The 60,948-nt window shown below is 40.3% G+C and overlaps 1 protein-coding gene and 2 non-coding genes across 3 annotated transcripts; 2 read left to right on the plus strand and 1 right to left on the minus strand.

Moving 5' to 3' along the window:
* The first annotated feature begins 42,113 nt into the window (after positions 1-42,113).
* Positions 42,114-44,034, plus strand: LOC124254117. Its single transcript, XM_046687994.1, is given in 7 exon segments — positions 42,114-42,268; positions 42,373-42,419; positions 42,422-42,597; positions 42,749-43,174; positions 43,569-43,902; positions 43,905-43,969; positions 43,972-44,034. Coding segments are annotated over 7 exon segments (1,266 nt in total).
* Positions 44,035-44,066: 32 nt separating this feature from the next.
* Positions 44,067-44,138, minus strand: Trnam-cau. The gene has a single exon. It is a non-coding gene; the product is annotated as a tRNA-Met (tRNA).
* A 4,560-nt stretch (positions 44,139-48,698) lies between these two features.
* On the plus strand, positions 48,699-48,770 carry Trnam-cau. Its single transcript has one exon. It is a non-coding gene; the product is annotated as a tRNA-Met (tRNA).
* Positions 48,771-60,948: the final 12,178 nt, after the last annotated feature.

Below are 60,948 nucleotides of genomic sequence, written 5' to 3' on the forward strand. Positions count from 1 at the left end.
GCCAAAACAGTTACTAATTCCCCTAAATAGAAATTATAATATATGAAAAGATGTATTCTCTCTAACGCCATATGACATTTTTATCCAAGACAGTTGGGTTTGGGGGGCCTTTTTGTTGATTGTGTGTGTGCGTATGTGTGTGTGTGTGTGTGTGCGCGCGTGTGTGTGTGTGTACATATATTTATAGACACTGATTATGCAATGGTTGCAAAAGAAATGACAGAAAATAATACTTACCCTGTTTCAATGGAACTCCAAAGACAGTCGCAGTCAACATATTGTCTCTTTGCGTGTCTCTTTTGGGAAACACACACTCATTGGCCTTTTTTAAAGTGTGAAAAACAACAACAACCCAAACCATCACAGCAAAGCCCAGCGCATATATCTGCCATTGGAAACAGAGCAACAGAACGCCCCATTTCACACCGTGTACAGGTTTTTTGTAGATCAAATCAGCGTGGATGTAGTCGACTGGATGCAAAAAGGTCAGATCCATGGACCTTTCATAGGAGAGGGTATACGGAAGAGGAGATATGTCGGCATTCTGCAAACAAGTACGTGAGAAGGTAGTTCCTGGATGTTTCAGTGAGATTTCAGGAGCAATTATGACTGTGTTGATGAGGTCTTTACAGCTCACAGTCCGTGTGTCAAGGCATTCATATTTGGCATTTACACCTCTATGTGTTTACCTTTCCGTGAAAAACGTATGAAAAAATAACAGGGTTTAGCTATTGTAAACGACAACAGCACGATATATGAAAATATCAATACCCCATCTCTCAGCATCCCAATTATTCCATCCCACGTGCCATTGGGATGCCGTACTCCCCAGGACTGGTCCGCTGGTTCAACATATGTATAACTGAAAGAACAGAACAAATTGTCCACTTCGATCAAACAGAAAAGAGTATCGCGCTAAAAGCTTGTTAATAATTTCCGTAAAATTTATCGTTTACAAAAAACTGAATTTAAACCACCCCCAAAGGATTTGTATTCTGTATCGTTATCTTGCCAATTCCTTAATATCATGCAAGGTTCATGTATTTCATATATATGTCTATGGTTGAAAACAATTCGATGGAAATCAACATGGGAAATGACGACACAGCATTTGATTACGGCGTGTCTGCTAAATATGGAAGGAAATCCCGACGTGTTTTAAGTCTTGGAAATCACCAATTTGGTGAAATTCACGGGATGCTGTCGACACACCTCGAAACATCAACGTTTCCAACTGTTCCTATCTGGACTCCCCGGACATCTAATTAATTATTACGAACGTTTTGCATGACAAAAATAGACAGATTATTTTTAACGGTAATGAAATATGTACCTAAAATTAAAGGTTCTGGAGAGGTGATTGAGAAGATAAACACAAAATCCCAAATAGGTGAAGGTACCGTTGATGAGTTTCTGTTCACACGTGACCCACTGTAACAGAGAAGACAAGAGTGTGGTGTAATAAACGATGTAAGGTAAGAGGGTCAGGGACGTATACAAATGTCTCTTCAGTATATGCGTATATTTCTAAAGCCGTACTCAACCGTTTTCAAGCTATATGATGGCGGTCTGTAATTAAACGAATCTGGGTCAGACAATCCAGTGATCAACATCATGAGCATCGGCTGAGTGAGTGAGTTTAGTTTTACCCCGTTTTAGCAATCACGGCGAGAGACACCAGAGATGGGCTTCACACATTGTGTCCATGAGGGGAATCGAACCCGGGTCTTTGGTGTGACCTGTTATAACCCTGGTCTTCACAGGTAGGTTATACAGACAGATTGTATAGGGAATAAAGTAAATGAATCTTTGTACATTACTGTAGCCTGTTTCTGTAGTAGTTGGGAAGTGATGCTTACGCTGAGAACTGCTGCCCTTAAGACTCTACCATTCAATCCATGTCCCGTGTTCGGAAAGACCCGTGTAATGGCGTCTTCTGTAGGAGTCTGTGATACCTGTTGCAGTTTTCTCGAATGTTTCTCCCACATCAACGTATAAACCGAGGAGGTGATCTGAGAACAAAGACAAATGGTGTCTTTGAATACAGAACAGATTTGTGCAGAGCAATCGGAATATGATACCCTGAATCCTTAGTTGAAAAATTGACTCACTGGACTCCAGGAAGTTTGGACTGAGCCCGAACATCGTACCAAATTTTCATTCAAAATAAGCTCCGGAAGTTAAGAACTGGGCATGATTATGGTTTCATGAGTTGACTACCAAAGGGGATGTTTTTCATTATTAGGCCTGGCACATATTATTCGTCAATGTCATGGAATTGTCATCTAGATTAGCTTTCAAAAGGCAAAACGGCCATAAATAGAAATGTGACATAAGCGTTGACTCGAAAACCGTGTTGAAATTGTTAAAACAGTTGACACTAATGTGGAACTGAAGAACCAACCTTCTCCTCCGTATAATTGGCTCCTATGTTTCCTAGGGACGTTATGGCCACGTTGTCCAGGAGGATGTCGTCCAGCATCAGATCACCAGCATCCCCTCCGTCCGTCAACACTAACAGCCATTTAGACATATGTCGGAGTAATGAGCCCCATCCATAATAACGGTCAAGGCGCTGAGCCTACAAAGAATCACAAACTACATTGAACGAGTTTAAGATGAGTTTAAGCATTCAGACGTGATGGCCTTTTGTGATTAATCCTTTCAGAAAGTCATTATATCTGATGTTAATGTTAGTGATGGGATATATATTTATAACCACAATGACTGAATGCAGCAAATATAGGTCAATTGGTGGTCCTGACACAACCCATGGCACTTGCCCCATATAAACCAGCCCAATCAGCCAATGGGACTCAGGAAGCACTACCTCATCGAATGTACAAGGTAGTGAGGGGTACCAAACTTAAAGCACCGAGAACAACGGGGATTGCGACAGCTTGGAACTTGGGATGCAAGCGTGACATCTTTGCATATATTGTCATGTTCTTTTCCTGAATCTTGTCAATCACAATGCTGTCAAAAGGGAATCAACAGAAATACATACCTGGGCTAGTATCACATTGACTCCATCAACATCCAAAAAAACCAAGAACTTAAATCCACCAACATTTGCAGGCCTTTTCCCATATTCTCTTACTGTCCTCATCCGAGAAGCTATTGTACTTTGAAACTCTTCAAAGTTCACCACAACAGACATTCCCTTTTCTGAAAGGGATCTGATGATAACATCAATTCTGTAGTCTGAAATAAAAACCAATGGAATTTCAGTATCTGATTTCAACAAAGAAACGAAAATAATGACGTTACATCTTAGAAAGTTTACGATAATCAGTTTGACGGTCACATTTGTAGGATGAGCAGTCTGGTAATTTCTTATGGTCAAATGTTACAGTGGGGCAATATGTACGCTGTCATTGGCTGACATCCATTAACGTTACTCTATTTAATATACGCAAGAGGATTAACTTCCTCACCTCCTTCCTTTTGCTGGACAACAGTTAATGGGTACATTCCGATGTGCAGCTGGAAGTCGGAGAATACCTCTGAGCGTGTAAAGATAACAATATAGTCTGAAATGTGATACGAGGCACGACCAAGATTAAGTTGTATCTGAATTCTAAAAAAATAACTGTGCATAACATAAAATTGCATAAAATATAAGTTATTTGAAAAGTTTGAAAATATCATGTCACGTATCGAGTGTGACTTTGTGCACAAGGAACATTCTCACATTTTGTATGCTTTTCGACACCTGAAGTTCACACACCTGATATGACTAATATTGAAGAACAATTGATGATTCTCTAGCCTATGAATACTGTGGAAAACACGTTAATTACAACCTTAACTGTGCATACGTCATGTCACGCTTTACAGGAAGTCAGCGTGTGGGCATGCTGGAGATGCTGGATACTGGAATGGCCCAAAATGAAGTGGCCAGACATTTTGGTGTCCATCGAAACACAATCTCATCTATAAGAATACGTCTTCAACATAATGCGAACACGAGAGATTTGCCTCGGACCGGCCGTGACGACGTCACGTCAGCAAGACAACTACATTCGGCTGAACCATTAGACTGCCAGTTTGACTGCTTGGACCATTCCTGGCTTACGTCCAATCAGTTCTAGGACTAAACGGAGTCGACTGAGGGTGTACAACCGCCTGCAATACGCCCAGTTTTTCTCCAACGTCACCGACAAGCACGTCTTGCCTGGTCCAGTCTTGCCTGGTACAGGAGACAAGATTGGTACGGTGATTTGTTTACCAACAAGTCGAGATTTCATCTGGAGAGCTCAGAGGTTAACGATATGCTGACGCGTGCGTTGGTCAACGTCGACAGTTTGATGGTATAAGAAGGCATCACACAATGGTCGGACACAACTTGTCATTGGCAATGGCAATCTGACAGATCTGCGATACAGGGATGAGGTAACTGGGCTGCCTCATGTGCAGCCGTTATTTACAGAACAGAATCGAACTTCACGCTTCAGATAGTACCCGTCCACATGTGGTTCTAGTTGGGATGAATTTTACTGATGTTTACGCCAAACTCGGAATCAGTCATTGACGATAGCTGAATTGGGATATGGAACAACATTCCCAGAGTTTTCTTGAATCGCTTAGTGTCGTCTATGTCGTCATTGCCAAGCCTGCATGAACGCCAATGGTGGACACAAACGATACACAATTTGTGAACTGACTTTGGACGCCACATTTCGTCAAGGGTGTGTCACTATGCCTAGTGTCAAATCATACACATTTCAAGATTGTCCAATATATACTATAGATAATCACAGTTAAGCAGTGATTAAGGAAAACACCACAAATTATGTGCATTAACAATGGCATAACATATAATGCACACTTACTTTATTCCAGAAGTATATGTTCTGTACCTCAGGTTGGTATGTTGTTTTGTTGTTTCGATATATATGTTTGCTTAATATCTGCAATATGCAGCTGATGAATGTATGTGTAACATATTTTCATTTTGGAGTTAATAGAATCATTGCTATTATGACAATGGTAAGAAAATCAACACTAATAATTCACGAATTTCATAAATAAGATAAAGCATATGGATTGAAAAGAACTATACAACATGAATGACGTGAATACGTACTATCAGAACGAACGCCGTTCAACCCGATGTTGGCCAGAACGATGAGAAAACTACACAAAGTGGATTCTGCTATCATACCCGTGGCGTCCCTCCAGCGTAGTTCCTCGGTAATGTCCCTTACAGGAGTCCAATAACAAGAAGACAAATACACATATCACTGAAATGGCACTAATGGTGCTGTTTCAACACAATGTATGTGTGTATCGATCAGGGATTGCTACGGACCTCCAATGAAAATTTGACTTGCTAAAGCTGATATATACTGATTTGTGTAAATAATCGTCTCGATGTCACACAAACCTGTGACGGATTAATATTAGTATAAGCAGCACCGCGGGCCGTTGGAACATACAATCAACCATGTTACAGAGCTGGATCGAATTAGTCGCCTTTCACCACAAGCATCACTGCCTAGTCGAACAACTACCTTCTCGCAACAGTTGGGTGGAGGGAGGGTGGAGGGAGGGCTGGGGCTGGATCACGAGAATGACAGTTGAGATACCCCTGTGTTACACGGGTAACTCGGTATTATCAGTAAGTACTTGGTGATGTGACGGTATATTTTTACTCACTCGCCCACTCATCGGTAGCTGATGCTCATAATTTCAATCACTTGATTGTCTGACCCTGATTCTGAAATATACACAACATAGCCATTACAGGCTGAAGTGATAAGCTAAGTCAAGTTCAAGTACTTCACCACGGACGTCAACGAGAATTTATATAATTACAATCAAAGCTAAAACAAATGAAAATATCACTGAAATCAATACTGAACATTTCCAGATCAGGCAGTTTACTTCCAGGGCAAGTCATCAACGTAAATCCAGTTTATGTTTCGCCATAATATCGGGACGGTGCAAAGACAAATCGATGCCCGTAAACAAATTGCTTTTATTTGAACTACAATCAGGAATATCTTATTTGTTCTCAGTAGAACAAGAGTTTCTGCAAACAACTTGTTAATATTTGAAAAAAGGAATGTTCACCGATGTTGAAGAGTTGAATTTGATTTGTCACTACTGCACTTATGTCAGTTATCTTATTAAATGACATTAATAGCCACATAAACAGTGGAAACACTGTCCAAACACAAGATAATGGACAGGAATCTATATATGCCTTGCTTGCTCATTGTTTAAGACAGAAACCTGCAGACACATATCACAGGAGTAATATTCCCATGGCTTTGAAAGTCTTATCTGAAAGCCTTCCAGAATTCGGTTTGAATCGAGGCCAGGCAATCCAGGGATCGTCATCATATGGATTTTATCCACTCGGTTGGTACACGATCACGAATCAAAACCTAGCAGAATCTGACCGACCAACCCATTTCATGGTCTCTATGTGACAACCATTAACACTTAACAATCACAGTGTTTCGTCAGTACAAAAGTTTGTACACAATATGTTCCTCTAGCCATCTTTAATACAACAGGCTGCTTTGTGTAGGTTGGTTCCAGTGCAAACTCAGAGCAGTGGGAGCTCGCTTGATAGCATGTGTTAACAAACGTGTGTAATTTCCAAATTTGAGTCATAATACGTGCAAAAAGCGTGACGCGAGTTACGTGATCACCTTTACGATCGCACGTGAACTCGCTATTATTGGTTTGTATTACAAGGGGGTAAGCGGAGTAGATGGAACAGTGAAACAAATGCACGTGCGGTACGTGAGGAGCGTTAACTTAGACCAACTCTACTTGTTCTTGGTGTTTCATTTAATGTGCATACCCCCTGGTAATACAAACCAATAATAGCGATTTTAAACTATGATCGTTTGCTAAACAACTTTTATCCTAAGTTGAATACAATTCTGAGATCTATATAATCGATTGGCAAGGTAAAACTATGAGGATACGCAATCTTAATTTCACTTTATTCGATTTATTCTTTTTGTTTAAAGTGAAATTCATCGGTACGTTTTCACTGCAAACAGACTATAATTTGAATGAAACTTTGAAAATCTCGTGCAAAAGTTGAGTAAGTTAAATTCTTAACGTGAGACGTTCCCTCCACGAATCAATCGCATATTTACCAAATTTTAAGTTATATGTAAGCATAAAAATGTTAACGTATAAATCTATTTTACTCAACAAGTTATTCTAGGCGATGTGTAACTCAAATGAGTTGCGTATTAGAGCAAAATGACCAGTCTTCGGTCTTTGCGTTACAGTTTGTGTATGCCGACCACTTCCACACCTTCAAGTTCACCCATGGATATCATCGTAAACGTTACTGTAAACAAATGATTGACATGTCCATGCTTTCTAAACCGGCGATTGATTTGTATTTTGTTTTGATAATAAATAGATGATTTTGATAAACTTTGATAGTTCGTATTATACAAAAGACTTGTGCAGTTATATGGAACCTGTCTCGACCCTAACCACGCCCAGCAATGTATCGCACTAAAAGCTTGTTAATAATTTCCGTAACGTTTAACTATTACCTTTGAAAATGAAAGAGTATGGAAAGAAAACTGAATTTAACACTCGTTATAATGTAAACAGTCGACAAAGAAAATTTCCCAAAGGATTTTTCATTCTGTATCTTTATCTTGCCAGTTCCCTAATATCGTGCGAGGGTCATATATTTCATATATATTTCCATGGTGACCATGGATAGGAAACTCTTCCTTCTATAAACAAACTTTATTCTGCTGATGAACAAGACGAAAAAGACTTTACTCCCTAGATCACATTGTAACCCAACCCTTAATGACGAATTAAGGACCAATTTGGAAAAAGAGATTGATATGAATGTAATTTCCTATGCAATTAAAAATATGAAAAAGAACAAAAGCCCGCTGACCTGTTACTTTATTAAATGCACTTATTATTTTCATTAGCACTTGTATCACTAACCGTTTAAAGAAAACATTAGATTTCTTAGTACATGCTAATCAAACAGGCTATATTCCAGGCAGAAATCTTAGCGAAAACACACGATTATCTTATGATATAATGTTTGAAACTAAACAAGGAAATATGCCAGGACTATTTCTCCTAATAGATTTTGAGAATGCTTTCGATACAGTATCCAAAGAATTCTTGAATATTGTTTATCTAAATTTGGTTTTGGTCCTCAAATCACTCGTTGGATAAATATACTGACATATGAAACAACATCCTGTGTCATCCAACATGGTAAACTCTCTGATGTTTTCGTAAATGAAGGAGACCCTCTGTCACCGTATCTCTATATTTCCTTGGCTGAAATACTTGGTTGTATGATTAGAAGTAATGAGAACATAAAAGGTATTGTTATTGGCAATAATGAGTATAAATTAAACCAATATGCAGATGATACGGAACTATTTCTTGATGGGAATGAACAGAGCTTTAAGGCTACTATTAATGAAATTAATACTTTCAATAAAAATGTCAGGACTTAAAATAGACATTGATAAGGCGAAGCAATATGGATTTGCTCAAAAAGTACGATATATACTATCCTAAAAAGAAACGCGTTTTGTATTTTTTAAAATCCATTATTTACCAACTGTGTTCAAACAATCGTCAAAATATGTAACAAAAGTGTTGATAACATGATTTTACAGTATCGCAAAAGTGAAAAATCGACTTTGTTGATTTTAATGAGATTTCTTACAAGAATTAAAAAAGCATCGCCACAACGCAACGGAAATCACTTAGCAATAACAGTGTTTCGTCAGTACAATAGTTTGTACACAATATGTTCCTCTAGCTATCCTGAATACAACGGGCTCTTTTGTGGTGTAGGTTGGTTCCAGTGCAAACTCAGAGCAGTGGGAGCTCGCTTGATAGCATGTGTAACAAACGTGTATAATTTCCAAATCTGAGTCATAAAGCATGCAAAAAGCGTGAAGCAAGTTACGTGATCACCTTTACGATCGCACGCGAACTGGAATACATGCACACAGACATTGCCAACTTGCAAAATGACAAGTTTGATAAAGGAATATATGCCTTGACTCACAAATCAGCATCGTGAGCTTCTTCATAATGGACAATCCCTTGCAGCAGTTGCTCCAGCTCTTGGTTGTAGTCGGCAACCTCACTCACTCACTTGGTTGTAGTCGGCAGACAATACAGTCTAAGGATTCGGATACAACAGACGGGTAAGGCGGCAGATCGCCCAAGATGAAGTACCAATCAGGTTGCATCATCTCCGTTACAGATTTGCGACTGCATCAGACACTAGCAGACACTTGCTCAGTGGTAAAGAGTCAGCAGAAATCGACTGAACACAGCAGGTATCCAAACTAGACGACTATATACAGAACCTCTCCTGACGTAATTTTATAGTGCTCAACGTTAAAGATGGGTCCACAGACATGCCAGATTCAACCAGAGACGACAAGATCACAGTTCACAATACAGAAGGCAGGACCGTTGGTAGAGCGGGATGGGGAACGTCTCGCACATTTGGAGGGGGTAGCATAATTGTTTGGGGAGCATACTGTGCCAACGGTTGATCTCAATAAATTGTCGTCTGGGGAATCCTACTGCTTTTATCGGGATCTATGTTTTGATCCCGGTCCTTCAACCATTCATACAAGTACACGGTCCTGGACTGATATGTCAATATCCACGCCCCATTCTGCAGTTCTCACCGACTTACGTAACGCCAGTTTCAATGTCATGCACTGGTCGTCCCGTTCCCTAGACTAGAATTCGAACTAACACTTTTTCGATGAACCGGGAAGGCAAGTGCGACAGCAGGTTAACCGACGCCCAACCTTGAAAGAGTTTCACCAATGCCTACGACTTTCGAAAAGAGTGTTCCGACAGGTTCTCCTGTTCATGTAGAGCTACTGTGTTGCCATCCCGGTCGCCTTAGGAGGTCACTCCCGTTACTGACTTCTTCTGGGTTTGTTTTTGTTTTTGTCTTTGTTGTTGTTTTGTTTTGTTTGGGTTTTTTCTTTTTTTTTGGGGGCTATTTCTTTGATTGTGTTTTATAAGTGTGACGTTCGCGTTGGATGGTCATGGACTGCGACCTCCGTTTTAACTCACTCACTATCAGCCTTCATATTACACAACGTGAACATGGTCGACGTTAAATTCGAAATTCAAGGTGAAACGAATCAATGTGTTGCTGTATATTCCAGGGAAAAATGCAGAATGAAAGTTATTCTGATTTTGTTTTAAACTCAATAAACCGTTGCTATTTGGCATGCTGCATCTGTCACGCCAGGAGTTGAAACTAGACAGTTGAGTTGAGTTGAGTTGAGTTGGGTTTTGCGTCACATCGGCATTATTCCAGCCATATAGTGACGAGAACAAGTTTGCATTAATAAACATCGTAAGTACATACTCGGAATGAGTTTTATTTCAAAAACATATATTCATTACTATGTTCATTTAAAAACAGAAAAGTAATAGCATCAAATTTAAAGGCAGGCAATTTGTTTGTGACATTTCACAATTACAATTTATGATAGTTACATTTCAGTTACAATTTATGATACAGATCAACTTCCCTCAGGTAGTTCACTATCAGATGCGCGCTCACGCAGACGATAAGTCCACGCATTCAAGCAGAATATGCTTGATGGTGAAAACCTCATCGCAAGAGACACGCATGGGGGGTCCATCCCCATCCGTTTTCAGCAGATAGTCATGAGTAAATCGACTGTGGCCAATATGACGTAAACTTACCTCATCACGTCTTGACTGACAACCCAAGTAGGTATAACCAATTGTTGGTTTTAAATCATATAGTTTATTTCTTCCTACTTGAGTGACCCATCGTTTTTGCATGAGGTCCCGAGTATAGCTTTTGATAGTGGGTTTGAAATCAGCAGTGGAGATAAGGGCTTGTCAAGAGCTGCTTTTTGCTGCAGCATCGGCTTTTGTGTTACCTGTTATGCCGACGTGATCCGGCAACCGGCAGAGGACGATGTCACATTGGCCAGTAGAGAGGTCGTTGTAAAGTTCTAAAATGTCCAGAATGATTGGGTGACTTGAAGTAACATTTTGAAGTGCTTGGAGGCAAGATAATGAATCTGTGAAAACGATGAAGTTTTTGGAATGATTCTGCTGTTTAATATAGGTCAAAGCTGAAAAGATAGCTTTGGCCTTGGCAGTGAAAATGGAACTGTTGTCGGGAATCCTAGAGGAGACAGTCTTAGAGCCAATGACTGTAGCACTTGCAACTTGGCCTTCATCCTTGGATCCGTCTGTGAAAATGGATCTATGGGTGTCATCCATGATGACAGAGAGACAACTGACGCACAAGACCCTTTGGTCAGAACGTCTGTGTTACACAACCTTCGTCAAAAAGCCCCTCAAGATGAGTTTCAGTGAGTTACTGATGTTCGCGATAGTGTCCGTTATCGGTTACACAGATAGAACCAACATGCCCGCCGTCCACGTGTTATGCCACGATTAATCGAACCGTCACATTACTACAACACGTCGTTGGTGTCAACAGCGCTAGACCAATCGCCCTTAGGCAAACGTTATGTTTTCTGAAACAAAGTTTACTTTGGACTTTCTTGACAGGTTCAACAGAATGTGGCGTAGACAGAACGATCGTTCTGGGGTGACTCAGTATGATATGGGCTGTGTACATGTTATTCACGGTCGTGTCACTGGGCTGCATCACCGTTACAACGTGGTGCCATTTGCGCGCCGACATGGACGTTGTTTTGTGTTTCAGGATGACAACGCGAGAGCACACATGACTTTGTCACCGTCAATAACCAACGACCACGCTCAACAGACTATTCGTAATCGGTCCAGCAGGAGCAGGAAGAATGCGATGGAATGAACCAAGCTGACAGTGGATATTTGTTTAGGAGTATGGTTCATCGAATCAGGGATTGCCTTGATAATTCAGAAGGATTCACGCGATCTTAATGTGTTTGACTTTTCATGGTAAATTACGTGATGGAAAGTTGGGCGATTTCGCCAATCATCTCACAAAATTTGTAGCCATCTAACGTTCAATGTCTGATGCAAATATCAGCCACATAGCCCTGTTAGATTGTTAAATAATTCAGTTCATTACAGATATAATATGACAATAGTATTTTATTGAATATACACAAATGAATAACTCGCCGTGTCATGAGCGGCAGCGCTATACCATTCATCATTGATCACACGTCATGTTTTTTTAAGTGAATCAAACTTTACTTTGGACTCAGTGGTTCAGTAATGGTGTGGGGTATTCACATGTTATTCACGATCGTGTCACTGAGCTGCAACACCGTCACTGGATGACAAAGCGAGAGCACACATGGCTTTGTCACCGCCAGTAATCACCGATCACTCTCAACGCTGCCCTGCAGGATGAAGGCGATAGAATGAACCAATCTGACATTGGACGTTTTGATTAGGAGTATGGCTCGTCGAATCCGGGAGTGTCTTTATACTGGTGACACTAGTTTGCCAATCATGTAACAAAATCTGTGATCATCTGACGTTCAATGACTGATGCAAATCTCAACCAGAGAGCGACACTGTTAAATAATAATATCCTAAGATAAGATAGTTTTGACTCCATTTTATTGAATAGACACAAATGAATATTACTATAGCAATTTTTCAAAGACAGTAAAGAACAACGTTCATATATAGATATAGTCATGCACCGGTGTGTCATACTTACGGTTGTCTCCAAGTAAAAGCATGACCGCTGCATATTCCTTCATTATTAACACTTTAGGGTTGTGTCAGAACTTGATGTATTTGAAGTACTTCAAGTTGCGTTGTTTAAACTGTGTCCTTTTCTGATTTGAAGTATGGAAAGGGCGTTCCAATAACATATAACTTTTAGATGACAATTGGACGCATCAAAGGTGACAGAGTGATCAAATTTGTTTATGTACAAACATATCTGTAATAAATACTAGAGCCATGAGACATAAACATGGGATAATCAACACTTCAACCTTTTAGTTTAAACACGAATCACAAGGGTGCCCAAACCAATCAATGTTTGACATTGTCAACCTGAACCACATGCAAGACTTCAATAATATACTGATGTTTGTATACTGAACCGCAAAACAAAGGTCACTCCCTTTTTAAAATTGGTAGTTTAATTCAAACACATGTAAATAACATAATAATTTTCGGAAAGATTTCAAAATTGAAATGTTTGATAATCAATATTTAAAGATTAATTTCAGACAATGAAAAGTCAAAATGACGACAGGTGGCGCGACAGTGCGATCCGAAAGTCAATAACGTGTATGGCCTCCTTAAGCGTTGACAGCAGCGTTGCATCGTCTGTACATGGAGTGGATGAAACGATATGAACTTGCGCCCATACTCGGTGATACGCCTGAGAGAGTTCAGCTGCAGTTGTCGGCCTTGGTCGCACATCATTGAGCCTCCTCTGAATCTCGTCCCACAAGTGTTCTATCGGGTTTAAGTCTGGACTGAGGGCAGGCCATTGAAGAGTTTGTTTGCCGAGATGACCGAGAAAGTCTGCAGTTGCTCTGACAGTATGGGTACGCGCGTTGTCATGCTGGAAGACGTGGTTTCCCTGACGACCAAAATGTGGCACGAGGAAGGGTCTCAGCGCTTGATCAATGTAGCGGGCAGATGTTACACCATTTCCTCTACCAGGACCAATATTCTGGAACACCATAGGGCCTAGTTTGTGATTGAGAGCAATGGCACCCCACACCATTATGCTCGGACCTCCCCACGAGTCTCTTTCCAGGACACAATCATCTGCAAACCGCTCCCCGCGTCGTCGCCACACTCTCACTCTACCATCAACCGTCGAGACGCAATATCGGCTTTCGCCGGAGAAGACTACAGTTCGCCAATTCTGATGATGTGTGGCCCACTGCAGGCCTACCATACAAACGGTGAACAAATCATCAAAACTGAACTCATATACACCAAAACAGAACAAAAACCACCAAAAAAGGAAAATAAACTTCCAAAATTGAAACAATATCCTCTAAAACTGAAACGAACGCCTCTGTAATTGCTAACTAATCGTTTGAAATGGAAACCAAACTCGTGTTTCTGCTACAAGAGCGGCCGAAAGCAGTCGCCGAGCCTTCGAAACGGCAGTCATAGCATCCCGAAACAGCTAGCAAATCGCCAGTCATCGGCATTCTGTGCCTCGCAGCCTCGCTTTCAGTCTAGAAACATGGCGGCGCGGGAAGACGAACAGGTTTTGGTAAGTAATGTTTTCGTCACTATGAGTGTAATCTTGAAAAACTTATATCGGGATATAGCGCATAACACCCCTATTGTAGTAAGCTTTAAATCTATGTTCATACTTCTCCGTGTTAGGCTTGCAATTCCGCACAATGTTGTCCCTCGTTCGACCAAAGGCGTTTTTTTTTGTTGGACTTGACTCAAGTCTTGATTAAGGTTTTGTTACATTATTCGCGTTTCTTACAGCTAATAGAGACGATGTAGATAATTCCTTCAACTCATGGACGCGATATCATACGCAAGCTTTAAAATACTTTTACTTTGAATACGATAATGTACAATAGAATGGAGATTTGTTGTAAACAGTTACTGTTAACATCAATTTAATAATTTACTAGCCGAGAGCCGCGGTTAATAATTTACTTATTATGTCAAGATGTTTAAAAGTCCTAAATCATATTTGTGTATTTACTCAAAGGACTCGAATACAACGACAACCATTATCGGCTTCCATTAATGAAACTTTGTTATAAGAACAATCACCAGAACATAAGGCAACAGACCAATCAAAACATTGTAAGCAATTTCCGTTTAGATTAATATCGAAAGGTTTAACAGGGTTCAAATATGCTTTTGACTTTCTGATCATAGATAAGTAAAATAAAGGAATCACGAGCAAAAATCAAGATTTTATTTATGCTTAGCTATTAGTTATTAGATGTGTTTTACACAGCAATTGTGGTATCAATACACTGGCCCTGAGGGATAATTTGATTATCAACCTAGGGGTAAAATAGGTTTCCTTTGATAAGATTTTCATTGGAACAAGTAACTATTTTTATGTATTCATTTCAGTTTGGAAGATGGGAAGGCATAAATAGACTAACATTAAAGAGAGAAAAAGGCGTAGGTAACAATGCCTCAGCGCCAAAAGAACTCCCTTCGGACAGAGAAAATACCAGTGCTGACTCAAAAGAGATTGAAGTGGATCACAGCACCACTGTCAAGAAGAACTGCAGTGATTTATGGGGAATTCCTTTGTCTCCAATTAAAGAAAGTGAAAATAACACCCCTAACAGCATTTCACTTTGTATCGAAAATAATCAGACCTGTTCAGACCATGAAATAAGTGGACTGACATTGTGTGATAAATGAGGTAACATTGCTAGCAATGAAACACAATCAAAACATTGTGACATTGACTATCTCTCCACCATGTGTGAAGACGCACATGCTAGATTAATGGATATAGGTAGAGGAGACTTCTTAGAAAACTGTTGGAAGTTATAGTGTCGGGTAGACTTGACCTTGAAGGGCTTACCTTTCAAGGCGACTAACGGGATCGGGTGGTCAGTTTTGCTGACTTGGTTGACACATGTCATCGGTTCCCAATTGCGCAGATCGATGCTCATGCTGTTGATCACTAGATTGTCTGGTCCAGACTCGATTATTTACAGACCGCCGCCATATAGCTGGAATATTGCTGAGTGCGGCGTAAAACTAAACTCACTCACTCACTCACTTACCTTTCAAGAAATATCAGACACTGTAAATGCTCTGAGTGTAGAATCATTGATTCAAATGAGGTTCTCATGGCAGTCCAAATGTTTCTGGAAGCTTCTCCTAACAAAATGTGGAGGGATGGCTCTCCGAAGTATTTTGACAGAAAGGTGCAAACGTGGATTTCTTGATACAGAAAAATCAGACATTATTTTTAGCTGTCCCAGATGAAGAAAATTGAAAAATTTTGATCCGTATGATGGAGAATGCCCAAAAAAACTTCCTCCTGGTTTTTCTGGTAAAATTGCAGCTAAGGTTGCAAATTCTACCTCTGTACAAGAAAGCAGTGCATGTGTGTCTTTGGATGGAAAGAAAATCACCCCTGGACTCAAAGATGAAAGGGAGATATTGATCTCCTCGGAATGGAAGACGATGGCATAACTTTACAAAAAAGACGGGAAACTGATTGCAATAACCTGTCAGCTTGTCAAGGAGTCTCAGACCATATCACAAGAAAATGAACTTGTACAATCTCTTCGGTGGAATATGACCCTCCTAAGTGAAAACTCAATAACACTGAATGAAGAACTTGATAAGAAGAATTATGCTCTTGACAGATTGAATAAATTGGGTGGAGAAGACTACAAAAACTCGCGGTACTGTTTTGTTATACAGCTGGTAATGGCAGCTCCAGTAGAACCTCGAGAGTGCTTGGAAACTGGTCGCAATTTGAGAAATAAACTTGTGAAGATCCTTGCCACATTGCATAGGAAACAATCACTTGTTCTGGAATCGCCTGTTTGTCTCTCTAATTTCGCAACTTTCTATGCCCTCCATGACATTGACAGTCTCATGGACAGTGGCAATGAAAGGAAAGAGGAACTTGCAGCTTTCCTGTTACGTGAAGGGACACGATATGTGAAGCAGAGAAGTAAGGCCTGGTTCTCATTCCGAAAGGAAGTAAAGGTCACAGGAAGCACGATTTTCGCAGCTGTAGGAGCGGATGGACTAAAGGCACAACGGGAACACTTTCTGCAGAAATTGAGAGGAAAGGAAGTTCCGGAATTCACTCAGGAAATACAGAATGCCATAAGACATGGCGAGAAGCATCAGCCAGATGCCCTTGCCACATTCTGCACAAGATTTATTCCTAGTTTTCTGCCTGATTGCGCAATTTAAGAAGCTGTTTTTTTTCCAAGTTAAGGCCGGAAGTGTTCCAATGTTGGTGTCCCCAGATGGAATAGTTACAAATATACAAACCGGAAATCTGGGGACAGTACTCGAAGTTAAGTGTCCTTATACGGCAAGGCTCCACACTGGAATACCAGCCAGATATTACCTTAGGGTACAGGCAGAAATGATGACATTGGACGTGGAGAACTGCTATTTTGTTTCCTACAAGAGTGATGAAACAAGAATTTTCAGTCTCGAAAGGCCTTGACACTTGGAGCATGGCAGTAGCTTGCATTGAGGAAGTTTATTGTAATGCAAAAGACAAGGTACCAACGAAACTGTCTGAAACTGTTTGAATATCAAGAATGGCAGTATTCCCTCAGGGATACACAAACAATGGGACATGAAGCTGGCGCTTTCAACAATGGAAACCGTTTCTGCCAAGAACAAGAAGATTTACCAACTGCTGAGAAGAAAAGCCACAGAAGTTGTCACCTTGGTTGCCTCAGACACTGACAGGATCTGGAGCAGGAGTCAAGTAATAGGAGCTCCTATTTGCTACTTCCTGAAAGGATACAGCCTTTCAATGACAGTCATGCAGTCAATATTGGAAGATACCCGAGAAAAACTGCATAAAATTGGACTGCATGTTCCCTGTGTCTCCTTTGATGGTCAGTTGTGAGGGAAGACTTATTTGGAAAGCCTCAAATATTGCTTCAGGTACAGAAGCAACACTGGCATAAGGTCACCAAAATGCATAAGACAGCCATCATTGGTGAGTTCAGGGATGAAGAGATCATCAGAAAGAACAGTAACACTCCACCAAAAACATGTATGGCATATCTTAGAAAAGGCGACAGAGTGAAGCCAATCCAAGAACAAAATGTTTCGCCTGAGGCCTGTCATGAAGATGAATACAGCTGAAGAACATCTGGAAGCTGAACATTCTGCTACTGAAGTAGATGATCATGATCAAGACCAGCAGCAATACAACAGAGAGGAGTTGGATGCAGAGAAGAGCATCCAAATCACTCACCAACATTGTGTTGATCTTCTCGTCGATCTTTCAAATTGGTTTGATAGCTGGAAAGACAAATCTGTGAAGGTAGTTCTGACGCAATGTGACAAACTTTCAAAATTGAATTGAAGATTCCCGAACTGAAGGTTGTTGCACGATTCTTTAAATACCGAATGGACATGGACATTGTGCTCCCTGGGACTAAGTTCAATATACTGTGTCGACTAAAGAAACTTTTGAGTCTGGAAGGAACCATAGTTGCTCAGAATCGCAAGAAGACAATACCATCACTGACTGTCCTATCTGCTCAAGTATTGCAAAGTAATATCTATCCAAAAGCGGCACTGAATGCTTCTTATACTCAGTGGACTTTTCAGAGAGTCAAGGAAGGATGGCAAAAGAATTCCAAAATTCAGCATGACATGGTCAAACCAAAAGTTGATGCTACAAGACGTATTGACTGGTTTTACATCCCGGAATATTCACAAACAAGGCAGCAACTGGAGGTAAAGAAGACTGATACCCACCATCTACTCACAAGACACACATCTGCTATTTGCAAGGGATACCTGGGAAATCATCGAGGTCGCATTTCATTGAAGTTGCAAATAGTGGCACGACAGCATTGAAGCCTGGCATGATGGAGCAACAGCTGTATATGCAGTCGTCAGACTATGCAAGGATAACATTCTCACAGGGTGTACAGATGGAACTAGAAGAAATGGGATACCAGGACTCCGCAAAGTTATGCAAATATGTAAGTGTACAGATTATTTTGTTTTAAAAGCGGCCTGACGTAATTTCTTTGTGCCCAATGTTCACGATAGGTCCACAGACACGCAAGATTCACGCCACGTCACGCCTCGGCCCATTCTGCAGTCCTCACAGGCGTAAATAATGTCGGTTTTATTGCCATGGTGACGACGACTTTACAAGTGTGACGTTCGCGTTGGGTTGTCATGGAACGTCATGTCACTATCTACATTTCATGGTCCATGTTGTTTCCTGGATGACTGCAGTTTGGTACACGTGTATTTTCATAACAATGCACTACTTCCATTGTGGGAATTTCACAAGTTTTCAATAGTATAGCGATTTCAGTGCATCAACACAATATTCGTCAATTTATCGGTGCCGATGCAACCTCCATTTTAACTCACTCACTATCAACCTTCATATCAATGTATTGCTGTACATTCAAGGGACAAAGATCAGACTGAAAGTTGTTCTGATATTATTTTAAAGTCAATTAAACGGGTATATTGGCAATCTGCATCTGTCACGTCAGGAACGACTACGTGCAATTGGCATGCTGGGAGTTGAAACTAGACAGACCATTATGGCAAGGGAGACAACTGGCGTACAAAACCTGTTCATCAAAATGTCTGTGTTACCAAACCTACGTCAAAAAACGCCCCTCAAGATTAGTTTCACAGAGCTATTGACGTTCGAGTGAAGGTACAGTCTATTCGTTATCGGTTAAACAGATGGAACCCACATGACCGCCGTCCACGTGTTATCCCACGATTGACGAACCGTCACATTACTACAAGACGTCGTTGGTGTCAAGAGCGGCAGCGCTAGACCATTCGTCATTCGTCATACGTCATGTATTCGGATTAAGCAAGGTTTACGTTGGACTTTTTTGACAGGCTGAAATGAGTGTCGCGGAGACAGAATGATCTTGTTTTCATGCTGTTAACGTTAACCAACACGATCGTTTCGGGGGCGACTCGGTAATGGTGTGGGGTGCGATCACTTTGACTGACAAACGACTTTTACATGTTGTTCACAGAACTGTGACCTGTCAGTACTACCATGTCAATCTTCTGGAGACACACTTGGTGCCATTTGCGCGCCAACGTGGACGTCTTTTTTGTGTAATTTGATTGAATGAACCAAGTTGACATTGGACGTTTGAGTAGGAGTATGCCTCGTCGAATCCCGCATTATCTTTGGATTATAAGTGAGGCGTATTCACGCAATAGTTTGAATTTTCATGGTAAATGTCGTGATGGACAGTAGGGCGTTTTGGCCAACAAAATCAATGGTCATCTGACGTCCAACAAGTAATGTAAATCTCTGTCAGATAACCATGTGACACTGTTAAATAATTCAGCTTATTAAAGATATAAATGGCAATAGTTGTGGCACCATTTTATTGTACATACTCAACTAAATAGCCTTATTGTAATGTTTCAAAAGGAATAAAGATAATAGTAAATATACGCTCATGCACCGTTGTGTCGGCTGTCTCCAATTAAAGGTTTGCCCGCTGTGTGTTCCTTCATAGTCAGCATTTCAGCTGGAAGTACATACGTAGGTGCCTGTAATTTTGTTTGATTACTGTGTCCGTTTGTGAATTGCAGTATTGAAAGGACATTCCAATCAAACGTAACTTTCAAGCTGCGTGGTTACATTTGTCTTGATATAAATATATCTGTAATACATACTGGAACCAGGAGACATAAACATGAGAAAGTCAACATTTCAACCTGTTGGTTTAAATACGAATCACACAGGCGCCTAAATCAACTAAAGTTTGACATTTGTCAAGTTTAACCACGTGTTAGATCTGGTTTAGTCATGTCCAGCGACTCTTGATGTCATCAATATAGTGATATTTGCTGAGCATAATGGTTGACACGAATCAATGTTCGTCAAAGTGACTGTCTGGTAACAAGGAAGACACATTTAAAGTGGTCGTGCGAAGTTTGATCTTAGTATTGACTTGGTGGATACATATCTGAGATTTACAGAGCTAGATACACGGGAAAAGTTTTGTTCACACCCATTCATACCAATCTGAACCAATGAGATGTCAATGGATATGATATAACTGGATATAATTGGCTTATCAAATTTCATGAAGGTCGAGTTTTTAAAAAATGTTGCAATGGCTCCTCACTGCACACTAGAATGATACTGGTAAACAATTTATTTCAATATTATTATATTATAGGATATTTATACAGCGCTCATATCCAGGCAACTAGTGCATGCCCAAGGCGTTGGTATTTTTTCCCTCGATCATTTGATGTCAATCTCAACTGCACCTCATATTATCAATCTCAACTCCCTTTGGAGTATACAACTCTTGCAGCCACAAGGCGCGCCGAGTTATTGTGGCTTTCTCATCCTATTGGTCTCATATTGCTTGGGATGCTTAAGATTTCAGCAGTCCCGAGAGACGCATTTGGTTGTCTGCATTCTCGACAGACGCCATTGTTTGTCATCAGTCTGGAAAGTTGTTGTGGTTGTGGTTGTACTATGTACTGTGTTACTTTGGTTTCGGCCGTTATATAACTGGAATATTGCTGAATTTGGCGTTAACAATGCAAACAAATACACAAACAAACGTCTGTAGTTTCTGATTAAAGATGCGCTCCAAGGGCACTATTTTACTACAAAGAAATTCTTAAACAACACTGAACAAAGCACTAACAGTTTATTCACGGTAATGCAGAGCCACTTTGACCATCAGAGCTTAGCCATTGTAATTAACAAATACCCCAAAGATGCTGCACTCTAAACATTACCCGTCTAATTATCCATGTCTTAATATTACTTGAAACAACAACGTGTCCTGTAGCGCTCGGTCACCGCTCACGTAAATAACTCCTTTCAAGTATCCAGTGAGACAAACTAGCTGAAACCCTGACTTTCTATGCTACAGCTTGCACAGGTAATGTTCTCAGCCCTTGAAACCCTGGGACACAACATACTGCATTTAGGTACGACTCTTTCCTCTGTGGTATCGAAGTATAGCATGTTCCACAACTAAGACGACAGTTCCTAATGCTATACCGATCCCGGACGTCACAAACACCAGGAACAAATCTTCTATTTGGATTCTGTCCTGTCTCTCGGTCGCACATCGCTTTCTTTTGGGTGTTGAAAGATCCATCAAGTATCTTGGTAGACCCCTCTCCACCAGGGACATTATTCTGCAGGGAAAGGAAAATGAATACTGAAACACTGTGTGCAGACTGTAACTCTTGTACGGGAAACTTAATCATAAGATATTTTATTATAGGATATTACCATAGGGTAAGCGCACATATCCACGCAATTAGTACATGCTCAAGGCTCTGGTATTTTTCCGTCGATCTTTGGATGTCAATCTCAACGGCACATCGTATTATGAATCTCAACTACCTGGGGAGTATACAACTCTTGCAGCCACTAGGCACACCGAGTTATTGTGGCTTTCTCATCCTAACGAGGTACCCATTCACAGCTGGGTGGACTGGGACACATAGTCACAGTACTTTGTTCAAGTTTACTACACGTTGCGCACCCGCAACTAAACGTATTCATGTGGCCACCATCTGTTCATATACCAACGGAATCGTGGGTTCTTTTAAATGCACTGAAAGAGTCTGCACACAAAGATTACTCCAAGGTTTTTACACCTGGTCACAGCCGGCCTCGATCCCGACACCTCAAGCTAGCTGGATCAACAGTCTGGCGCCTTAGACAGCTCGCCGACCGCGCCCCGTCTATGTAACGGACCAGTCAAAGGCGAATATGTACCACTCAGGAGTTTTCAAACATCGTCAAGTCGTTATCGATATGTAAAGTCACAAATGTGAACATTAATATTAAAAGCCCAGGGCACTTACTCAGGATCAAACAAACCGGCCAGGGCAGATTGTTTCGGCAGGGGAAGTGACGCATGAGACTGGAACGCTTTCTCTTTGGTTGCCACCATATCACACCTTTTGGACATATATTTTTGGATGTTATGTACACTTGTTATCAAGGCATATCTACCAGAATCCAGTTGATTGTTGTTGAAAGTTTCATCTTCATGGGCTGTCATATATTTAGGTCTGTGTTCCAGTATCTTCCGCCATAGCCGCTTGTAAAGCGAGATATTTGAATTCTGAAAGAGTGGTCACACTTGTTACACAAATTCTCTCTTTATTAAGGGATATTTGATGGAGTTTTTTATATTCCCGACAAGCAAATTGTATTACAGGTTAACAGTCTTCAGGTACCCTTGTCCCCATTTGTCGTCCTAAAGATAACAAGTAGATCAATAAACGTACATTTTTCGTAATCAAAAGAAAGCATTCCAAAATCAAAAGCAAATATACAACAAAAAAACACACCCTGGTACAAGTCCGACTACATCCCGAGCCTGTGCTTATTTGAATATCCGTGCATCGGTGCACTTTCAAGGTATTCGCGGAAATAAACACAATTTAGTTACTAAATTGATAACAGTGTCGCATTATAATGAAAGTTACCTTCAACGTTGACTCTTGAAGAGTTCCTGTATCTACTCCTAAATTGTACCCACTTTCCAGAACATCGCCCATCCCTGTCAATGGAACATCATCTTTGGCGACAGCTAGATAGGCGATGAGGTTCCCGGAATATACGGACGTGATGACAATACAAAATAACCACCAGAAACTGAACAGGACACGGTGTGAGTCTGTTGATGGTAATACTGACGAACCTGCAACATATATAACCGGATCATAATAACGCCAAATAAGGATAATTTAGGTCGCCATTCAGATACACTCATCAATATTGGACTCATCAAATGACATTTCTCTTTGTGTACAACATACCAACTCGTTCTATTATATAGAACAAGTTTTTATGGATAACAACTTCTTTATTTCGTGAGTGCGACGTTTCAGACCTCCGTGTACAGAAAACCTACTCATACGGATCAATACATCCACTACAATTCCAACCACCCTCCTAAAGTCAAGACCGGCGTCATCTCTACATTGACCAGAAGAGCCAAAAACATCTGCTCAACAAACCTACAGGAAGAAATTGAACACCTGAGGAAAGTCTTTGTAGAACGCAACCACTACCCACCTGAAATAGTCAACAGAACGATCGAAGCAACGCTTTCACCTCCTGCCAAAAGATCTAAACCAGAATCAGCCCCCATCAAGATATCCATTCCCTACATTGGTAAACCATCACACCAAATCAGCCGACTCCTGAAACAACAGGCAGGCATAGACACAACCTTCTCAGCGTCCTCCAGCCTCAACAACCTCCTCCATGCCAACGGAAGAAAAAACCCACCGTCAACAACAACAACCCGAAATGTGTTATTTATAAAATAAACTGTGATTGTGGACAATGCTACATAGGTGAAACATCCCGACCCATCAACACCTGAGTCAAAGAACATCGCACCTCTGTTGCTAATTCCGACACCAAATCAGCTATCTCTGACCACATCAAAGCTAACCCCAATCATCAAATAGAGTGGTCCGACATCACCATTCTCGCCAACAACCAAACGGACTTCACTAAACGCAAGCTTACAGAAGCCATTCACATCAAACGCCACAAGGCCACCATCAACCGTGACCAAGGATACTTCATTCCATCAGCTTAAGATCCTCTCCTCCACCAAGCCCAATCTATTGTATAAACATCGCATCTATTGTATAAACATCTCATTGTAACTACATCTCTGGCTTCCATTCACTATCCTTTGTGTACTCACTGGCTTCATCAGCTTACTGCTTAGCCAATCATGGCAATTATGTTGTTTCCTTTGTCTATTATGTTGTTTCATTGTTATATACAGTATATATATGCAGCTCCTACACTTCATGTATCACTCTTGCTTGACAACGGTACAAGAATCTGTATCGAAACGTCGCACTCACGAAATAAAGAATTGTTATCCATAAAAACTTGTTCTATATTGTACGTCTCAACTTCTAAAATGCCACTCAAACAAACTCGTTCTATTACTTGTCCTAAAGCCAGAAATTCACAGATTTGTTATCTATTTAAAATGTTCGAAATCGCAACTTAACCCATCTCTTAAGGACGTTTCAAGAACCCACAGACGACATGCCAAAACAGTTATTGATTAGAAATAGATATTAGCATATCTAAAAAGATGTATTCTCTCTGACACCATATGACATTTTTATCTCAGACTGTTGTTGTTTCGTTTTTTTTATATTTGGTGTCACTGATTATGCAATGGTTGAAAAGGAAGTGTCAGAAAATAATACTTACCCTGCTTTAATGGAATTCCAAAGACAATCACAGTATTCGAGACAAACGGATTGTCTCTTTGTATGTCTTTTTGGCTGTCTCTTTGGGGAAACAACCACTTGCTGGCCTTCTTTAAAGTATGAAAAACAACAACAACCCAAACCATCACAGCAAAGCCCAGCGCATATATCTGCCATTGGAAACAGAGCAGCAGAACACCCCACTTCACACCATGTACAGGTTTTTTGTAGATCAAATCAGCGTGGAGGTAGTCGACTGGATGCAAAAAGGTCAGACCCATGGACCTTTCGTAGGAGAGGGCATATGGAAGAGGAGATATGTCGGCATTCTGCAACAGGTTCATGAAAAGATAGTTCCTGGATGTTTCAGTGAGAGTTCAGGGGCAAGTATGACTGTGTCGATAAGGTCTTTACAGCTCACAGTCAGTATGTCAAGGCATTCATATTTGCATCTATGTCAAGAGCAAAGGAAAAGGAGTCCAAACTGAATGGAAACGATAAAATATTGGACCTGGACTTACGAGTCACTGTTATACTTTCCCTTTAAGCACCGGGTGTGTGTATGAAATATGCCAATGGGGCTGTTGATAATGTTACAAGTACCAATCAAGACCAATCGAAGACAAAGGCATTTGACCGGAAGTTTCAAGTTGTATTAACGGGAACAGAAAGTCCTGCGGATTTCAGGTGTGTGACCTCAATACAGTGGCATAGTACTGAAAACACGGATAATGAAGAGTAGCTTGGTTGGTTGGTTGGATGGTTAACGTCGCACTCAGCTATAGTCCAGCTGCATGGCGGCTGTCTAAAAATACATGCGTCTGGACCCTATAATCCAGTGATCAACCGCATGAGCATCGATCTACGCAACTAGGATACGATGACATTTGTCAACCAAGTCAGCGAGCCTGACCACCGATCCGTTTAGTCTCCTCTTACGACAAGCATGGGTGGCTGAAGATCAATTCTAACCCGGATCTTCACGGGTCGTCAAATACAAGTGACAAAATCCTCTCCACATTTACAAGAGTGACGAGTGAGTGTGGTTTTACGCAGCTTTTAGCAATATTCCAGCAATATCACGGCAGGGACATATCTACAATAAATCTCTGCTAAAAGCAGAGTTGATTGTACAAATCCGACTTTATCAGGGGCATATATGAATCATTGTCAAAATAGCCATGCAAACCGTCATAAACACATGCAAATACTAGTCAATTGTTCACATGAAATGGTAGATGTCAAAATAGGAAATAGTTTGGTCACTGATGCATCAAATTTAGAAATTTTCTCCACACGTCCACCATATTCACTGTGTAAATAGTCTACTCTGCGGGGTTAAATACAGCCACTTCTCTACATGTACATGGATAGTGAATACGAGTTTCGGAGCAGTTGGATGACGCATACATTCATTGAAATAAGTGCCCGACTGGCTATCTTACCTCACCTACGAAAAGGGTTAGGGTCTCCACTGACCTATGCTACAGAAACGTCAGTGTATTACCATTCATAAAATATGATGTGTTAAACGGACAGTATACTCACGATCAAAACATGGAAAATGAAGGCTTAACGTGTCTATTGACCTATCACACAGATAAGCTTACCTCTGACTAATATGTTAGTGTATTACCATTCGGAAAATATCATGTGTTTACTTTCCCGTGGAAAGATAATCGAGTTTGCATATTGTCCATAATAACTAGATGATATACGAAAATAGCAATACCCCATCCATCAGCATCCCAATTATTCCATCCCACGTGCCATTGGGATGCCGTATTCCCCAGGACTGGTCCGCTGGTTCCACATATGTATAACTGAAAGAACAGAACAAATTGTCCACTTCAATAAAAATAGAACAGAATTTCGTAGTTGTAGGGAACCATTCTCGTTAATAAATTCAGATTAATGTACAATAGACCTCTTAAAAAATTAGTCTTACGAAAGAAAACTGAATTGAGCACCCGTTATAATTTGAACCAACCTCAAAGAAACTTAATTTTCATCATCTAAAGACTTTCCCAAAAGTTTCTATTGTCAATTCCCTTAATATTATGCAAGGGTCACATATTTCATATATGTTTTCATGGCGACCATGGATAGGAAGCTTTGGATGACAACCATTCGATGAAAATCAATGATTGGAAATAGTTTCAACAACACAGCGTATGATCAAGGCGTTTCTGCAGAATTTGGAATGAGTGAGTATAGTTTTACGCCGCTTTTAGCAATATTCCAGCCATATCATGGTGGGGACACCAGAAATGGGATGCACACATTGTACCCATGTGGGGAATCGAAACCGGGTCTTCGGCGTGACGAGCGGATGCTTTAACCACTAGGCTACCCTACCCCCAAATTTGGAATGAAGTCCCGACGTGATGTAAGTCTTGGACATTTACCAGTTTAGTGAAATTCACGAGTATGCTGTCGACACACCTCGAAACCGATCAAAGTTTCCAACTGTTCCAACTGGGACGCCCTGGAGATCTGCCATCTACAGGGCCCTTATTCTCGAAACGTTCATAGCCCTAAGAAATCTTAACTCTGATCGTAGCCAATGTGTTAAGAATGGGCTTAAGAAGATCGTAGGGCTACGAACGTTGGAGAATAAGGACCCTGATTACTGATGTTCTGAATGACAAAAATTGTCAGATTATTTTTAATGGTAATGCAATATGTACCTGAAATTAAAGGTTCTGGATAGATGATTGAGAAGATAAACACAAAATCCCGAATAGGTGAAGGTATCGTTGATGAATTTCTTTTCACACGTGGCCCACTGTAACAGAGAAGATGTGTGTGGTGTCAAAAGTATTGTAGTGGTAATACTGTTTGCAATGCCAGGGACGTTAACAAATTCTCTACAGCATATGTGTTTATTGTTAAGCAACACTCCGCAAATTTCCACCTATATGACGGCGGTATGCACTTAATCTGGGTCAGACAAGTCGGTGATCAACATCATGAACATCGATCTACGCGATTGGGTGAGTAAGTGAGTTTAGGTTTACACCGCTTTTGGCAATATTCCGGCAATATCACGGCGAGGGACACCAGAAATGGGCTTCACACATTGTGTCCGTGAGGGGAATCAAACGGGCGAATCGCCGTAACCACTTGGCTACCCCACCGCACACATCAAGCATGTCACCTAACCTGACCATCCAATTATGTTAGACGTTGCTTACGACAAGCAAGCATGGATTGCTGAGGGCCCATTATAATCCTGGTCTGCAGACAGATTGTATACAGAACAAAAGTAAAGGGATCCCTGTTCATATTGTTCCATACACTCTATAGTTAATAAATTGTAACTATGTAATGTGAATAACGAATTGCTTGCTTTTGAATTTGGTGCTATGACATTTTCTGTTTTTAAATAATAATGTAATGAATATATATGTTTTTAAAATATAACTCATTTGGACTTTGTACTTAAAATGTTTATGAATGCAGACTTCATCTCGTCACTATATTGCTGGAATAATGCCGATGTGACGTAAAGCCCAACTCAACTCAGCTGTTTCGGTAGTTGTTAGGACGTGATGCTTACACTGAGAACAGCTGCCCTTATGACTCTACCATTCAATCCATGTCCTGTGTTTGGAAAGACCCGTGAAATGGCGTCTTCTGTAGGAGTCTGTGATACCTGTTGCACTTTTCTAGAATCTTTCTCCCACATCAACGTATAAACCGAGGAGGTCATCTGAGAACAAAGACAAATGGTGTCTATGTATCAGAACAGATTTGTGCAGTGACACCCAGATTTCTTACTTGAAAAAGAAAATATACACAGTGCAATGACAGACAGACAGACATACATTTTATTTCAGTAATGTAGCCCCTTGGCCAATAATACAACATAGTGCAATTATAAAGAATACATACATGATGGATATAGGATGACGATTGGAGTACAGGGTCTTAGTTTTAATACGGTGGAGAGGAATGTAGTTAATGATTTTAGATAATTTATATCGTTGCGAGTAATTAAACGAACAAAAATTTCAATTGTTGGAGGGTGGGTCTGGTGGGTTGTGAAACATTTATTTCTTATTTCAGAATATTTACCACAGATGAGTAGAACATGGAGCTCATCTTCAACATAGTTTAAACCAACAGAGTGGCAGTAAAGGCAGAGACGTTGATCATAGGGTGTATTTGTGTGGCGGCTGGTTTCCACTGCTAATCTTAAGTTGTTACAGAGGAACATAGCCATAACTTTCCTTTGATATGGGAGGTCACATGACAAGTAGTGTTCGACATTAAGTAAAGATTTAAATTGTGAATAATATTTACATTTATACACGAAGAGTCAAGTGAGGAACGCCAATCTTGAAGGGAGCAGTCATAAAATCGCTGCTTGAAGATGGATATAAATGTTTTAATGCAGCCAATTTCTTGTGAGATCCATACAAACCCAAAACCATACTGAAAAAGGATTTGTCTTATATGTGAAGCCCAAGTAGATTTATTATTATCATCGAGAGATTTGAGCATTTGGTAGGCCTGATAAGGTAGTCTATGATGTTGTAGCTGCAACAGTCTGCACCAGTACATTATTGATCTAGAGGTATAGTGGTATTGCAGTGGGAGTCTGCCACACTCTCCAAGCGCCATGCTATTGTTGGTATACTTGCTGACTTTGAGAAAAGTCTTACAGAACTTATAATGTACAGTTTCAATATGTCTGCAACAAGTGGTTCCCAAATCTCTGATCCATAACACAGAATAGTTGTAATCATGGAGTCAAATATCTTAAAAATGTCCTTGTGATTAATACATCCAAAATGTTTCTGGTAATTATAGATGGAGAATATAGCTTTGCTTGCTTGAGCTGCTAAACAGGATTTGGCTTTAGTCCATGAAAATTTAGGGGTGAACACAATCCCAAGATATCAAAAGAAAATATACACAGTGCAATGAGGACTCACTGGACATCGGTAATTTTTTTACTGCCCCCGAAAATCGTACCAAATCCATTCAAAATATGTAGTTTCCGAATTTAAGAGATGGGCATAATTATGGTTTCATAATTTGATTACCAAATTGTTTTTTCATTATTAAACCCGGTACACATTATTCGTCAGTGTCACAGAATCGTCTTATAGATTAGGTTTGAAAAGGCAAAATAGCCATGAATGGAAATTTTATGTTTGCATCCCTGAAAATATGAAATGACACTTGGCCAAAGTTTTACTGGATTATTGTGTAAAATTGTTGACGCTAATGTGGAACTGAAGAGCGAACCTTCTCCTCTGTGTAGTTGCCGCCTGTATTTCCTAGGGACGTTACAGCCACGTTGTCCAGGACGATGTCGTCCAGCTTCAGGTCCCCAGCATCCCCTCCGTCCGTCAACACAATCAGCCATTTAGACATATGTCGGAGTAACGAACCCCATCCATAATAACGGTCAAGGCGCTGAGCCTACAACGAATCACAAACTACATCAAAGGAGTCTACGTATTCAGACGTGATGGCGTATTGTCATACTCCATTCAGAAAGTCTTTGCATCTTTACATGTTAGTGTTGGGATACATATTCATAATCATAATAACTGAATGCAGCAAAGAGAGTTCAGTGTGGGGGTGGGGGTGGGTTTGGTTTTTTCTCTTGGCACAATCATCAAACCAGGGCCAATTTAAACCAGCCCAATCAGCCAATGGGCCTCAAGAAGCACTACCTATCGAACCCACAAGACCTTTTTCGGAGAATGTGGAGACTCCCTAATACTGCAATCTTCGGCATTACATAGAGTGTCGGAAGGGCTCTGTTCCTGACAATAGACTGAGGGGTACCGAATTTAAAGCACCAAGAACAACGGGGTTTTCGACAGTAACTTGGGAGGCAAGCGTGACATGTTTGCGTGTATTGTCATGTCCTGATTTTTGTTAATCTCAATGCCGTCAAAAGGGACAGAAAATTCAATAATACATAATTTCACCAAGGCCAGATTTTGTGGCTTGGATACGACCGAGGCTGTATACGGACATATTTTAACGAATCCTGTAATTGTCATTTTCCATGACGCCCTCTACGTGTTCTGGGTCGTGCCATGGACGAACCTTAGATGCTGGCAGTGGTGGTGATAGTGTTGTTTTTGTTATTGTTGCTGCTGTTGTTGTTGCAGTTTATGCTGACGCTGTTGCTGTTGTTAAGGTGGCAGTGGTCATTTGATAGGTTAACGTTTGCTTCTCTACTTTATCCGATTTGCTGGGGTATCAACACTCATCAGAAATACATACCTGGGCTAGAATCACATTGACTCCATCAACATCTGAAAAAACCAAGAAGTTAAATCCACCCACATTTGGAGGCATATCCTGTCGTACTGTATTCATCCGAGAAGCTATTGTACTTTGAAACTCTTCAAAGCTCAGCACAACAGACATTCCCTTTTCTGAAAGGGATCTGATGCTAACATCAATTCTGGTGTCTGAAATATACATCAATGGAATATGGTTATCTGATTTCAACAAACAAGTGTAAATAATAACGTTCCATGATAATCACTTTCACGGTTATATTTGTATGATGAGCAGTTTGGTAATTTCTTATTGTCAAATGTTACAGTGGGGCAAGATTTAGGCTGTCCTTGGCTGACATCCATTAACATTACTCTATTTAATATATCTAAGAGAATTAGCCTCCTCACCTCCTTCCTTTTGCTGGACAACAGTTAATGGGTACATTCCGATGTGCAGCTGGAAGTCGGAGAATACCTCTGAGCGTGCAAAGATAACAATATAGTCTTGAATGTGACATGTGGCACATAAACTAAACACCAAAAGAAAGTGCCCTGTTACGACGTAAATTGTAATAAAAACGCAAATTGTAATACTTGCAGCAAATTGTAATAAACTTGACGTAAATTGTAATAAAAATTGACGTAAATTGTAATAAAAATTGACGTAAATTGTAATAATTTTCGTTGCGGTAAAATGTAATATATATTTACGTAAATTGTAATAACAGTTTTAATCACTCGTAAATACGCGGGTGTTTGTTTTTCGTTGCATTTCATACATCAAATAAGCTTGATAGGGCGATAACTCAAGAAAGAAATGATGGATTTTGTTCAAATTTGGTACCAGGGTATATTGAGGAGATTCACCGACACAAGTGAAATGGAGTGACCTTGAGATAATTTTCAAGGTCACAGCAAAAATCTGAGGGTTTTGCCAATATGAAGATTGTTAGCGCGATAACCCAAGAAAGAACTGACAAATCTTAGCCAAATGACGAGAAATATATTCGTCTTGATATATAATCGATATAAAATCTCTTACTGTCCTCTGTATCATGTCTTTTCGCAAATATCTTTTAAGGTTTTGATATGTATATATATAAAGTGGGGTGGGGGGGGGGTGGGTTTTTAACGTGTGTATCAAATCAAATCAAATCAAGTTAGACATTTCTATAGCGTTACATATCCAGAGTCCTGCTCATGTGCGCTTAGTCGAATGCTCGTTTGAAGAGGATTGTTTTGCGACAAGATCGGAAACAGTTGATATTTTTCGTTTTTTGACATTTTCAGGTAATCAATTTCAGAGTACAGCACCCGGTCTGCTAAATGATCTGTCTCCGTATGTTGTGGTTCGGACAAATGGAATAGCCTAGCTGACTAGCAATAAAATGCATCACAAATTAAACTTCAGGAAACAAAATATGCAAGAAACATTTTTGTATGTTAGAGATTGGTAGAGGTCGGCTAGAATCAAACTTAGATATTAAACTGCACAAAAAGGCAATTTGGAACTACAATCGCTTGTTCAAATGACTCCCCCTTCGGTTTACTGAAAGAACTTGAGAAAGAAATGATGGATTTTGTTCAAATTTGGTACAAGGTTTATTGACGAGATTTACCGACACCACTTGAATTTAGTGACCTTGGGGTCATTTTAAAGGTCACAGCGAAGGTGTAACAGTTTTGCACATGCCAAGCTTGGTAGCCGCGAACTTAGGAAAGAATTAATAGATTTTGATCCATTTTTATATCAAGGTGTATTGGCGGGAATCCCCCTCCGCCAATTGAAACACAATATGCAAAAAGCTGTTGTATGTTGGTAAAAGTCAAACATAGATATTAAACTGCACAAAAAAGAAATTTTAAACTATAATCGCTTTTTCAAGTGACTCCCCCTTCATGTTTACTGAAAGGGCTTGTTTTTGAGACAGTACCCACCCCCTTTCAGTTGACGTCATCATAAGGATATAACTCATCCTAAAGTTTTCACTTATTCATGCATGGTGTCAAGGGTTCAAACTAAATACTGAATGGTCACACAAGTTTCAGCTCTCAATATGTTGTATATTTGGACACAATGTTTTTGAAAATTTAAAATGAGGGTGTCAAAAAAGCAGTCCCCGTCTAAATGTAAATCCAAATCTTTGAATGTTGATGATGACGGGAAGTCATGCAATACTATGCTGAACATATTTTATGTGATACTATCTGAGGGTATACCATTATCCAAGAGATAGCGCAATAGCAAGAGATAGCGCAATAGTGCAGTTGTAAGGCGTCTGTCTATCACGCTGAAGGCCCTGTTTCGAGGAGGCAGCGAGGTTCGGTTCCCCAGATGGGCACATTTGCGTAGTATCCTTGGTCATGATACTTAGATCTACACTGTCTCAGTTCACCCAGCTGTAAAATGGGTACCCGTGAGTATGTTCTGGCAATGTGAGTGTTTAGTTCATTGCGCCTAACATGCAGCATGGCTGTACAGTCCCCAGGTAGTTGAAAAAGTATCGAAAACTACGATAGTGTCCTATGATCGGGGATAGTAATGTACGTAGCGCCGTGAGCAGGCAATGTGCCTGGATGTGAGCGCCATATAAGCGGACTATTACTATTACTAGATACCAAATGGGAGATCGTTTTCCATTTTCTGCAAATTTGCAAGAAACATAATACCCCAATCTCGTTAACCACATTACCCACATGAAATTTTGGATATGACTTTGCTAATGATTCCTTCAAAATAAAATGGAAGCTTCTTTTCAAACATTGGACATCGAGAATATAGTTAGTTTGAGTACTTTTTCAACGCCTCTGGTAACATACTTAAAAGAAATGAGAACGTCTAAGGAAAAAAGCATTTCGATCTCTGAATACTTCTGAGCTATTTAAATACAAAAAGCAAAGGAATAAAGTAAATAATCTGAAAAGAAAAGCCAAGGGAAACTTTTATTCTAATTTTGATAACTACACGTATTTATCACCTCAGTCTACTCAATCAGGTGGTTAGTACTTCATCGGGGCTCACTCCCCTTCTTGTCACTGATGATTCTGGGATACCTTCAGTTTTTACAGATTTGGATAAAGCTCAAACATTAAATGAATATTTTGTATCTGTTTCAAATGTTACTGATGGCGGCAAGACTTTGCCACCTGTTAGCCATCGCTGTGTTAACAGTATAGCAAATGTCTTTAACACGTCACAATTTAGTCCAGAAACTCTCCGCACTGTGGGTACTTTCTGACAAGTGATTTGACCAAATTAAACATGCAGTTGTTATGAACATATGCCATGGATGAAAAAATGAAAAACAATTTTGCGAAAAACTTTAGATTTGAACTCGCTCGCCCATGGGCCGGCCCACGGGCGAACAGTGGCCCATGGGCGAGCATGTTTAATTTCGCTCAGAATTCATGTTTTGGAGGTTGTAAATGAATGAGTGTATGTTTATAAGCATCATGACACAAATTTCAACTCATTTTGACTTAAATCGACTAAGTTAGAACGATATTAAAAACTCTCGCCCATCAAATTATATATTCTGTGAGACATGAAATGAAAAATGGTGAAAAAAAAAGATTTTTCGTAATGTTGCATTGCTGTACCTTTACCCGTCGGAGAAGTCCTTCTCAAAAGATATATATTCAGTTGTTTGGAGCAGGCCTATATGACTATTACGCCCCAGTGCTGCTAAACAACTCGTAGACCTTTAGTCTGACATAGACGCAGACCTTGCATGTTCAAGTTCACATCTGATAGGGGCCGAAAAAATTGAATCCGACATGAATGCAATATCTCATTGGGTTATTGTTTTCCTAAGTAAGTTGAGTGTCTTCTACAACATTGGAGACAAGTGTATCGCTGCCCTTCTGATATTTCCCCGAACGGAAGCTCTGCCCATTTTAGGTACAATGTGCATGTTACAGAATAGTAGGGAATAGTCTTAAGACGTTTCAACTTTGACCAGGATTCTCCGAACTTGTAACAGTCGTTTGAGAGATCAAAAGAGAAAGGGATAGTGCGCGATGTATCTGACGGACGTATGTGGAGAACGTTTGAAGAAAGCTACTGTATAAATACAATAATTGAAACACCAGTTATGTTTAAAAAGTACCCTCAATCTGATAGCCAGAAAGATTATTGTGAAACATCGCAGTATTTATCTTCATAAACGGGCCAAGATAAAAGTACATGTCATTCATCCCCATATTATATCCCTTCTATATACAAGGGACATCGTTGTTACAGGTAGGGCAAACACTTTCTTCTATAGGTATCTGCCGGTTTCACGCTACATACATGTATTCAGATTATTGAGAAAACTAGCGACGCGAGATCTCCTCCATCACACATACAATTTTATACATACCCAGTGATTAGTGATAGCGTTGAAGCAACTTATTAAAATTTACGACAGACACTATCAGCTGCAACAGTACTGCCATACCTAGCATCGTATTTATTACTCTCTTACATAAGGTGAAATATCACAGGGTTGTCATGGTAACGATAATTTGGCATACTATTTATTGTCTTACTCTTTAATCAGCGATTAGAATTTAAATCAGTTTTGAGGTCAGCATGTTAAGAGAAAAGAAGTTGTAAAACGAAAAGTATTGTGATCGAATCTATTGGCCTTTGTAAAAGCAAGTTTCAAGCCACCTACATAAAAACCTGTTTTCATGATAAATATCTGCTAATCCGTGGCATGATTCCGAGTATATCATGAGCATGTGTTTGTGAATCATAATCAAATAATGATGTTACAAGGCGTCCATGCCGCGTCAACAACACATGCAAACGCACGAGAATTGCAATACGAGCCCCTACACCAATGATTCTCCGTGACCTGGAGACACTTGTGATTGAGCGTATGTATATTTTCCAGTTTCAACCAAATGTACATTCGAGGATATCGAAATCTGGGTTAAGCTATTTGAATCATATTTACAATTAAAAGACCCAAACAATGGTCTGTTGTCCAAATTGTTGGTTTTCCATAAATTGTCCCAGTCTGTATCACAGTCACAGACCGATATTATTTGCCCTTCTGTCCAGCCCTTACTGTAATATGCATACTGCAATACTGTATATATGTTGCACATATACTACACAACGTATTATGCATGTAGTCAATGCTATGCTAAGCAACGTGCACTCGTATTCAAGATTACACCTGGTTAGAGTCTTCAGCAACCCATGTGCTTGCCATAAAAGGCGACTATGCCTGTCGTAAGAGGCGACTAACGGGATCGGGTGGTCAGTTTCGCTGACTTGGTTGACACATGTCATCGGTTCCCAATTGCGCAGATTGATGCTCATGCTGTTGATCACTGGATTGTCTGGTCCAGATTCGATTATTAACAGACCGCCCCTATATAGCTGGGATATTGCTGAGTGCGACGTAAGACTAAACTCACTCAGTCACTACACCTTGTTAGAGATGCAAACAAATGTGTATTCGTATGTGCATTTTAATGAAATGTGGAACCAAGCAAGCAAAATCATAGTATGCATAAAAATCAAGTTGGTACACTGGGACTCGTTATCATCGGAGAAAGCTCACAGTTTACTTGTATGGACGATCTATTATAAGTACGTGTTGTCTGTCTGTAGTAGACAGAACCGTTACATAGCATGTAGAGCACGGATACACTGCTTGTGCATCCCACACACACACCCGCACGTGCTTCACAACATTCGCAGCGCGTTCACCGTTAACATCTGGCGGTGCGTGTCACTGACTGAAGACGTGAAGGGAGGCATTGACAACTTCATGAGCACATATTATCATATTTATCTAAATCATATAAATTGTTCATTTACATCACATGTGAATCTCTGCAAAAGCGCAATGTTACTGTAAACAACACAGTTTTATGCACAGGTATACTGATGTTAACATATGTAAAGCATGGAGTCATGATGACTATCGACAGTAACTGTTCATGAGATCGTGCAAGGGCAGTATGGGTATTTCAAACAAGTTATCTCATGACTGTAATAGTATTCATTTTTCTTGACTCAGACTAATCACCACCTTGAGTTTAGTAGACTTGCACACTTCATCGAAGTGCTGTTGGCCACCTTTCTCGCCGGCCCGGCCCCCATCTTAATGAGGATGCATGACCCCGCTGGTCACCCATGACGCCTCAACTTTCTTATACAAGACCAGTTGGCGGGCCCTTCGAGCTTGCGCTGCTCGGGTCCGGTAAGATCTTCATTGATGATAAATCGTGTCAACTGACAAGTTATGCGTTCTCCTAAGGTCCTCATATAGCTTCCCGTCTCGATTACGATTTGTGAATCTTAAATCTGAATCCTATATATGTGTTATTCCGAATGGTTGCATTGTATTCTCTCTTCAGAAACAGTTTAAAAAGGAAGTAATAAAACTATGTTTTTCAATGGCAATGCTAGAAAATAAAATGTTATATATACACATACTTCACTTTCCGAATGAAAGCATATATGAAATTATCTGCTGTGTCCATATATGAAAACAACCATAGGAATGTGCTTGATGTTTAACAAATTATGTTCTGGTCACGTGTCCTCGTTGATCATGGAGGGTCGGTTTGCTTGGCTAGTGGTTAAAGCGTTCGCTCGTGGATCCGGGTTCAATTTCCCATATTTGCATAATGTGTGAGGCCACCCCCGAGATATTGCTGGAATATTACAAAAAGCGGCGCAAACCACACTCACTCGCTCACTCGTAAGTAGTATATAACGTGTCGCCAGACGGTCCTTTTGGTGGAGGGAAGGTGGAGGGAAGGTAAGGACATGGATTGGCTGATGTAAGTCACGTGATCATAGCTGATAGGTAAATATAGACAGCACGTCACAGGTCAGGAAAGTTCAATGAAAGGTGTGGGTGTTTTAAGGCAGCAAACTCTTCATTAAGCGAAAAACAAAAGCAAAGTGTCCTGAATAGATCTATGTATAGCATGCTGCCCTGAATAGACAGACAGACAGTACCCGTCAGCCAGTTTTGAATTGAGCGCGCTTGACAACTCACGTGACTCCGTCGTTTTAAATAGCCCGCGCTCGACAGAGCCGCGCGACCTGTTTTGATGAATGCGGGGTGTGTGTGTTGAAAGTACATCGTATCACAATAGAGACGGGTTGTGTCAACATGGTTAGGAGATGGAATCTTCGAGTCATGTAAAATGTAGTTGAAAAACATTTCATACAAAACGCGTCCTGTACAAGTATAACACTATCAAAGTAATGGAAAGTTGGTGTAGGTTTATATGTTATTTCATACTAGTTTGTTTTTTTTGCATCCAAATATAGCGTGATGAGAAATAAATGATTTTGAGCCATGTACACTAATGGATACAGTTTTAGTTTTACTAGACAGCGAGATGTTTGAAAAAAGAGGCTTGAAATACACATGGATAGAAGCATATCAATATCATATAGCACACGTATAATACCATGAAAGTCACGTCATTTGGAGAGAGACGAAAGAAATAGAAATGTAGAGTCAAGGAATCTGCTTATTGAAACAATAGTATTTGATGGAGGGAAATGTATTGACTGATCCAAGTCACGTGATCATAGCTGATAGGTAAATATAGACAGCACGTCACAGGTCAGGAAAGTTCAATGAAAGGTGTGGGTGTTTTAAGGCAGTCGTGCAGAAAACTCTTCATTAAGCGAGAAAAAAACAAAACAAAAGCAAAGTGTCCTGAATAGAGCTATGTATAGCATGCTGCCCTGATTAGACTGACAGACAGTACCCATCAGCCCGGTTTTGAATTGAGCGCGCTTGACAACTCACGTGACTCCGTCGTTTTAAATAGCCCGCGCTCGACAGAGCGTGCGACCTGTTTTGATGAATGCAGGGTGTGTGTGTTGAAAGTACATCGTATCACAATAGAGACGGGTTGTGTCAACATGGTTCGGAGACGGAATCTTCGAGTCATGTAAAATGTAGTTGAAAAACATTTCATACAGAACGTGAACTGTATAAGTATAACACCATCAAAGTAATGGAAAGTTGGTGTAGGTTTATATGTTATTTCATACTAGGGTGTGTTTTTTTCCCATCCAAATATATCGTGATGAGAAATAAATGATTTTGAGCCATGTACACTAATGGATACAGTTTTAGTTTTACTAGACAGCGAGATGTTTGAAATAAGAGGCTTGAAATACACATGGATGGAAGCATATCAATATCATATAGCACACGTATAATACCATGAAATTCACGTCATTTGGAGAGAGACGAAAGAAATAGAAATGTAGAGTCAAAGGAATCTGCTTATTGAAACAATAGTATTTGGTGGAGGCAAGGTGGAGGGAAATGTATTGGCTGATCCAAGTCACGTGATCACCGTCAAATAGCCCGCGCTGGGCAAAGCGTTGGACTATTGTTCACCCTTTGTAAAGAAGGCGCTGAATTATTCAGCCCTGTGCCGACTTGAAGCCGATGTTTAAACGTTATTTCACCCGAGCTTTTTTCCTTCCCCTGCAAATGTAAGCTTATGAAACAAATAAACTGTATTGTGTATATGAAACTATGTATTCAATTTTAGTTTTACTTCAGGACTGAATTTCAGGGCGTGTTGTTTAACGGTTTGAAATACATATGGATAACTATATATATCCATGTTAAATAGAACCCCAAAAAAAAAAAAACAAAACAAAACAAACAAAAAAACAAACAAAAACAAAAACAAAAAACAAAAACAAAAACAAAAAACAACCAAACAAAACAAACGATGAAACATGTAGCAGTGCGACAGCATGCAGCTAGGTTTGTTGGGAAAGAGACGGAATTTGCAATCTATAAGAAAATTTAGCGGTGAGCAACGTGTTTAACAATAATTACCCTTCATTCGAAGAGAGAACCTAGTTTAGGAATTTAGACGTTGGAAACATCTTACAATATAATGATAAATACATTTTACTTCAACCTAAATTAAGGATTATGCTCGGAAAATATAAGTGTAGGTGTTTGAAAAGTAACGAATCAGGTTAGACGTGTAGATGGCATCACATTCCAAGTAACGTCATCAGACTGAAAACCATAGTTCACGAAGTATACTCAGTACTCAAGGAGGACGACATGCATGACTGAACAGTCAATGCAACAGGCAGGTGTGTGTACCATTCGGTGTGTGAACTGAGGGCTGTGAAGGAAAAGGTTCAATGTCTTTTCCCGTGTGAGCATACATGGGTGGTCCCTATCCCAACCTGTCAGTCATGTCTACAGTGAGATACACAGGCGCGTTGAATGGATAGTTACTATTTGTCAATCATTATTCGTAAAATATCCTATATAGACATCATCTGCACACCAGAGCGTTATTTTAGTTTCAACAACGAGCGAGAATTCATCAACTTTTACGTGACCAGTCTGAACATGGACTCAACAAACGCGTAAGTATACTTCTTAATGAGGTCTCACTATTTAATTTTTATAAATGTGAATGCTACAGCTAACAAATGTTTTGATTTCAATAAAAGGGTATATGTTAGTATAGTAATTATGAGTTTCATGACCAAGTTTATGAAATCATGTAGAAACAATTTTTGTATCTCTAGCGTGAATTGAAAGAAACGTTATGTCTTTCAGACAATTTACCTGTCCACAGTGCGGGAAAGGTTTTAATAAAAAAGATAACCTTTGCCGCCATGTGCGATCAGTTCACCGGGGAGAACGTTACGTGTGCTTTCCATGCACAAAATCTTTTGCTTCAAATAAAAAAACTGAAGCAACACAAATGTGCCTTGTCGCAACAACGGCTATCGGAATATCGATGTAGCGTGAGTAGTGTTTATTATTTATGTGTAAGTTCTCGCTTCTGTCGGCTATAATATCATCAGATATATTTGATCATATGTAGAGATATTATCTTCTTATGTCTTTAACCGACTGTTTCATAAAGTGAATATTTTAAAGACGTGAGCAATGTTGTCTACAGTTGCAAATGTTACTTTGACATAGTATCGCAGTGGTTATCATCAGTAAAGTTAAATGTTACAGCGACATAGCGACAAACTTCCCCTATAATTCAGAGCATTTTGCTTAAAAATGTTACTTCTATATACAGAAATGCCCCGAGGTGTTCCCTTCTCCCCGTGAGCTGGGCGTGCATTTTCGGCGCGTTCATTCTTCCGGTGAGTTTATGTTCATCTCCGTCATTAATCTTGTCTATGTACTGCTTCCGTGTATTTTCGAGTGTGTTTTAGTTTAGTATGTACAGATAATGATGTATATTTACAGGCACAACTACGCAAACAGATGTTCACGCACGCCCGTCTACCTCGAGAGGAGTGCCGGTTAGTGGGGTAAGCTCTATTATATCTCTCCGTCACTTCATTCATCCATGTACGATGGTTAGTATTACCGAGGTTCGTACCACGTAGGGTTTCAATGTGTGTGTGCGTGTGTGCGTGCGTGCGTGCGTGCGTGCGTGCGTGCGTGCGTGCGTGCGTGTGTGTGTGAGATGTGTTTGTAGATAGCATCGGCTGGGGAATGTTTTCAATAAATTGTTTTTGTATTTCAGGCACAAGCCAGCTGACACTGTCCACCTCCTCGGGTCAGGCTGCAAGGGCGGGAAACTCTCGTGGTAGTGGAGGTAGATATTGAATAGTATTTTATATGCTAAGGGTTTTAGGTAGCCCTGAATTATGTATTAATTCAGTTCGTCATAGTGTTAATATGTATTCGCTTTGGAAGTATTATACCATGTGTTAGTCATGAGTTTTATTTGAAGCATAAGAGCTCGAAGTGAGTGAATGATGCTGTTATATGAGACTTAGTATTCATACATTGAAATTTTTCTCTATCACCAACTCCCTCGTCTTCCCGCGTTGCAGCATCGAATGGTTGTACCTGCCGGATATGTCATAGGCGTTTCGAGGATCGGTTGTCTCTCTACCGTCATCAGATGATAGAGGGACACCGTATCCTACCATCGCAGTCCGGCGGGAGTATGGATACCGATGCTGCTGTTAGTGAGCTCCAACCACGCCCATGGGGAGAAGGTCCAGCCCTGTGGGTAGACGAGAGCACTGGCGAGGTGACGGAGCCCGGACTCCAGGAAGCCTATGACCTGGATGCTCCGTTTATCCTCGCACGGGACCAACCGTGCGAGGTGTTTTTTCAATCTACAACCTCCCACTTAACAACAATATTTCCATAGGTGAGTTGATGGAACGTGCTAGGGATATCTATCAATCGTTAAATCATAGTTTTCGGATGAATTTAGTGTTCGGTGTCATCCTACGGCACGTGGAGACGGACGCTATCGCTATTTCCATCCTTACGCTGTCGATCCTCTCTTTACTAGTCCTCTCTATATCACCGAGTTGGAGGATCTCGAACGGTTACACCAGAGACTGGAAAGCTTAGATGTCATGTCTTTACTCCTCAAACAACGCCCCGATACCAAATGGAAACCTGTTTTGAATACCAATGTGAATTTCTTTATTTACAGAACAAATTTTTCCGCTCGGCCACCCTCCAGCCCCTCTCCCCGAATATATTAAAAATCATAAAGCTATCCTTTCTTTAGATTATAACAAGAAGACTAAACAACTTTATAAGGATCACTTATGCGCTTTCCAGTGTTTGGCATTGCATCGAGATCCTTCAAGTCGGGGTGCTTTAGAAAAGCCTATCAAAGCTCTTTACTATCAGTGGGTCATGTACTGTCGGGACCATCATCTCCACTCTTTCTATAAGATTGGTCCCGAAGAGTATAAAGGTCTCGACCCAGCTCTCTTACCTCACTTTGAAGCCTGTTTCCGTGTGAATGTGAGCGTGTTCACTCTTGACGTGACAGGAGTAGCTCAACTCGTGTATAAATCTCGAGGGTTGTATCAGGAACACATGCATTTAAATCAATTCGAAAATCATTTGTCCCTCATCACCGACATGACCATCTATTGTAAACGCTACCAGTGTCCCATGTGCGAACGTCTCTTCAGGCGTCAAAACAAATGCAACGAACACCAACGTCGTTGCACAGGTCAAACGACTTTGTGGTTCCCGGTTGGTTTCCACCACACCCCAAAGACCGTGTTTGACGAGCTGGAAGTTGTTTTTTTTGGTTTTTCTTGTTTTTTTGGTTTTTAAACCCATGAATACCGCAACCCCAAAACTGAGATGGACACAAGAACACCGCCCCATCTCAGTCAGCGTGTGTTCCAATGTGGAAGGGTTTACTTCACCACACTGCATCGTCGATTCCGATCCGGATCGATTGATTGCAGCCATGTTGGAATACATGATGGAAATAGGCAAAGCTGTAAACAAGCTAGCCAAAGCAAAATATAAAGAGGTGTTAGAAACCTTGCGCGATATGATAAAGTCGTTGCCTGACAATGGTGGTGGTGATGATGATGATGATGATGATGATGATGATGATGCTCACAACGTCATGGAGGGTGACAACCACCCCACCCAAGGTAAACCTACTCGCACACATTCTACACCCGAGACTAAGTGGAGAAAGCGTGTGAGCGATCACTGCGGGAAGCTTCTGGGATACTGTTCTCAAGTCCCCGTCCTCGGATTTAATTCAGCTCGTTACGACCTGAATATCATTAAGGAGAAACTTCCCAAACATCTCTCTCTCGACGACGAATCTCAGGCTTTCAACGTCAAGAAAAACAATGCTTATTTGTGTCAAAGTAATCAAAGTTTCCAATTTCTTGATGTCATGCAATATCTCTCCCCCGGAACGAGTTATTCTCAGTTTTTGAAAGCGTTTGGAGTGCAAAAGAAAAAGGGATTTTCCCGTACGAGTATCTTGACACCCCGGAAAAGCTAAACGAAACTCGACTTCCCCCCCTCTGGGTGAGGCGTGGTATTCCAGTCTCAAACAGAAGTCCGTCCTAGATGTCTGCTAGCCCTAATTCTAACTCCTAAAAAAACATGTTGTTAGCAGAGCGTGGTTTCGATCCACGGTCCTCTGGGTTATGAGCCCAGTGCGCTTCCACTGTGCCACTCTGCTCTCCCTTCACCTACCTTTTGTTAGGACTTTTATACACCACATCAACCAATGACAACCAAAATTGATTTATTCTCAAATAGTCTCAAATACACACAGAATTGTACAATGAACATCACACTCTTACACATGTAAATCTACACGACTACCCCAACGGACCACTTCTTTCTGAGGTACTCCTACCAGGGCCAAATACGGACAGTTTGGAGACCATTTTTCATGTTCGACCCAAGGATCATCCTCTACGTCCCAGTTCCGGAGAACAACACCACATTGAACACACTTGCAAGCGTCCCCTCTGATTAAGTACACAAATCCTGCCTGGGCCATTTGACTAGGACTCTGTTTCATCTGCACAGGCCAGGACTGAAAGGAATTGAGCCGTTCTTGGAACTGTGTTCGAGGTCTGAGAGGGATACTGTCCATACATAGGTACCCACCTAGATCATCATGACCATGAGGATACTCTGTCTCTAGTCCCAGCAATGTCATGGCTTGTATCTCTCCGCATTCCTCCAACGCTTTGCAGAAGAGGGTGTAAGCTTGGGGTCCTCGCCGGGGAAGGGTATCTAATAAAGCTCTCACCCGGTCAAAGAACGTCCGTGGTTTTTCGATAATCTCTGCCTTCATGAAGATGGTAAGGACTTCAAACTGTACCAGTTTGTCCACCACCTCTTCTACGTGCTTTATAGCTTGCACTAGACCGGAGTGATTCTTCCTCAGGATATCACGGTGAACGGCTTCCATCTTCAAGATAAACAGTCAACAGAGAGAGAGGGAGAGAGAGAGAGACAGTTGTATAGCTGGATGTTGTCTGTGTAGTCAGGGATGAAGTGATGCATGATCCGAAATGAAGGGGTTTATATATTTTCATCCCAAACCAGATTAAACCAGTTGATCTATCCGTATGCCATGATGCCATTCTCTTTCGGTTGCTGTGCACCTCTGGAAAGTGGTTTATCCCAAGGTCAGCTCAGTACAAGGTCATTGACACCCCTGTGAAATGAGGTCAGCCAGGTGTTCGATGATGACGTCTATTTCGTCTATTTCAACCTGTCTACAACATATATTTTCTCTGGCCAATTGTGTCCCTTGTCGACTTCCAGTAGCAAACAGTACGTTAACCCAGAAACTGTACGTCCAAAATGTGAAACCAATAAATTATAAAGAAATACTATATATTAACAAATCTATTATATAATTAACTAGATTTACAAATCAATACGCATTACTGTGAAGTAGGTTCAGCGACAGTGCACTACACAGTGACATTACATTCAATGGCAGTACATAATACAATAGTATGAGTAATGGTACAATATCGACAGGGGACATAATTCCATTGATGTACCACTTCTTCATTTAATGAATGCGACGTTTCAGGCTAGATACAATGGCGGTTATCAAGTGTATGATGTACAGAAATATGAATTAGGAAGGTGACTTACTTGAGGATAATTGACGTCTATACAAGTATAAATGATGATAGATTGGTGTTTACACATCAGATGAAGTTGAAGAGTAGAGTCCGTTTGATGTATATGTAAGAATAAATAGGATTAACAAGGCATGAGGAGTTAACAACACACATTATTAATTAGAAATCCAGTACGCGATGGTCAAGTTGCACAAAGGCCTCAACTTGATACTCAGAGTGAAATAACGATCGTAATACAACCGCAGGACTTGTTGCAATGCTAAGCGAAGGAACATGCACCTTTCCACTTATATAGTCTTCATACCCTCTAGTTTCATATCTGTTGGATTAGAGTATAGCTGTTTTAGAAGTTTCCAGGTTACTCTTGACCCCAAAACATTGGGCTACAAAAACGTCCACGCAGCTGACATTATATAATAATACGTTCCTGAAAACTAATTATTGTTACAACACAGTGGTGTGAATTTCTACTTAATGTGTACAACAACAAAAAAAACTACCGCATTGTTTGGCAATAATTTACACTAACGTGTAACAAATGGTAGTCTTCGCAAATTGTATTCGACATGCTTGAAAACGGTATAAGCATGTCGAAACGTCGCCATTGTTAAAATAAAGAAGTTGAACATCCATAAAGCCTTGTCATCCCTATCTTATTGTACACTACGCACGTTTTGACAGGGGTAGTCCGATAGGTCGTTGTGCTTAAATATTTGCTTGACATGTCATCATAATCAGGTTTGGGTATCTTGGAAGGATAATTCCTACCAAAGGTAGCTAGTGTAGCTAAAGTGCTTTCTTGTGGCACTGTGATAGTTCTATAACCATCTGCATGGTTCCATTCTGGCCACGTTCCTTAAGTGGCAATATAAAATATCCCCATCAAAAGTACCGGAATATATCTTCTGACCACCGCGGTAGGTTCCTTAAGTGACGATGGGTTAGCAAAGTGGTTACAGCGTTGGGCAGAAGACTAAGGTTCGAATCTTCACATGGAACAAGGTACCCATTCTTTGTGCCCACGTACATGTGGATGCTGTACAAGAGGGGTGCTCCACAATGTCTGGCCAGTGTTCCAATAAAGGCTTTAGATTAACTGCTACATTAATACACATCATAATCTATGTCTGGAATACAATTTGCGAAGACTACCATTTGTTACACGTTAGTGTAAATTATTGCCAAACAATGCGGTAGTTTTTTTGTTGTTGTACACATTAAGTAGAAATTCACACCACTGTGTTGTAACAATAATTAGTTTTCAGGAACGTATTATTATATAATGTCAGCTGCGTGGACGTTTTTGTAGCCCAATGTTTTGGGGTCAAGAGTAACCTGGAAACTTCTAAAACATCTATACTCTAATCCAACAGATATGAAACTAGAGGGTATGAAGACTATATAAGTGGAAAGGTGCATGTTCCTTCGCTTAGCATTGCAACAAGTCCTGCGGTTGTATTACGATCGTTATTTCACCCTGAGTATCAAGTTGAGGCCTTTGTGCAACTTGACCATCGCGTACTGGATTTCTAATTAATAATGTGTGTTGTTAACTCCTCATGCCTTGTTAATCCTATTTATTCTTACATATACATCAAACGGACTCTACTCTTCAACTTCATCTGATGTGTAAACACCAATCTATCATCATTTATACTTGTATAGACGTCAATTATCCTCAAGTAAGTCACCTTCCTAATTCATATTTCTGTACATCATACACTTGATAACCGCCATTGTATCTAGCCTGAAACGTCGCATTCATTAAATGAAGAAGTGGTACATCAATGGAATTATGTCCCCTGTCGATATTGTACCATTACTCATACTATTGTATTATGTACTGCCATTGAATGTAATGTCACTGTGTAGTGCACTGTCGCTGAACCTACTTCACAGTAATGCGTATTGATTTGTAAATCTAGTTAATTATATAATAGATTTGTTAATATATAGTATTTCTTTATAATTTATTGGTTTCACATTTTGGACGTACAGTTTCTGGGTTAACGTACTGTTTGCTACTGGAAGTCGACAAGGGACACAATTGGCCAGAGAAAATATATGTTGTAGACAGGTTGAAATAGACGAAATAGACGTCATCATCGAACACCTGGCTGACCTCATTTCACAGGGGTGTCAATGACCTTGTACTGAGCTGACCTTGGGATAAACCACTTTCCAGAGGTGCACAGCAACCGAAAGAGAATGGCATCATGGCATACGGATAGATCAACTGGTTTAATCTGGTTTGGGATGAAAATATATAAACCCCTTCATTTCGGATCATGCATCACTTCATCCCTGACTACACAGACAACATCCAGCTATACAACTGTCTCTCTCTCTCTCTCTCTCTCTGTTGACTGTTTATCTTGAAGATGGAAGCCGTTCACCGTGATATCCTGAGGAAGAATCACTCCGGTCTAGTGCAAGCTATAAAGCACGTAGAAGAGGTGGTGGACAAACTGGTACAGTTTGAAGTCCTTACCATCTTCATGAAGGCAGAGATTATCGAAAAACCACGGACGTTCTTTGACCGGGTGAGAGCTTTATTAGATACCCTTCCCCGGCGAGGACCCCAAGCTTACACCCTCTTCTGCAAAGCGTTGGAGGAATGCGGAGAGATACAAGCCATGACATTGCTGGGACTAGAGACAGAGTATCCTCATGGTCATGATGATCTAGGTGGGTACCTATGTATGGACAGTATCCCTCTCAGACCTCGAACACAGTTCCAAGAACGGCTCAATTCCTTTCAGTCCTGGCCTGTGCAGATGAAACAGAGTCCTAGTCAAATGGCCCAGGCAGGATTTGTGTACTTAATCAGAGGGGACGCTTGCAAGTGTGTTCAATGTGGTGTTGTTCTCCGGAACTGGGACGTAGAGGATGATCCTTGGGTCGAACATGAAAAATGGTCTCCAAACTGTCCGTATTTGGCCCTGGTAGGAGTACCTCAGAAAGAAGTGGTCCGTTGGGGTAGTCGTGTAGATTTACATGTGTAAGAGTGTGATGTTCATTGTACAATTCTGTGTGTATTTGAGACTATTTGAGAATAAATCAATTTTGGTTGTCATTGGTTGATGTGGTGTATAAAAGTCCTAACAAAAGGTAGGTGAAGGGAGAGCAGAGTGGCACAGTGGAAGCGCACTGGGCTCATAACCCAGAGGACCGTGGATCGAAACCACGCTCTGCTAACAACATGTTTTTAGGAGTTAGAATTAGGGCTAGCAGACATCTAGGACGGACTTCTGTTTGAGACTGGAATACCACGCCTCACCCAGAGGGGGGAAGTCGAGTTTCGTTTAGCTTTTCCGGGGTGTCAAGATACTCGTACGGGAAAAATCCCTTTTTCCTTTGCACTCCAAACACTTTCAAAAACTGAGAATAGCTCGTTCCGGGGGAGAGATATTGCGTGACATCAAGAAATTGGAAACTTTGATTACTTTGACACAAATAAGCATTGTTTTTCTTGACGTTGAAAGCCTGAGATTCGTCGTCGAGAGAGAGATGTTTGGGAAGTTTCTCCTTAATGATATTCAGGTCGTAACGAGCTGAATTAAATCCGAGGACGGGAACTTGAGAACAGTATCCCAGAAGCTTCCCGCAGTGATCGCTCACATGCTTTCTCCACTTAGTCTCGGGTGTAGAATGTGTGCGAGTAGGTTTACCTTGGGTGGGGTGGTTGTCACCCTCCATGACGTTGTGAGCATCATCATCATCATCATCATCATCATCACCACCACCATTGTCAGGCAACGACTTTATTATATCGCGCAAGGTTTCTAACACCTCTTTATATTTTGCTTTGGCTAGCTTGTTTACAGCTTTGCCTATTTCCATCATGTATTCCAACATGGCTGCAATCAATCGATCCGGATCGGAATCGACGATGCAGTGTGGTGAAGTAAACCCTTCCACATTGGGAACACACGCTGACTGAGATGGGGCGGTGTTCTTGTGTCCATCTCAGTTTTGGGGTTGCGGTATTCATGGGTTTAAAAAACAAAACAACAAAAAAAAACAAAAAAAAAAACTTCCAGCTCGTCAAACACGGTCTTTGGGGTGTGGTGGAAACCAACCGGGAACCGCAAAGTCGTTTGACCTGTGCAACGACGTTGGTGTTCGTTGCATTTGTTTTGACGCCTGAAGAGACGTTCGCACATGGGACACTGGTAGCGTTTACAATAGATGGTCATGTCGGTGATGAGGGACAAATGATTTTCGAATTGATTTAAATGCATGTGTTCCTGATACAACCCTCGAGATTTATACACGAGTTGAGCTACTCCTGTCACGTCAAGAGTGAACACGCTCACATTCACACGGAAACAGGCTTCAAAGTGAGGTAAGAGAGCTGGGTCGAGACCTTTATACTCTTCGGGACCAATCTTATAGAAAGAGTGGAGATGATGGTCCCGACAGTACATGACCCACTGATAGTAAAGAGCTTTGATAGGCTTTTCTAAAGCACCCCGACTTGAAGGATCTCGATGCAATGCCAAACACTGGAAAGCGCATAAGTGATCCTTATAAAGTTGTTTAGTCTTCTTATTATAATCTAAAGAAAGGATAGCTTTATGATTTTTAATATATTCGGGGAGAGGGGCTGGAGGGTGGCCGAGCGGAAAAATTTGTTCTGTAAATAAAGAAATTCACATTGGTATTCAAAACAGGTTTCCATTTGGTATCGGGCGTTGTTTGAGGAGTAAAGACATGACATCTAAGCTTTCCAGTCTCTGGTGTAACCGTTCGAGATCCTCCAACTTCGGTGATATAGAGAGGACTAGTAAAGAGAGGATCGACAGCGTAAGGATGGAAATAGCGATAGCGTCCGTCTCCACGTGCCGTAGGATGACACCGAACACTAAATTCATCCGAAAACTATGATTTAACGATTGATAGATATCCCTAGCACGTTCCATCAACTCACCTATGGAAATATTGTTGTTAAGTGGGAGGTTGTAGATTGAAAAACACCTCGCACGGTTGGTCCCGCGGCGAGGATAAACGGAGCCGCCCAGGTCATAGGCTTCCTGGAGTCCGGCTCCGCCACCTCGCCAGTGCTCTCGTCTACCCACAGGGCTGGACCTTCTCCCCATGGGCGTGGTTGGAGCTCACTAACAGCAGCATCGGTATCCATACTCCCGCCGGACTGCGATGGTAGGATACGGTGTCCCTCTATCATCTGATGACGGTAGAGAGACAACCGATCCTCGAAACGCCTATGACACATCCGGCAGGTACAACCATTCGATGCTGCAACGCGGGAAGACGAGGGAGTTGGTGATAGAGAAAAATTTCAATGTATGAATACTAAGTCTCATATAACAGCATCATTCACTCACTACGAGCTCTTATGCTTCAAATAAAACTCATGACTAACACATGGTATAATACTTCCAAAGCGAATACATATTAACACTATGACGAACTGAATTAATACATAATTCAGGGCTACCTAAAACCCTTAGCATATAAAATACTATTCAATATCTACCTCCACTACCACGAGATTTTCCCGCCCTTGCAGCCTGACCCGAGGAGGTGGACAGTGTCAGCTGGCTTGTGCCTGAAATACAAAAACAATTTATTGAAAACATTCCCCAGCCGATGCTATCTACAAACACATCTCACACACACGCACGCACGCACGCACGCACACACGCACGCACGCACGCACGCACGCACACACGCACATACACATTGAAACCCTACGTGGTACGAACCTCGGTAATACTAACCATCGTACATGGATGAATGAAGTGACGGAGAGATATAATAGAGCTTACCCCACTAACCGGCACTCCTCTCGAGGTAGACGGGCGTGCGTGAACATCTGTTTGCGTAGTTGTGCCTGTAAATATACATCATTATCTGTACATACTAAACTAAAACACACTCGAAAATACACGGAAGCAGTACATAGACAAGATTAATGACGGAGATGAACATAAACTCACCGGAAGAATGAACGCGCCGAAAATTCACGCCCAGCTCACGGGGAGAAGGGAACACCTCGGGGCATTTCTGTATATAGAAGTAACATTTTTAAGCAAAATGCTCTGAATTATAGGGGAAGTTTGTCGCTATGTCGCTGTAACATTTAACTTTACTGATGATAACCACTGCGATACTATGTCAAAGTAACATTTGCAACTGTAGACAACATTGCTCACGTCTTTAAAATATTCACTTTATGAAACAGTCGGTTAAAGACATAAGAAGATAATATCTCTACATATGATCAAATATATCTGATGATATTATAGCCGACAGAAGCGAGAACTTACACATAAATAATAAACACTACTCACGCTACATCGATATTCCGATAGCCGTTGTTGCGACAAGGCACATTTGTGTTGCTTCAGTTTTTTTATTTGAAGCAAAAGATTTTGTGCATGGAAAGCACACGTAACGTTCTCCCCGGTGAACTGATCGCACATGGCGGCAAAGGTTATCTTTTTTATTAAAACCTTTCCCGCACTGTGGACAGGTAAATTGTCTGAAAGACATAACGTTTCTTTCAATTCACGCTAGAGATACAAAAATTGTTTCTACATGATTTCATAAACTTGGTCATGAAACTCATAATTACTATACTAACATATACCCTTTTATTGAAATCAAAACATTTGTTAGCTGTAGCATTCACATTTATAAAAATTAAATAGTGAGACCTCATTAAGAAGTATACTTACGCGTTTGTTGAGTCCATGTTCAGACTGGTCACGTAAAAGTTGATGAATTCTCGCTCGTTGTTGAAACTAAAATAACGCTCTGGTGTGCAGATGATGTCTATATAGGATATTTTACGAATAATGATTGACAAATAGTAACTATCCATTCAACGCGCCTGTGTATCTCACTGTAGACATGACTGACAGGTTGGGATAGGGACCACCCATGTATGCTCACACGGGAAAAGACATTGAACCTTTTCCTTCACAGCCCTCAGTTCACACACCGAATGGTACACACACCTGCCTGTTGCATTGACTGTTCAGTCATGCATGTCGTCCTCCTTGAGTACTGAGTATACTTCGTGAACTATGGTTTTCAGTCTGATGACGTTACTTGGAATGTGATGCCATCTACACGTCTAACCTGATTCGTTACTTTTCAAACACCTACACTTATATTTTCCGAGCATAATCCTTAATTTAGGTTGAAGTAAAATGTATTTATCATTATATTGTAAGATGTTTCCAACGTCTAAATTCCTAAACTAGGTTCTCTCTTCGAATGAAGGGTAATTATTGTTAAACACGTTGCTCACCGCTAAATTTTCTTATAGATTGCAAATTCCGTCTCTTTCCCAACAAACCTAGCTGCATGCTGTCGCACTGCTACATGTTTCGTCGTTTGTTTTGTTTGGTTGTTTTTTGGGGTTTTTGTTTTTTGTTGTTTGTTTTTTGTTTGTTTGTTTTGTTTTGTTTTTTTTTTTGGGGGGTTCTATTTAACATGGATATATATAGTTATCCATATGTATTTCAAACCGTTAAACAACACGCCCTGAAATTCAGTCCTGAAGTAAAACTAAAATTGAATACATAGTTTCATATACACAATACAGTTTATTTGTTTCATAAGCTTACATTTGCAGGGGAAGGAAAAAAAAGCTCGGGTGAAATAACGTTTAAACATCGGCTTCAAGTCGGCACAGGGCTGAATAATTCAGCGCCTTCTTTACAAAGGGTGAACAATAGTCCAACGCTTTGCCCAGCGCGGGCTATTTGACGGTGATCACGTGACTTGGATCAGCCAATACATTTCCCTCCACCTTGCCTCCACCAAATACTATTGTTTCAATAAGCAGATTCCTTGACTCTACATTTCTATTTCTTTCGTCTCTCTCCAAATGACGTGAATTTCATGGTATTATACGTGTGCTATATGATATTGATATGCTTCCATCCATGTGTATTTCAAGCCTCTTATTTCAAACATCTCGCTGTCTAGTAAAACTAAAACTGTATCCATTAGTGTACATGGCTCAAAATCATTTATTTCTCATCACGATATATTTGGATGGGAAAAAAACACACCCTAGTATGAAATAACATATAAACCTACACCAACTTTCCATTACTTTGATGGTGTTATACTTATACAGTTCACGTTCTGTATGAAATGTTTTTCAACTACATTTTACATGACTCGAAGATTCCGTCTCCGAACCATGTTGACACAACCCGTCTCTATTGTGATACGATGTACTTTCAACACACACACCCTGCATTCATCAAAACAGGTCGCACGCTCTGTCGAGCGCGGGCTATTTAAAACGACGGAGTCACGTGAGTTGTCAAGCGCGCTCAATTCAAAACCGGGCTGATGGGTACTGTCTGTCAGTCTAATCAGGGCAGCATGCTATACATAGCTCTATTCAGGACACTTTGCTTTTGTTTTGTTTTTTTCTCGCTTAATGAAGAGTTTTCTGCACGACTGCCTTAAAACACCCACACCTTTCATTGAACTTTCCTGACCTGTGACGTGCTGTCTATATTTACCTATCAGCTATGATCACGTGACTTGGATCAGTCAATACATTTCCCTCCATCAAATACTATTGTTTCAATAAGCAGATTCCTTGACTCTACATTTCTATTTCTTTCGTCTCTCTCCAAATGACGTGACTTTCATGGTATTATACGTGTGCTATATGATATTGATATGCTTCTATCCATGTGTATTTTTCGAGCCTCTTTTTCAAACATATCTCGCTGTCTAGTAAAACTAAAACTGTATCCATTAGTGTACATGGCTCAAAATCATTTATTTCTCATCACGCTATATTTGGATGCAAAAAAAACAAACTAGTATGAAATAACATATAAACCTACACCAACTTTCCATTACTTTGATAGTGTTATACTTGTACAGGACGCGTTTTGTATGAAATGTTTTTCAACTACATTTTACATGACTCGAAGATTCCATCTCCCTAACCATGTTGACACAACCCGTCTCTATTGTGATACGATGTACTTTCAACACACACACCCCGCATTCATCAAAACAGGTCGCGCGGCTCTGTCGAGCGCGGGCTATTTAAAACGACGGAGTCACGTGAGTTGTCAAGCGCGCTCAATTCAAAACTGGCTGACGGGTACTGTCTGTCTGTCTATTCAGGGCAGCATGCTATACATAGCTCTATTCAGGACACTTTGCTTTTGTTTTTCGCTTAATGAAGAGTTTGCTGCCTTAAAACACCCACACCTTTCATTGAACTTTCCTGACCTGTGACGTGCTGTCTATATTTACCTATCAGCTATGATCACGTGACTTACATCAGCCAATCCATGTCCTTACCTTCCCTCCACCTTCCCTCCACCAAAAGGACCGTCTGGCGACACGTTATATACTACTCTCGTAGATTACAGAGTAACAGCATGCTACGAGATTCCTTCTTATCGTTTTTTTGCATATCTCCTTAAAGGCATTGTAACTCTTTAATCTTGCATGAAAACGCATTTAGATGATATCAGCTTTTACTGACATTATTGTAACATGCAATTTGTATGTGTCTCTGTATGGTTCATACACGGACATGGGCGACGGCAAAATAGTCGGGGCTGCATGAAATACATGGACAGTGTCGGTTATAATGAAGTGAGTGGGTGAGTTTAGTTTTACCCGCTTTTAGCAATATTCTGGCAATATCACGGCGGGGGACACCTAAAATGGGCTTCACACATAGTAACCATTTGGGGAATCGAACCCTGGTCTTCGGCGTGACGAGTGAACGCTTTAACCACTTAGCTACCCACAGCCCAAATAATGGCTGAACGGTTGTCAAGTTATATTTATCAATAATACCATTTGCAAGGCATTACATGTACTTGACTTCATACTCATAGTTATATCTGGAGAGATTATTCATATTGGTCAACCCATTTCGATCGTTATTAAAAAGTCATTACTGCAAAATTTACACTTGTCTTTCATGTTAAATACCTGTCTTTGAAACACAGCTTCTGTTCCGAGCTGATTTGCTTTTCAGTTACTTCCCGTCCCACGCCCAGCGATGACATTGGCATTATGTGATTTACACCAGCCATTAATGTTAAATAGCTGTCTTTGAAACACAGAAAGTATTCCGAGCTGATTTGCTTTTCAGTCACTTCCCGTCCCACGCCCAGCGATGACATTGGCATTATGCGATCTGACAACGGAAAACAAATGGGAGTTCTTGTGCTTATTTACTCTTTGAAGTGTAGCGTTTTACAACTTAACACATTCTAAATGATACATAATAGTGGATAAAAAGAAACCTTGCTTTTTTAATTTAGTTTGTAAACTACTGACTGTTTTTTGCTATTGAACACTCAAAGTCAAAGATGTTTATTGTACAAAAGGCCTCCGGCCCATATACATTGGAGTTATACATATACATTATACATATGGTGCAATAAGTAGTAATTAGTGATCCAGACAGCAAATCATGATACAGGCAGTAAATTATGTACAAGTAGTGAAATACGATGGACATACAACACTTTTTATCAGATTGTTACGTGTAATAAGAGCATCATTGATATAGTACGACAGCTTTATTATTACATGCTGGTCAGTTGATGAAAGAAGTAGTTTAAATGCTAATGTAGGTGGCTTACGTAGATAATATTCAGCTATATATTTCGTACGTAAATCTTTATACAAAGGACATACAAGCAAAAAATGGATTTCATTTTCATCGTTCAGTATAATAACGTCTTCCTTCGTTTACCATTATGTTGATCAAACCTAACCTAAAACGTATAAATGGATATCTTAATTTCTTTAGTGTTAAAAACGACAGATATTTCTCCGGCTGGAGTAGTGATTTGTATATTCTGTAAGAGTCGTACCGTGAACTATTATGTATTACTGAATGCCATTCTTGATTAAACATATTAAAACTTCTTTCTCGAAACTGAGTTAAAAACAAACTTGCATCACCAACTGACTGACTTAACCATACAAAACCATAACCATGTGAAAACAGATTACACTGATTACATGTTGTGACAACAACCATCTGTCGTCGTATATCTCATAAAGCGAGAGCGTGTAGTGATCGCCTGTGTTTGTTCGTGCTGGTCTTTCCTTTGGGAACATGAATCTAATCAATGCCTGTATGGTGTTTATGCATAAATCCATGTTGAGTCACTCACTCAACAACGCTTGGAGTCAAGTTTTAAAAACTCTTGTTACCTTTGATCGCGCAGTGAATATCGAAGATATTCAGTCGCAGATGATATTGTGAAGCTAATTCATAACGCCATTCGTGTTGAACATGTAACGGATATTACTTCATACGTTTACACGCGCAACACCTCCTGTACAAACTTGACAGAGAACGGTTCTCTATGAACGGTTCAAGTTAGGGTTTAGTACTACGGAAGCGTAGTAGGGCCACGGTGAAAAAAATGTTTGGTCTCACTATCTCCTACGTAGGACTGAATATCTCCTACGTAAGGCATATTTTCTCCTACGTAGGACAAATCATCCCCCACGTAGTACTTAATATCTCGTATATACGTAGGAGATAAGCGATATATTAATAGACATTAATCTGATATGGTCGACTTAGATCCGCAGACATGCAGCGCAATCATCCGCAGACATATACGTTACAATCACTCTCCACTATACCCTGGATGCATCCACGGCTTAGGGCGATGATTTTATTCCCTCAATTGGCTGGCTTTTTATCCAATCAGGCGTCTACGCTGGGAAGTTGAGCGTACCAATCACAACTCACTTTCGCTTCTTAAATTATCTAACCATTAAAACTTGGCAACACAATTGATGCAGAGGTACTCTGAAAGAAGTAGAAGGAGTTCTGTCATATATTTTTTAAAGTTTCAGACCTGTCAATTTGTCTGCGACTGCTATCCTTGTTGACACTGGCAACCTCGGTTGTAACGGCGGCTTAGCTGATTGGCTACTGTGAGAATGCGGAGCCAGCCAAGGGAGGTAATAAAATCATCGCCCTAAGCCGTGGATGCATCCAGGGTATAGCGGAGAGTTATCGTAACGTATACCCTGGAGATTATCGAGGATGTCTCTCGTAATTCTTAAGTCTATTCAGCTCACTACTGTAAAATATTTTTGGGCAGTACATAATTGGAATATTATTGCGCCGCATGTGACCTTTCTTAATAGTCTCCAGTGCCGGAACCATGTTATTACTCCTTCCGCTCAGCCTTTGCTGTAACGCCATACATCAGCTTTAAGTTGTCCACATTTGTTTCAATAACGCAAAAGTATGCGACAACAAAAAAGGAGGTATCTGATAAGACCTTACCAGCAAACAAATCTAGTGGACCTGATGGCATTAACATGAGAGGGGTGAAACGAATTTGTACATCTACAGCTGAACCTCTTTGTTTGTTGTATAATATATCACATTGTGGAAAACGGGTAATGTTACTCCTATTTTGAAAGAAGGAAATGCATCCCTCCCAACTAATTACAGACCTATTAGTTTAATACCTATCCTTTGGAAAATCCTTGAAAGAATAATGGTAAAGCATGTGCACGACCATTTCCATGAACATAACATTTTAAGTAAACTCCAGTCAGGTTTTACTGCTAGTCATTCTTCTACATCTCAACATAGACATTTATCATAATATATGCTCAGTCCTAGATAATCACCACCTTTACTGTATGCTGTTTTGTGATATTTCAAAAGCTTTTTACAGGGCAGGGCATAAAGGTTTATTGCACAAATTAGAAAATGATGGTGTTCGTGGAAACGTCCTTGGTTAAACGTCCTTGGTTAAACGTTGGTTAACTAACTAGACGACAGTGTGTCTCTGTTAATGGAACATTATGAAAAACTAAATGTTACTGCAGGGGTTCCTCAAGGATCTGCCCTTGGTTAATTTGTGTTCCTTGTATATATCAATGATTTACCTGGAAATTTACAAAATATTACAATAATGTTGGCCGATGACACATCAATCGGAGTTGCGGGAAAATATGTAAAATCCATAGAAGCAACTCTCAACTATGATTTAGCCCAATTGAATAAGTGGGCAGAAAAGTGGTGTGGTGTGTTCGGTAACGGTTATATCTAGCATACACTAAGACATAGAGGGGGTGGTGGTGGTTCTAACGGTTATATCTCAAATACATGTAGAGGCGGGAGGCCTAACGGGTATGAACAACAATAAAAAAATTCATGCATTTATGACCCACATTTTCGAACCTTTTATCAGTCTCTAAAAGGGAGCTGGTAATACATTTTAATGAGCTTCGTCCTTCAAGCCTGAAAACCTTTTAATATGGTTGATTAATCCGATATTTAGGTCGTTAACCTAGCATATTAAGGTCACGAATATATTTTTCTATTTATTACCGAAGTCTTTAATTGCGGAAATTACGCGATAATCTACTTTCCAACAAAGGCAGGCTCCCCGTCATCGTTGTATTTAGAAGGCGGCTTCTTAGAAACAACGTGACGTCATAACATTGTTCATGATGTCATGTCACCATGATAAAGTGATATTTCACCCGGTGCATATCGCATGAAAACAAATTATCCCCGATATGTTTGCCCTCGTATGTTATAAGCATTGTTATGATCATTCTTTGAGGTTAATGCCACCCGTTGAATTCTTTGTTGTATTTTGAGCGGTGAAACTAAATAAATGATTTCTTTGGTCTACCCATAACAATTAAGGTGTCAACTTCCACTGTATACCTTACAGAAAGAAGTTTTGACTTTACTTTGATAACGAGCACATCTTATCGATTCCTTGAAGCAAATGATGCAATTCAATATCATTTCTACATTTTATTTTATATGCATCAATCAAATACAACAAATGAGTAGACAGATTGACTGCTATGTGACAAGGAATAACCAGGCGCCAGCGATTTATGATATCCTTAGCAAATGTAACTTAAAATTCCCTCTCATAAAAATACAATAATATGTAGTAATATGATGAAGAAAATAATACGAACCAGGTTAAACTATGACAACGCAATATATGAATGTATATAATCGAAACATAAATCATAATAAATCACATATGATTAAAACATTAAATTAACTTCAAATATGTCATTGCGTCAACATTGAAAATAATACGAAAATGAAGAAAAAGAAACGTACATTTCAAAGCGTAAACAAACAATATCCTGTTATTTTGGGATATGCTATGAAGAACTTCAAAATGTAATAGAAATAACATTAAATTATTGAAAGCTATTGCTCGTAAAATATGTCCTTGTGTCAACATCGAAAATAACTCCATAATGAAAAACAATTAACTTTAAACATACACAAATAATCTCTGGCTTTTTTAAGACGTGTCACGAATAATTTCACAGCTGGTAGAATTAACATGAAATTATAGAAACCATATGCTAGCAAAAATTTGAAAATTAGTAATGACAAAGCGTTTGTCACAAACATAGCTATTACCCCCGCCACATGTCGATATCTGAATGTCGCAATTATCCTCTGTCTGACCCTGAAAATTATGTAAACGTTACCGAAACTGTCATCTGATGCCTTGATACAAAATGCAAACAAATTCCATCCATTAGGTTTGGAGATATCGCAAGAATACTCGCTGTGACCTTGAAAATAATCCGAAGGTCACTGAATTGGACTGGCGTTAGACGATACTCCCAACGCATCTTGGTACTACCTTTAAGTAAAACATATTAATTCTGTGTTGTATTTTCGCACTAAAAAGTTAGACATGTGCAAAACACTTTTCACTGTGAACTTAAAATGAGCACAAGTTTCCCAATCAATTGGTGTTGGGGGAATCCCGCCAATACACCTTGACATAAAATTGGATCAAAATCTATTAATACTTTCCTGAGTTCGCGGCTACCAAGCTTGGCATGTGCAAAACTGTTACACCTTCGCTGTGACCTTTAAAATGACCTAAAGGTCACTAAATTCAAGTGGTGTCGGTAAATCTCCAATCTCCAGTCAATAAACCTTGGTACCAAATTTGAACAAAATCCATCATTTCTTTCTCTAGTTCTTGCAGTAAACCGAATGGGGAGTCATTTGAACAAGCGATTGTAGTTTTGATATTGCGTTTTTGTGAAGTTTAATATCTAAGTTTGATTCTAGCCGACTTCTACCAATCTCAAACATAGCATATTTTGTTTCCTGAAGTTTGTGACGCATTTTATTTCAGATTTTACGTTTTTGGGGAGTACCAAGCCAAGATAGGGATCGTGAGGCTGCAACATAGCAAAATCAATTTGCTTGAGGCTGACAGATAATATGTAGAAAAATAAAACATAAAAACAGCTGCATTTGTATCATATTCTAGGTGAGGCTGACTACTATTTGAACGTCCCTCGTAGTTATACCCGAACACCCACCCACCTCCCCGACTCTAC

Source organism: Haliotis rubra, unplaced genomic scaffold (genome assembly GCF_003918875.1).
Source record: "Haliotis rubra isolate DU_JTF1 unplaced genomic scaffold, ASM391887v1 Scf564, whole genome shotgun sequence".
NCBI classification, from domain to species: Eukaryota; Metazoa; Mollusca; class Gastropoda; order Lepetellida; family Haliotidae; genus Haliotis; species Haliotis rubra.